Raw genomic sequence first — 72,089 nt, forward strand, 5'->3', positions numbered from 1 at the left:
ATCTAGGTTTTGATTGCGTCGACTATAATATAGAAGAGTGAATAAACTACTACATAGTCAAAATAAAAGACATATATAAATATACACGCCTTTGAAGTAGGGAGGTTTGGGTCTTTTGCATTTTTTTAGGATCTGTGCCCATGACGATGTTGAGTAGACTATGTTTTTTTAATGATAAAGTGGTATCACTCGACTTTCCTTTTCCTTGACCACCACCTCGTTTTGATTTTACTTTTTTAGGTGATGTCTCTTCGTCTGAATCCCAATTTTCTTCGATTTTGTTGGGATCATCAGCCACTCCGTTGGTTTTGTCGGTCGAATTACTACAAAAAAAAAAAAAAATCTGTTAATACTAGAGTAAAATATAAAGAGAATCAAACCCAAAAAACTTTGAAGTATCTGAACGATATCTAGTGATCCTGGTATTACTACTAACTACATATTAAGTGTCTCGATCATATTCGTAATCAGTCAATAATACTATTTTTTAATTTTTTTTCCATCATTACATTAAATTTATGCAAGAAAAAAAATAATTTTATTAAAAAATTTTACAAACAAGATTTTAAAGACATTGTATTTTTTTGTTACATAGAATAAATTAAATTTATGTTGTTCAAATTGATAAAACAAAATTTTTAACAAACTAATGTAATTTTATTAATTAATAATAATTTTTAAACAAAATTTTTTTTATCACGGCAACAAAAAGTTGAACTAATATAGAATAGAAGGTTTGTCTCCAAGTCTAATTTAAATGAGACATAAATTTTGAAATTTTGTACTCTAGTTAATGTTCTTTTCTGTAATAATTCAGATGGTGAGCTCCACAATAATAATTTACTCATCAATGCGAGTGTTAAATTTTTAACACCTCAAATTTATACATATAAAAAATTTTTGGCTATCTTCACATGTATCTGCTCTTATTTTTGGAACAAATTATGAAAATTAATTAGTCTTTGATAGCAATATCGAAAGAAGGTAATCAGTGTACAGACGATATTTCCTATGTACTACTCCCCATTTTTGTGTCGAAATTATAAGAAACCATTACAAAGAAGATAATATTGAATTGTATCATGTCTTCTCACGTATAGCAAGAACATAATTTCTTAATTTCTTATCTAAAATTTTTTTGCCTCTTCAATTTAAATTTCATCGTCAATTTGTCGATGACATGAGAAAACTCCTGTCTCCTCATATAATGAAACTCGTTTCAATATTCAAATGAATGGGAACATTTTGGAATATGTTCAGACACAATATCCTTATATCTAGAAATAATCACGAGCTTTTCTTTTAATATACAAAATTGCCATAGAAAGGAGAATTTCAATACTCCTTCCATTTTTTCATTTTCACTATTTTTAGATTTTAAAATTCTTAAAAAAAATAATATATATATATATATATATATATATATATATATATATATATAGAGAGAGAGAGAGAGAGAGAGAGTAAAATTTTATTATTTTAACTTTTTTTAATAAAATTTTACAAACGAAAAAAAAGTTCAAACTAAACACATTTTTATGGTTTTTAACTTTTTATATCTATTGATTAAAAATTTTAAATTAATTTGCATGGACTAGAATTTTCATGAAACATGGTTAAACAATTATTGAAGAAGCAAAGTTTGAGTTGAAAATAATAATCATCTATTTACTAGAAGATGTTGGAAGCTTGAAGATTTTTTAAGAACATTTAAGACAGTAGTACAACTACAACATTCTACAACATTGAAAAAATTCAAAATCAAATTGAATTGAAATTGGAATCAAGCAAATGAGAAGATTATAGAAACTACATGAATACAAGTTGAAAGAAGATTCATGAAGTCAACTCATAAAATAGTGGTCATTACGAAATTGAGTTGTAATTCATAAATTATTATTTTAGTAGGAAGCATTGCCTATATAAAGGCTTCATATGTATGTTGTTATCTATCTCTCCATGAATCAAAATACTTAGTGTTTGTTTCAAAAATTTCTCTCATTATTATGAGTGTTAGTGAGTTTGAGAGATGAAAAATATGATTGCGTCATTTATATGAGTGAGTGATCCTAAAGCCAATTAAATGTGGGTATTCTACTTACATTTGGTATCAGAGCTGGTTAATCCAGCGCCTGGTGTTTGAAAGTTTATGAGAGAGTTCTCGCATAGTTGTTTATTCATAGAGTCGGTATGGCAAACACTTTCAATATTGTGTGGTCCGGTCCCAAGTTAGATGGAAAACTTGATTATAGTTATTGGGAGACTTTGATGTCTAGCATTTGAAGGCCCAGAACCTGTGGAATTTCATTAAACCAGGTTTGCAAGAAGGAGCAGATGCTGCCCAACAGAGGAGAGATCAATTGGCGCTATCTCAAATTCATCAAGGAGTAGATTATACAGTGTTTGACAAAATAGCAAATGCCAAAAGTGCAAAAGAAGCAAGGAACACGTTGAAGCTGTCATATAAAGGCGTAGATAAAGATCAGAAAGTAAAGTTACAGTCTTTGAAAAGAGAATATGAAAGGTACAAGATGTCTATTTCAGTAACTGTTGAGCAATATTTTACTCGTATTATAGATCTTATCAATAAAATGAGAGTCTATGGAGAAGATATGCCTGATAGCAAAATGGTGGAGAAAATTCTTCGCACCATAACGATGAAGTATGACCATGTGGTGACTACGATACTAAAGTCCCACGATATGGATACTATAATGATTGCAGAGTTGTAAGGAATCATGGAAAGTCACATCAGTAGAATACTGGAGAAGCCAGAAAAATTAACCGAGGAAGCCCTGAAAAGCTGAGTGAATTTAAGCAATGTTGCAGAATGAAGCCATACACAAGAAGGACGATGACGTGGTTTCAATCTTCAAAATAGAGGTAGAGGAAGTTTTAGAGGTAGAGGTCGTGGCAATTACAACCAAGGAAGTTATAATAATTTTACACCACCTAATCAAGGAATAGATGGAATGAATTTCAGGCCTGTCAACCGAGGAAGAGGTCGAGGCAATTTTTATTAAGAAAGAACTAAGTTCAACTACTTTCATTGTGGAAAGTATAGACACAAAGCAGCAAATTGCAGATTCAAAATGATGAATAACAATCATACACACGTTGTAGAAAAATAGCATCAAAATACTGATAACAATCCGGGTACTCAAACTTTATTTTTTACAAGTAATTCATGTGCTGAAGATAAAAATATATAGTACTTGGATAATGCTTGCAGTAATCATATGTCTGGTAGAAAGGAGTTATTTTCTTCTCTAGATGATTCAATTAAACTATTATTGAAGTTTGGTAATAGTACAAAGATCCCTATTGAAGGAAAAATGCACATACCAATTAGATTGAAGGATGGTTCTCTGAGTTATATTTCTGATATTTTCTATGCTCCTGAACTTAATTACAATTTACTGAGTATGGGAAAATTATCTGAGAAGGGATATAAGATGATAACTTATCGTGGATATTGCACTGTATTTGACAACAATGGACGGTTCATAAATAAGGCAAAGATGACTTTAAAAAGAATGTTTCCATTAAAAATTAAACATCTTAATCCCTCTTGCATGAGCTCTGTGATGATGATAACTGGCTGTGGCACATGCGGTTTGGACATTTTTATTTTCCTGGCCTAAACTACCTGTCAAGAAAAAGACTTGTTTCTGGTCTACCACGGATTTATATTCCCAACTGTATTTGTGAGATTTGTCAACTGGGAAAGAAGCACAGAGATCCATTCCCTACAGGAAAGTCATGGAGAGCCAGAAGATTATTTGAAATTGTGTATTCAGATCTCTATTCTGTAAAAGTTCCAAGTAATGGTGGTAGCAGGTACTTTATCACTTTTATTGATGATTTTAGTAGATATACATGGATATGCTTTCTGAAACAGAAATTAGAAGCATGTGATGTCTTTAAGACATTCAAGGTGTTTGTCGAAAAACAAAGTGGCTGTAAAATCAAAATCCTCAGAATAGACAGAGGAATAGAGTATCTTTCATGTTCAGAATACTTTAAGTAACCCAGGATTCAACATCAACTAACAACTAGACATACTCCTCAAAAAAAATGGAGTTGCTGAAAGAAAAAATAGAACCATCATGGATATGGTCAGATGCATGCTCAAATCAAAACAAATGCCTAAAGAGTTTTGGGCAGAAGTAGTCCCAACAGCAGTTCATATTTTAAACAGGTGTCCAACAAAAAGTGTTCGTGATAAAACTCTAGAGGAAGCTTGGAGTGGAAAGCGGCCTTCCATCCATCATTTTAGAGTCTTTGGGTGTATTGCTTATGCCCACGTACCAGATCAATTAAGAAAAAAGTTAGATGACAAAGGAGAGAAGTGTATCTTTATTGGCTATAGCATAGACTCAAAAGCATACAAGTTGTACAATCTAGAAACAAAGAAAGTAATCATCAGCAGTGATGTGACGTTCGATGAGAAAGACATGTGGGACTGGAACACAAAGACAGAAAAGCAACTGACTATAATTCCAAATACATGTGATGAAGTAGAAGAAAGGCAACCAGACACAACCAAACAACCAGAATCATCTAAAAGATCACAAAGAAAGCGGAGACTACCTGTTAGATTAGCAGATTATGAAATTGGCAATGACAACGATCCGTCTGATGAAAAAATCATAAACATTGCTCTATTTTCAGATTGTGAGCTATTGAACTTTGAAGAAACATCTAAAAACAACAATTGGAAGAAAGCAATAGATGAAGAGATTCATGCCATTGAGAAGAATGACACATGGGAGCTGACAGATTTACCAGCAGATAAGAAGCCAATTGGAGTAAAGTGGGTTTACAAAACTAAGTACAAACCAACGGTGAAGTTGATCATTTCAAAGCAAGATTAGTTACTAAGGGATACAAACAAAAGCCAAGTATCGATTATTTTGATGTATTTGCTCCTGTTGCAAGATTAGACACTATTCGTATGATTATTTCACTCTCGGCTCAAAATAAGTGGAAGATACATCAAATGGATGTTAAGTCTGCATTTCTAAATGGCAATTTAGAAGAAGATGTGTATGTTGAGCAACCTACAGGATATGAAGTTCTTGAAAAAGAAGATAAAGTTTACAAATTGAAGAAAGCTTTGTACGGGTTAAAGCAAGCACCAAGAGCGTGGTATAAGAAGATTGATTCTTATTTCATTGAGAATATTTTCAGAAGATATCCGTTTGAGCATACTTTTTATATCAAGTTCGTTGAACCTGGAGATATCTTGATCGTGTGTCTTTATGTTGATGATTTGATCTTTACTGTGAATAATTTGAAGATAATTGCATAATTCAGGGAGGCTATGATAAAACACTTTGAAATGATAGATATGGGCTTGATGTCTTACTTTCTTGGCATTGAAGTGGTTCAAAGAGATGATGGTATTTTCATTTCTCAGAAGAAATATGCAAATAATATTTTGAAAAAATTTCAAATGCAACATTCAAAGCTAGTTCCTACTCCAATCGAAGAGAAGTTCAAGTTACTAAGAGAAGATAAAGGAAGAGCAGTAAATCCTACATATTACAAAAGCTTGATTGAAAGTCTAAGGTACTTGATTGCGACTAGACCAGATATTGTGTTTGAAGTTGGTTTACTTAGCAGATTCATGGAGGAACCTTGTACCAACCATTTGCAAGCGGCAAAAAGAATTTTTCGATATATCAAAGAAACAAGAAAAAGCAATTCAGGATTTGTATTTCATCTTGGTTCTGGTGCAATTTCATGGTCTTTAAAGAAACAACCTGTAGTTGCTCTCTCTATAACAGAAGCAGAATGTATAGCAGCAGCAAGTTGTACAACGCAAGTAGTTTGGCTAAGAAGAATTCTTGAGGAATTGAACGAGAAACAAAGTACTTCAACAACAATATTTTGTGATAACAAGTCAGCTATTGCACTTTGCAAAAATTCAGTATTTCATGGAAGATCGAAGCATATTGATAGTCGGGTTCATAAAATTAGAGAATTGGTAAATAAGAAAGAAGTTGTGATCGAGTACTGTCCAACTAAAGAATAAGTTGCTGATATATTTACAAAGCCATTGAAGACCAAGTTATTTTACAAATTGAAGATGTTTGGAATGATTAATTCTGCAAGTTTGATTTAAGGGAGGCAATGTTGATTAAAAATTTTAAATCAACTTGCATGGACCAGAATATTCATGAAACATGGTTAAAGAATTGAAGAAGCAAAGTTTGAGTTGAAAACAATAATCATCTATTTACTAGAAGACGTTGGAAGCTTGAAGATTTTTGAAGAACATTCAAGAGAGTAGTACAACTACAACATTCTATAACATTGAAGAAATTCAAAATCAAATTGAATTGAAATTGGAAGTCAAGAAGATTATAGAAACTACATGAATACAAAGTGAAAGAAGATTCATGAAGCCAACTCATAAAATAGTGGTCATTACAAAATTGAATTGTGATTCATAAATTATTATTTTAGTAAGAAGCATGGCTTATATAAAGACTTCATATGTATGTTGTTATCTATCTCTCCATGAATCAAAATACTTACTGATTGTTTTAAATGATTCTCTCCTTATTATTATGAGTGTTAGTGAGTTTGAGAGATAAAAAATATGATAGCATCATTTATATGAATAAATGATTTTATGACCAATTAAGTATGGGGATTATACTAACATTATCACTCAACCCTAAACCACATTGATGCGAGTGGTGTCGCCAGTTCTGTCTCTCCGCAAAATGAATATTGTTTCATGAAAATGTGATCATTTTGCGTAGTCCTCATACAAAGTGGAGCTTTATCTGCTAAGATACTATCCTCTTGGGAAATGATAGTTGTGTAGTTACACAACTTCCATATTTGCGATAGCTAGAGATATTAAAGTTTCTTAATTATATAAATAAAAAACTTTCAAGTGATCCTAATTATAACCTTATTTGCATCAATAAATATCTATTTCTTATTTTAAAAAAAATAATACATAAGTAAAATATTTTTTAAAATATTTACTAGTCAAATTTTTTCACTAAAATTTACCAAAGCTTCACAAATATCCAAGAGATTTATCTCGCAAATTTAGTATCATTGAATATAAACTTCTATAAACTCAATTTGGCAAAATACACCAAATATCCTAATGATGGCTGAGAAAGACAACAGTGAACAAAGAACTTGACCTCAACACTAATGTACCTAACTATCTCTCGATAGTTCAGTTGGTAGTTGGTACATATTTCTCCTGGGAATCATCCTGCTGGAATTTGAATACACCAAAATATGATATTGTTGCTTCAAATTTAAGAGTACTCCATGAGCATGAGCATGAGCATGAGCATATACAACCACACATTGTTAGAGCAAGTATTAAATATACTTTCAAAATACTCATGAACTTTTCGGTACATTATGTAGAAAGAGAGCATTGCAATTAAGAACAAAAAATGGTTACGTTTATCAATATCCAGATAGGCATATATATTAGTGCATTGCATACTCAATTCCGCTATTGAACGGCTACACTTCGGCTATTGTAGATGCCTCGCATGGTCTTTATACTTTTTTTTTTTCCCACAGACAAATGACTAATCTGTTGCAAATTCGAGTTTCATAACACGCAAATGACTAATCTGTTACAAATTCGAGTTTCATTTAAATATTTGTCCTTAACCAATAAATTGCCACATATACAAAACAGGAACCTCGACACTTGCTGCATCGTGTTTATAACTAATTTGCTTTGTCATCACTCAACTTTCTTGACATGTTCAGTGCGAATAAATTACCAATGTTGTACAAACTCCAGAGTGCAATATGGAGATTATAACATTTCTATGAAGCCTATCACAAGAGCAGTCACTAAAGATGTTAAAAAATATTTTGGATATTAAACTATTTGTGAAAGAGATGCATCCAGTGGTTGAGACAGCAAATTAATAATTCTTAGCAGACCAAAGTATTATTAATGGCAAATTGGAATCGAAACTCATATGGAGACAATTTATGCTAGCTAATTTTACTTTTATTTTAGTATGTTCAAAAAAGGTCATTTCTCTCGTAAGACAGTTTAGCCTATTTTTTTTTTTTAGTAATATTAGACATTAAAATAACTTGAGATAATTATACATCAAAAAGGAAAGAAAAAAAAGCAGCAGATAGGTAAACCTCTAAACATTGGTTACTTTTTTTCATATTTTGATGAATTATAAATTTATTAGTTTCTTTACAACAAACTGTGGTGTGTACAAACATGGTTAATGAATTCCTTGTATCAGGAAACTCTGGAGAGGAAGTACAGGAGCTTCCCTTTCCATTTAATTTCGATCGTTGTTCTTTTTCGCTTATCATCTGTTTCGCAAAACAATGCCCATGATGAAGCAACATCAAAACTTCATTTGGATCAAAACTTCATTTGGATGTTGATGCTCCTTGCACAACATCGTAGCCGGTGCGGAACTTAAGTCCAGAACCTATATGGCCTGCCGTAGGCCATAGCCAGCTAAGGATATTTGGACCCAAAACCTGCGTTAAAATGAGATATTATGTCATTATAAAAATAATTTTCAATTATTAGGGGCAATTAATAAACTGAGCTAACTGATAAACTAACAAAAAGGAGCACATCCAAAGAAGAAAGAGAAGCAATAGATTTTGTACATTAGAAACCTGTATTAGTACTAAAATCCATGATTAACCAGGAAAATAATAGAGTAAAGAGCGAATGAGAGAGAGAATATATTAATCTTATGTAATGTGTTAAAGAGAAAATACTAGCCTCTGTTTATAATAATAGTAAAACCCTAATAATACTAATAAGAAAATAATGATAAACTTCAAAACTAGAACTAAGATCATATTTGATACTCTCTGATACGATTCAATTCTATCATGATTTCCAACAATTAGTGAACTGCTGTGACAAAGAAAAACTTTGAACCATAATGAATTACAACTACAGATATTAGAATTTTTTTTATATAGAAATATGAAATAACCAAGCTACTTAATAGTTCCCTGTAAGGCAATATAGACAGGTTCTGTTAAGAAGTAGACCGGTAATCTAAAAAAGCCTACCAAATCTTCATGACCTTCCTAAAACATTCAGTATATGTGCATTTAGCCCTAGCTAATAATGACTAGGATAATCAATGGAAAATGTTAAACCTGAATTCAATCTATAAAGTCATCCATCATGATCAAGATGAAACAAGTGGAGAAAGAAGATGACCTAATGGTTGCAAAGAGTTAAAATACTAAAATAGAATTCTTCAGCTCTTACAGAAGTCAAATTCTCATATGGGCCAAGGTCATATGGATGTTTATAGATACTTCCACCTTTCTCAGCAAGCCACAGAGCTCTCACTCCTTCATAATACTGCGAACAAGATTGCCCGTTTAATAAAAGTTAATATCAGGCTAATACAACAAATAACAATGCAGAACTGAAAACATCTAATAACCTCTATCGTAGTCTTGTTATGTAAGATGAGATAGACATGCCATACTAAAAGCACACATAATGCTATAGATAAAGGGACCAGCAAGAGGCCCGAAACAACCTGGAAAATAAAAAGGATGAATTTCATAAGAAACAAAATTGGAGTTTAGATAAGGAGTACTTTTCCATCAAAAATAGATTTATATATAAAATAACCCTTAGCAGAACTTACATATACAGTTCTGAAAGAGCCGCCACTTTTATCATCATCCTGAACGCCATCATAAGCTAGACTTCCAACAAGTAAGACCTACAAAGTTGTGAGATATGGAAAACGAAAAGATTGTCAGCCCAAGCAAAACCACCAAATCAAGCACCGCTAGGAAACTAAATCAGGCCCCATGTTACATTCATGCAAATAGAGTTTAATATAAGTCATAATCAAAATGAAAACAAACTCGTGCAGATAATGAAATATGTGACATACCAGGGAGTAGATGCATGCAATTACAGCATACAAGACAAAGATGAAGAAGACCTTATAGTTTGCATGGCCGACACAGTTATTTATCCAAATGCAATGGTGATCCTTACAACCAAGACATGAAACTTCTTGTCATTATTTAGAAAATCCGAGACAAACCTTGAATGATAATTCAAATAATGAAATCATGCATACCATTCGAAGCACACATCTTTTGCAAATCCGACAATGATGTGCACGGGGAGGCTTATAGTGTGAACATTTTTGGCAATATCGCAGATCTCCACTCTGCTTGCAGACCCAAAGCACCGTCAGACAAAAGTTCATGATGCTCAATATTAATAAACAACTTGTTTATGGAAATTATTGTAAGATCAAGAATACATTATTCCTTTCTTTCAAGAGTAAAAATTCAAATTGTTAACATCTCTAAATAATTTCATAGTCATGTTTAGACGAAAAAGATTCAATAAGGAGCACAAAAGATAATATCCTGATTTCAAGGACTCCACATGATTCTGCAGTTCATAAGCATATTGACCATCAAAAGGCAGAAAGACAGGAAACAAGGCTGGGCTAAACCAATCAAACTTATAGCCATGGTTATGAGATTGGATAGATGAGATAGCTTTTTAATTAGCAAAGCATAGTTGCAAGACGTGAGTTATCACAATTCCTTGTCCTAGTGTTAGGAACTCGTTAGTTTTCAGGAGTTAAATCAAAAGTTTGACTATAGATTAATTTCTGACTGATAGCATGCCTCAATGTTCACCTTCAAGCACTGCACTAAAGTGGTTTATGTTTTGGCAATGTTCCTTTTTTTTTTTACTTTCATTTACTTTTTTCTTTTTTGGGGCTGGGGAAGTGTTTTTCAATTTTTTTTTTTTCGTCTTCTATTCCATCAGATTCAAATAGAAAGAAATTTAGGAACAATCAGCAACAGACTAAACCCACTCTTATCCATGTCATCACATCTAATGTAAACATAGAAACTATCAAAGGTAATGGTAGTTAGAGTAGTATAAAATCTGTTAGTGCTATTAGTGGAAAGTTGAGTCTGTTATGTTAGTGCCCAGCTGCTATACTACTGTGGGCAGGTGTATGAGATATAATGTGTAACATGAGTGTCCTATATAAACTGGACATCACTCCTCTTTGGTATCAACACACTCATTACTTGCAATACACGTTTTTCTACTCTTCTCTCTCTGTTCTCCAATTCTGGTTTTCTCTCAGCACTACCCTATGTTCATTCAATCTCTAATACTCACTAATTCAAGCCTCAGACCACGAATACTATCAGAAACAATGCATTGGAAGCGTTTTCAATTTCACTGTATTGTGTTGAAGCATTGAACAATAATCTCTCCAATCAAATTGCTCAAAAGATCATTTCAAGCTGTATAAATCCTTAAATTCTTTATTTCTGATTGACAAATTAAAATTGGTTTCCACTTTCCAAACATTACATTCCACCAAAGAATCTATATTCTCTAACTTCTAGAGTATTAAACTCTGAAATGAAACAACAAAATGCTTTGGCTAAAAAAGAAGATAAATGAAATCATTTAATGGAGAATAACAACAAATTTTAATTGCTAGCCAAAACCAACAACCTCAAAATCATTTCCATTACACCTTAACAGTCATATCAGATATGGAAGATCATTCATTCCAGCCAAGAACACAACACAATTATTAACCTTTTCAAATGGAAAAAATTATCTCACATCATGACAACACAACACCAACTTGTAAAAGCTTGCACTTTTGTGCCCTAGCAACCAAATAATAAAATAAAACCAATATACAAGAGCTTGCATCATTGCACCAAACAGCAAAACCTTGACTAGATAATCCTTTGCTGTAAATGCACCATGGCCATAGAACAGAAACCATCACACCAAAACAACCAAAGCAGCATTTCCACAACATCATCTAAGTAACTCACTCCAGTTAAGACGAAAGCATTCTACCAGAAAAGACAACACATTTTAACCACATAACGTCTGTTCTAGAACCCTAAGCCTCACAAACATCACTACTTCCCAATCAGCCACGGACGCATGCTTCATATTGAAACTGAAAGCTCACTAAACTTTCTACTACCGCCACTCTCACATATCACGAACTCGCAATACCCACAAACTCAAACCCAAACCAAACCCAATATCAATTTCAGCTTAATATTCAATTTCCAATATTTATGTTCTCTTTTTAACAAGAAACCTCAACCCTCCCAAAATGCCGCACAGAATATGCATAACATTAAAATCTACAATATTTCAACAATAAGTATCTAAAGTAGGTCTATCATAAAAGTTCAATCTCGCAACGGAATCAAGATATGCAAAGTGAGTAAATGAGAAAGTTTGGGAAAACCTTGCGCTTGATCTCGTGGATTGGTGATTCGGAATCTTCAACGTCGGGCATGTAGGTGGCGGGGACGTGGCCGGGATCGGTGGAGATGGCGCGGCGGTAGGTGAGGACGCACATGGCGGCAAGAGCGGTGAAAACGGCGCTGTTTATGAGGCCGGGAGAGGAGAGGAGACCGAACCACCGGTCTACGAAGACGAAGACGGTGGAGGCATAGATGTAGGCGATGGACAAAATGACGAGGCTCACCGGCAGCGACCAGCGGAAACGACGCAGGTGCTTGGATTTCTCGGCCATAGGAAGGGGGCGGAGGCACCGGCGTTTAGTGCAAAACGACGGCGTCTCCGCGAGAAAAAGAGAGAGAGAGATGAATAATGATAGATGACTGATGATGACCTGTGTCCGAAGTTATGAGTCTAGACGGTGCCGTTGCCTTTAATTTCACTCTTTCTTTTTCTGTGTGCGATGGGATGCAACTATGGAACTGCTCATTCCTAAAATCATCATTATCAATCAATGTCTAACCCAGAGAGATTATTTTTTTTTTCTTAAATAAGGTTTTTGTTTCTGTTTTTACAATTTTATATTTTCAATTTGAGTGATAAATTATTGGTTAAATTATTTGACCTAATAATAATTAAATAAAAAGTTAAATATACAAAATTATAATAAAATAAATATTTAAATAATAAAAATAAATAATAATTTTATAGTTTAATATAATATAATATATAATACAATATTATAAAATTATAATACAATAGTATTACTGAGTCTATGATAATTAAATTATATATAAAGTGTAATTTATAAACAATGCATTCATGCCATATATATAATTATTAGCATGTGTTATGACAAAAGATAAGTTTGGTTAAGTGGAGAGAAATGTAGCAAGGTTAAGGACACAATCCTTGTTATAATATTTATACAACACCAACAATCGTAATATTAAATTTATTTTCTTTAGTATAATATTAAAAATATTTATTTTTTGTTGTGATAATAATAATTTTTTCGGCGATTAAATTTTTTTATTTTATTTGAATTTAAAAATAATATATTTAATTTCTATTTTTTTATTATCTTTAATTAAAAAAGTCATTTTTTTAGAAAAATAAATAAATAGAATAATAAGATTATTATATTTTTTTAAGATACAAAAAAGATTGATCATTGTATTTTTTTTAGTTAAAATTAAATAGTTAAACAACAAATAAATCACTAAAACTTACCTATAGAAATACATTTTAAAATTTAAAATAAAAGTAATTTAAAATTATTTTAATAACAGGGACAAATAATTAAACTAATAGTGGCATCTATTATATATTCATATATAAGTAAAGGAATTATAATTTTTTGTGGGAGCACTTGCCTCCACCCTCTTATAAGTAGATTTGTCTCTGCATTGTTAATATAAAATAATTTTACACGTTATCTAATTATATAATGCTATATTAATAAAAAATAACTACCTTAGTTTTTATATTGACCGCGTAAATAGTGATATATTTCATGAATTATAATTCAAAATAATAAATTTAAAAATTTTAAATTGACATTAAATACATTCTAAAATTTATAATTTGTAAAACATGATCATTTATATATCAATAGTTATTAGTCACATATTATAAGCATATTTACAAACTATAAACTTTTATTTCGTATTTAATATAAGTAAATAGTTAAAAGTATAATTATCAGATTCGGTTCGATCTGACCGGTTCAACCAAAAATCCAGTCAGTTGATCAAACCAAACCACTTTTTGAACCGTCCAAACATCAGACCAACTTAATAATCAAGTCGAAACACTGATCCAACGGTTGAACTAATAACCTAGTGACCTAGTGCTCTGATCGAATTAATTATCGATTCGGTTTTGATATCTATGGTTGAAAGTCTAAACTAAAAATAATTTATTTTTTTATAAAATAATATTTTGATGAGTGACTCAACGAATTTTATAAGCTTTTTTCTAAAGCATAAAACCTATCCTTTTTAACTAATAAATTTTAGAAAAAATCCAAATCTAACCTATTTAATAAAACGAATCAAGTCGAACCATGAACTCTCATCGAATATCTGACCCACATCCATTCCTACCTACTAGTAATATATTCTTCATTAATGACTAGTATCTAAGTACAAACAAAATAAATAAAGTGGGCTTAGTCTCCAAACAAGGATAGAAATAGACTAAGCAGTTAGAGGCCTACAACTTAGTGTGTATTTAACCTAACTTGATATGGTCTGTTATAACTTACAAAAAAAGCCTAGACTCAGATTATTATAAAAGTTTTAATATATTACTACGTCAGATTTAGACTTATTAATTAATCTTATTAGTCTGTCAGGTTTATTTGGAATTATTAAAACATAAATGAATATATAAATAATTTTTTTAGAGAAGTGATAGGGGCAGCAAGTTTTGTAATTTATAGCCATCAATTAATCATTATTAATATTTTTAATAATGTGAGATAACATTTAATAATGTAAAATTACTAATTTTTCTTTTATTAGTTAAATGTTGGCCAGATTTTAATAAAAGTGCTATCCCTAAATATTTTTATTTTTTTATTATTAACAAAGTTATTAAATATTTTAAATTATTTTATTATAAATATTTGTGTATACTTTAAATATTTTAAAAGTTAAGAAACTTTTGTAAATGTTGTGATAAGATCAATTAGGTGGATGCCCATTTATGATGGGCCGTTGAATATTCTTAAAGAAAAATGCATTTAATAGGGTTTGAAAAAGGAAACCTTGTACATGTATAAATAGGAGGTTAAACCTCTGTTGATTATACACACAAAAGTAATAAGACACCCTTCTCTCTCTCTCTAATTATATTTCTTTATTTTATTTGTTACCTTTTTCTTGTTTATTTATTTAGTTATTTTATAACATGTTATCAGCACGAAACTCTAACGAAATTTCAGGAAGACTTCAGGTAACAAATTTTCATTATGTCGAAACTCTTTCATCTTGAATTTAATGCTCTAAATATATCTGGAAATAATTATTTATCATGGATACTAGATGCTAAAATCCATCTTGATGCAATGGATCTTGGAGATACCATTAAAGCTGAAAATAATACATCGCAGAAGGATAAAACCAAATCCATGATTTTCCTTTATCGTCATCTTGAAGTATGATTGAAAAATGAATATCTCATATTAAAAGATCCTGCAGATCTGTGAAAAGACCTTGAAAAAAGGTACAATCATCAAATACTTCCTTAAGCCCAATATGATAGAGAAAACTTTCTCGACCTTCCATGAGTCGAATGTGCTCCTGCAGTAGCAATCAAGAAAAAGGATTTAAAAAATATTCTGAGCTAATTTCTTGCTTTCTTGTTGCTAAACGCAACAATGAGTTGCTCTTAATAAATCATGAAGCACACCCAGCTGGCGCCGCCCCATTTCCTGAAACAAATGCGGCAAATTATAATCTCAGAAGAGGTAAATGGCAAGATTTTGATAACAAGAAAAATGATGGAAGGAAAAGAAATTATATTCACAAGAAAAGATCTCACTAGAAGTGGGATAAAGAAAGAAACAATGTGCAAAGTATATTAATTGAGGATAAATGCATCTGTTGTGGTGGAAAGGGTCATTGGTCACGTACCTGTCGTACCCCGAGGCACCTAGTTGATCTTTATCAAGCATCCTTGAAAAGGGGTGCCAAAGAAAAAGAAACAAATTTTGTTTCAAATGATGAAAATTCCACCACGCATTATGATGTATCTAATTTCTTTAAGGATTCTGAAGGAAATATTGGCTATTTGATCAATGATGGAATAGTTTAATATGTGTATGTGTTTGTTAAGTATTCATGTGAATAATTTTACTGTGCATGTACTTCTACTCATTTTATTATTATTATTATCATTTGTCTTTGAAGAAAAATGGCAAGGACATATTCTGAAGATATTTGCCTTACGAATAGTGCAAGTTCGCACACTATTCTTAAAAATACTATATATTTTACCCATCTTGTGCCAAAAGAAGAGTATGTTAATACTATTATTGGCTCAGGCAATGTGATAGAAGGCTCCGGAAGAGCTATAATTTTGTTTCCTAGAGGAACAAAATTTATAATAAATAATGCACTATTATCTACAAAGTCTCTAAGAAACTTGTTGAATTTCAAAGATATTCGCCGAAATGGATATCATATTGAGACAATGAATGAAGGAATCATAAGTATTTATGTATTACAACTCATGATTTAAATAAAAAGGTTATATTAGAAAAGTTGCCCTCACTTTCATTTGGGTTATATTATACCAAGATTAGTGCAATTGAATCACATGCCATGCCACTGTAAACCAGAAGTTTACTAGCCCAAATGAATTCATAACTTGGCACGATCGATTAGGTCATCTGGGAACAACCATGATGCGGAAAATTATTGAAAACTCCCATAGACATTCACTAAAGAACCAGAAGATTCTTAAAACTAGTGAATTTTGTTGTGCTGCATGTTCTCAAGGAAAGTTAATTTTAAGGCCATCACCAGTAAAGATTGGATTTGAGTCCCCTGAATTCCTAGAAAGGATTCAAAGTGATATATGTAGACCTATTCATCCACCATGTGGATCTTTTAGATATTTTATGGTTTTGATAGACGCATCTTCGAGATGGTCACATGTGTGCTTATTATCTTCTCGCAACCTGGCGTTTGCTAGATTACTGGCTCAAATTATTCGATTAAAAGCACAATTTCCAGAAAATCCAATCAAAGCAATTCGTCTTGATAATGCTGGTGAATTTACTTCCCAAGCCTTTGATGCTTATTGTATGGCTAATGGAATAAGTGTTGAACATCCAGTAGCTTATGTTCACACACAAAATGGGTTAGCAGAATCACTTATTAAACGCCTCCAATTGATTGCTAGACCCTTACTTATGAGAACAAATCTCCCAACCTCGGTTTGGGGCATGCTATTTTACATGCCGCAGCACCTATTCGTTTGAGGCCAACGGGTTACCATCAATTCTCTCCTATGCAATTAGCTTTTGACCAGCAGCCAAATATTTCCCATTTAAGAATATTTGGGTGTGCGATATATGTTCCTATTGCACCACCTAATCGCACCAAAATGGGACCCCAAAGAAAATTGGAGATATATGTTGGATATGATTCTTCCTCTATAATGAGGTATCTTGAGATACAAACTGGAGATGTATTTAAAACCCGATTTGCGGATTGTCATTTTGATGAATCAAAATTTCTAACATTAGGGGGGAGAAAATAAGCTTCCTGAAAAGGAACTTAATTGGAATGCATCATCGTTGATGCATTTAGATTCTCGATCAGGGCAATGTGAACTAGAAGTTCAAAAGATTATACATTTGCAAAGAATAGCAAATGAATTGCCTGATAAATTTTCTGATACAAAGAGGATAACTAAATCTTATATACCAGCAGAAAATGCCCTAATTCGAATTAATGTCCCAGTAGGACAAGTAGCCACTGAAGCAAATTCACGCCAGAAGCGTGGCAGGCCTATCGGTTCCAAAGACAAAAATCCACGAAAGAGAAAAGAGGTAAATATTATTCATGTTGAAAAAGACATAGTAAAGACACCTGCAGTTGTCCAAAATTCTGATATAGTGTTAACGCCAGAAGACGTTCAAGTACCTGAAATTTGTGAAAATGACGAGATCTCGATAAATTATGTCTTTACTGGAAAGAAACGGAACCGAAATAAGACAATTGTCAATGAAATATTTGCATATAATGTGGCATTAAATATCATGCATGAAAGTAAGAATCTTGAGCCAAGATCAGTCGAAAGACACCTGCAGTTGTCCAAAATTCTGATATAGTGTTAACGCCAGAAGACGTTCAAGTACCTGAAAATTGTGAAAATGACGAGATCTCGATAAATTATGTCTTTACTAGAAAGAAATGGAACCGAAATAAGATAATTGTCAATGAAATATTTGCATATAATATGGCATTAAATATCATGCATGAAAGTAAGGATCTTGAGCCAAGATCAGTCGAAGAATGTCGACAAAAGAATGATTGGCCAAAATAGAAAGAAGCCATGAAGGCTAAATTATACTCACTTGCAAAACGTGAAGTCTTTGGACCTATAGTGCGTACACCTGAAGATGTAAAACCTGTTGGATACCAATGGATATTTGTGAAAAAACGAAATGAGAAAAATGAAGTTGTGCGCTACAAAGCCCGACTTGTGGCACAAGGTTTTTCACAAAGGCCCGGTATAGATTATGAAGAAACGTATTCCCCTATAGTGGATGTGATAACATTACGTTATTTGGTCAGTTTATCTGCATATCATAAACTGTATATGCATTTAATAGATGTGGTAACAGCCTATTTATACGGCTCATTAGATCAGGATATCTATATGAAAGTCCCTGAAGGACTAAAGATATCTAAACCATCCAATGAATATTCACAAGGGTTATACTCAGTCAAATCGCAAAGATCTTTATATGGTCTAAAGCAATCTGGACGAATATGGTATAATCGTCTTACTGAGTATCTGGCCAAAAACGGATTCAAGAATGATGATATCTAGGTTCATTATAATTGCTGTGTACGTTGATGATTTAAATATCATTGGAACTCCTGAAAAGATTCCAACAATTATAAAAACTCTAAAAGAAGAGTTTGAGATGAAAGATCTTGGAAGAACTAAATTTTGTCTCGGCCTGCAGATCGAGCATATAAAAAATGAGATCTTTATTTATCAAACAACATACACAGATAAGATCTTGAAAAGATTTTATATGGATAAGTCACATCCATTGATTACCCCAATGATCGTAAGATCTTTGGATGTGAAAAATGATCAATTCCGTCCTAAGGAAGAGAATGAAGATATCCTTGGTCCTGAAGTACCATATCTTAGTGTCATTGGCGCACTAATGTATCTTGCTAATAATACACGACCTGATATATCATTTGCTGTGAATTTACTAGTAAGATATAGTTCCTCTCCAACCAGAAGACATTGGAGTGGAATCAAACAGATCTTTCGATATCTTCATGGAATCGTTGATATGAGATTGTTTTATCCCTATGGATCTAAGTCACAATTAGTTAGCTATGCAGATGCTGGATATTTGTTTGATCCACATAAAGGGAGATCTCAAACGGGATACCTAATCACATATGGTGGTACAGCAATATCATGGAGGTCCATGAAACAGACGATTGCAGCAACATCCTCTAATCATGCTGAAATACTAGCGATACATGAAGCTAGTCGTGAGTGTTTTTGGCTGAGGAGTGTGATCCAATATATTCTGTCATCATGTGGACTGATTGATCAGAAGATAGCTCCAACTGTCCTGTTTGAAGATAATACATCATGTATTGCTCAACTTAAAGGTGGATATATCAAAAGTGATAGAACAAAGCATATTTCTCCCAAATTCTTCTTCACTCATGATCTTCAAAATCAAGGGACAATTGATGTCCAACAGATCCGCTCAAGTGATAATCTGGCAGATTTATTCACAAAGTCACTCTCAAAATCTTCTTTTGAAAGATTGGTACATCAGATTGGAATGCGCCGATTTCGAGATATAAAATAATATCGGCAAGATGAGGAGACTGTACTCTTTTTTCCTTGGTCAGGTTTTTTCCCATTGGGTTTTTCTTGACAAGGTTTTTAATGAGGCAGTCCCCATCACTAAAGGATATTGTACTCTTTTTCCTTCACTAAGGTTTTTTTCCACTGGGTTTTTCTTTAGTAAAGTTTTAACGAGACAATAATCCTAAATGGTCATCTAAGAGGGAGTGTTGTGATAAGATCAATTAGGTGGATGCCCATTTATGATGGGCGGTTGAATATTCTCAAAGAAAAATGTATTTAATAGGGTTTGAAAAAGGAAACCTTATACATGTATAAATAGGAGGTTAAACCTCTTTTGATTATACACACAAAAGTAATAAGACACCCTTCTCTTTCTCTTTCTCTAATGGATTTAGATTCTCTAAAGTTTGAATTTTATTTTAGAGAGTAAAGTGTGATCTCTCACCATTGATTTTATAGGTGGAACCAAGAACAAAAATGAAAAAAAAAACTATTCAAGGATAAAAGATCACACTTTATTCTCTAAAGTAAAATTCAAACTTTAGAGGATCCAAATTCTTCTCTAATTATATTTCTTTGTTTTATTTATTACTTTTTTCTTATTTATTTATTTAGTTATTTTATAACAGTAAACATTAATTTGACATATTTTGTATAAGTAATTTTTATTAAAAATAAATTTTTAAAATTTTTACTTTTGGGGAAAAAAATTATCAGGCCAGGCCAGCCTCAATAGGGGCATCCCAACGGTGTGTTGGAAAGGGGTATAATAGACAATACACACTCTCTCTCCATGCTAATTCTCAGTTCAGTTCAGTGAGTAGTAGTTATTCTTTTTCTCCATTGATCCGTTACTCCTCTGAAGTCTGAACTCTCTCAGTACTACCTCGCCCATCAATGGAGATTGAGACGAAGATAAATTATATGGACCCTGTTAAAATCGCCCTCAACTTGCTCTGCGTTTCCCTCCTTCAACCAATGGATATGATCAAGGTTCTAATCTAAATTCCTTCTGCCTTTCTTTTTTTTTTGGGTTGATTTAATGTACGATCCTCTCTGATTATGGTGTAGGTGAGGATGCAACTAGGTCAAGGATCAGGTGCGCAGATCGCATCCAACATTCTCAAAACAGAAGGGGGTTATGCCGCCTTTTATAGGGTATTTCTCATTTCCTTTCATCACAATCATTTTTATTCGAATGTCATGCCGTTCCCAATCTGCATTTGAACATGTGTGTTATGAGTTATTACTATGGCTCATATTATTGTTACTATTATTGTTACTTTTAGCTGTTGCTCATTTTGGTCCAACTTTAACGTTCATTTCTTATTATTAGTTAAAATAATCACATCATCTAGGTGAACAATACCCTATCCTTTGTTCTCTCAGGGTCTAACTTGATTCTTAACATAGGGTCTATCTGCTACACTAGTCCGGCTGCCTCTGCATAGAGCTGTTAAATTTGGATCATATTCGTGAGTTTTTGTCATTCTTAACAATATTTGCTTTCTATCCTTTGGTCTCACTACTTGTATGCTTATGACGGAATTGCACCGTGTTCTTTATCACGGTGGTTTTTAATTGCTTTCTAGAATTATAGCAACTGCAGTAACCGAGGATAATGATCGCAAACCCTTATCACTTCGCCAGAAAGTTATGATTACCTCAACTGCTGTAACAATGGGATGGGCTTTTAGTATCCCAACACAGCTGGCACAAGTTCGTATGCAAGCTGATGCAACTTTTCCCACCTCTCAGTGCCGAAATTACACGAATGTCTTCAATGCGCTTCATCGTGTTATTGCAGATGAAGGGGTTCAGGTGCTTTGGAGAGGTTCTGTGGCAGAAATAGCAAGGCAGTCCGCACTAATTACAGGGCTTATTTCTGGTTATCCTCCGAGTTTTAGGTACTTGAAGAATTCCCTTGGTTTTGGAGAGACCACTAGTGCGATTGGTAAGTAAAAATTTTATTGGTGTTGAATAATTTTATTTGACTAATGCTATTTCTCTCAAGAAGACTCTTGAGTAGTTAAAATGGTGTTACTCATTTTATTTTAACATATTGGTGGCATTAGTTTTGTGGACTGTCATTTCATATCATAACAGTGAAATCAAAAGAAAAAAAATTGTACAATATTAGAGGGGCATTATGCAGAACAATTCTAGTTTAAAACTAGGACCAAGATAACACAAGCCAACTTTGACTGTATTGAACTGAAATGATAAACCTAAGCTCATATAAAGAGAAATTATCTTAGAGTAAACATTCACACAATATCCTCAGCGGACAAATCAGTCCCAACAATTTTTTTTTTTCTTTTTGATAAATTCACACCCAAAACCACCCAACAGGATCTAATGTGTTTGACTTAAACAGCTATGTGACATTACATGGAACTTTGGTAAGTTTTGCCCTTTTGTCATAAGCAGCAGCAGGCATGTGAAAAGTTCTCTATTGAAATGCCAAATATTTATCCTGACTGTTTTTGCTATGAGTTATGTTAGACACTTGGATTGACATAGTGTTGGTTACACTCCGTTTGTTATTAGATAAGTGTAAGTTGAGTCCACATGTCTATCTAAGTATGGTTGAGATGTGAGTTGTCATATATCTCATAAGAAGTTAGTGCATCAATCATTTTAATTTCTTTGCCACTGATATCACTTCTTTCTTTATATAGGTGCCGGTGTTATTTCTTCTTTCATCGGATGCACTTTAAGTTTGCCATTTGACTACGTTAGGACCCAGCTTCAGACTATGCAACCTGATGCTTATGGAAAATATCCTTATACTGGCAGTTTTGATTGTGTTCGCAAAACCTTGAAAACAGGAGGACTTCCTATGTTTTACTCCGGGTTCCATTTCTACTATTTCAGATTTGCTGCTCTGACGACGGTACTGCTTTTTATCTCATGTCCACTCTGCACTGATCATTTTAATTATTTTGCCATGGGTTGTTTGTTAGTTTTTACTTATTTTCTTTTAAACTTCAAAGATTTTCTCAAAGTTCAGTTTTAGGTGCTTTCTATCGTAAGGTATTGAAGGGATTTAAAATGAGTTAATAATCAAAATCGTCCATGAAAGATACCTCGATCTCTATTTTCGTCACCGAAAGATAAAATTAATCAAATTCGTCCCCGAAAGATAACCAACCTGGTCGCATTAGTGTTTCCGTCATCTCTTGCGCTGAGGTGGCTAATGCTTCTGACATGGCCTGTTAACTGCCAATGCGGCACTCGCTTAGTGTACCCTCTTGTTGCTGATAAGATAAGTTTATTAGATCAATTCAAATTAGTCCCTAAGTCCATGAACCCTAATCTCAAATTTAATCATTGGTTGCCTTGATACTTTCGTCCCTCTTCCTCTCACTTCCATCTCCCCTCTTCCTCTCATTTCGATCGCTGCTCTTGGAGTAATTAATTCAAACTATAGCTATATTAATTCCAACTTTAACCCAGAAAAACCACTTGAAGCAGATGGAAAAATCTGAGCCAGTTCCCCACAAGGTACTTGATGAGCAGGGTTACAACCATTATTCTCGGTTATTTCTGATGCTTTGGACCTAACAGATACAAATGATCCTTGACATTGATATGATGATGGTTGGCAAAATTGACTTGCGCTAGGTTTGGGTCCAGGGATCTCAATCTCTCCTCTAGCCATAACCGAAAAGTCCTTGTTAAGGACCCCTTGTTCTGAACCAAAAGCATGACGCGCATAGTTCTTGTGAGAGTCCCTAAGTACTTGATTGGAATTGCTTCTTTTGTCCAACAAAGAGAGGTTATTTAAGGGAGGGATTTCATACATAATGACCCCAAAGAGTTCATGTATGAAATCAGAACCATAGTCATGTGGCAAAGATTCATCCATTCCATAATTCAACCAATGTATCAAGTCTTCGTCTTCAGCAGATGGAGCCGGCATTCTAATCAGAACCAGTAGCATCATGGAATCCATGAATTCTACTTTGGGCGACGGCTACAATGCAGACGACGTCGATGCGCAGGCGATGGCGGCGTTGAAGGCGTAGGCAGTGACACCGGCGGCAGCATGGACAACCTGGGAACATGGAATCTGCTACAGAGGTGAGGTTCGATTCCTTTGGATTTGGGATTAGGGTTCATGGATTTAGGGACTGATTTGAGTTGATCAAATAAACTTATCTTATCAGCAACAGGAGGGTACACTAAGCGAGTGCCACGTTGGCAGTTAACAGGCCATGTCAGCGAGCGTTAGCCACCTCAGCGCAGGAGATGACGGAAGGACTAACGCGATCAGGTTGGTTATCTTTCGGGGACGAATTTGATTAATTTTATTTTTTGATGACGAAAATGGAGATTGAAGTATCTTTCAGGACGATTTTGACTATTAACTCGATTTAAAATCTTGACTATTAACTCGATTTAAAATCTTAGTTTTCTGTATTCTATATTAGTTTTATTTTCTTTAATTTTCTTCTCAAATTTAGAATTTGGATGTTCGGACGAAGATGAAATGGCTAATAAGGTTCTTAATACTTTGATCTTTAGATGGGATGTTTTGATTTTTAAAATGGGGGACTATTATTGTAGGCAGATCTTCGTGTTAAATTTATAGAGAGGGAAGATTATACTTTTATTCCCCCTAAAACATTAGGTGTGTTCATTATTTATTTCATATTGTATATCGTCTCATGATATAAGGTAGCCTGATGCACATTTGGCCAGTTTTAGTAGCTCATCAGTTTTATTATTACATAAAGTGCATTGGATTAAGTTAAATTCTTATTGTAGTGACAACTATTAGTTTATTGTCCGATTATCCAGATTTCATGGTTTATCACGAAACAGCTTCGTCGTTTGGATGCATCAATCAGTGGAAAAAAGATTACAATAAAAGCTCGTTGAAGCGACGTTTGAGTTTGAGGTGGTTGTTAGTTAATGCTGAGTTCATGCATTTTTAGCATTTGATAATTTGCTCAGGAGCTCTGAGCCTAATTGATTGACTTCCAATTCCAACCTTATTTTGATGGTGTGCATTCACACCTGACGCTAATAGTTCAACAACCAAGATTATAAACCAATTCATGCAGTGACTTTGTGAATCATAATTACTTACTAGAAATACTAAGCTCTATTTGGAACTAAGTTTTTTTTTGAGTAAACAGACAGATAGGCCGTAATGACATCATTTGCACTCTATCTAGTAGAATAAGATTTAGGCCCAGTTTGGCTAAATAACTTAAATAAGTTCTTTTGGAAAAAGAACTTAAATCATAAGTACTTTTATTAATAGCAGCTTATAAATAAGTTATTTTGTGTTTGGATTTTTAGTTATAAAAGTACTTATTTTAAAATTGTAGCGTTTGGATAAATAATTCAAAAAATAATTTAAAAAAAAAGAGAATGAATATTAAAATAACGATAATAACAAATATTTTCTAATATTGAATGTTGATTTTACATAACCTAATCATTAATATTGTGTATGATATGGTAGGTGAAAATAAAAAATAAATATAAAATGTGTGTCAATGTATATTTTATTGCTATTTTTTATTTTTTTACTCCTATTAGAACTCCCTTCTCCTTTATTGAGGTCAAGAACTTGCTATAATTAACTATGAAAATAATAGCAAGCTATAAAATCGCATGTGAAAAAAATAAAATTAAAACTGAAATTTCATACCACAGTTAAATACAAATTTAATAATAAAAAATAGAGTGATAAAATAATAAAAAAATACTTAGAAGGAATATATGTAGTAGGTTGTTCAGATACAAAATTGTCTGCAAATAGTGATGGAAGATCAATACTTCCATCAGATGTGAAACATTATGTGATGGTGGAATGATGGTGGAAGGTGAGTGCTTCTAGCAGACCTTGCGTGAAAATGGTGGTGAATGGTCAATATTTTTCACAGAGTCAAAAAGAAAAGTAAATTTTTTTTGTTTTGAAATTAATTTTTTTTAAGTAAGTGGTAGAATGATTTATCGAAAAGGAGAGAAGTCATCTATTTCTACTTCTTCGAAAAGCTGAAAATTAATTTTTTTGAAAGTTAAAAGCTTTTTTTAAAATGGTGTCAAATACACAGATCCTAACTTTTCATAATCCAAAAATCAGAAAAAGTAGTTTCTACTCCTTCTCAAACGGGCTCTTAATTGTTGTTGTATATATGTATTTTGTTGGATTTATCTTTAGTGGACTTGAAATTGTTTAAATTTTTTACTAAATTGTGTCTGGTGTTGAATTGATTATATTGTACATATTGTATAGTCTTTCATCTTTTTCCTTTTTATTGATATCTTTATTAATATAGTTTGTGAAAAATATAAACTAAATGAAAACCAAACACCCAAGAAGAAAATCTACGTAGGAAGATAACAAATGTTTTTAAAAAAGTACTTGAAAATATTTAAGTATTTTCTGTTTAACATGAAAATGAATTTAGAGTTTTGTTACACATACGAGTATTTTGACATAATGTGCACGTGAAATCACGCCGTTTTTTCTCCAATGTTTGTATCCTGCGTTTCTCCTTCTCCTCTTCTTTCTTCTTCTTCTCTTTCTTCTTTGCGTTTCTCCTCCTTTTTCTTCGCATGTTTTATCTTCATCGTTGTTCTTTTTATTACTGTTGTTGCTATTATTTTTTTTCCCTTCTCTTTCTATTGATTTTGCAACATTATGTATTTTTTTCTTCTTTGTTTAATTTTTTTATCCCAAAAAGAATTATAAAAATATGAAATAAGAAGATGATGAAGAAGTAGCTGCAGAAGATGAGGAGGAAGAAGATGAAAAGTTTTGAATTACGTAGAACTTATCAGAATAAAAATACATCGCAAGATTTCCAAAATACACCAAAACAAGAATGGAATAGATTCATCACAATAATAATTCAGATTCAGAACTACTACATGAAAATTTTGCTACAAATGCATAAAAATATTTTCTTCAATACATTTTTCTTTTTTTTTTCTTATTTCTTTTTTTTTTCTTTTAGTTGAATGAATGCGGGTTCATCCTCTTCCAACTAATTTTACTGCATTATGTGTTTCTTCTTTTTTTTTGTTTGATTTTTTTTATTTTTATTCTTATTAAGAGAGTAAAATAAGAAGAAACTTGAGAAGGTAAAACAAGAAGAAAAGATGAATAAGAAAAAAAAGAGATGATAATGATGATGATGAAAAAGAAGAAGCAGTAGCAGAATATGAGGAGGAGGAAAAGGAAGAGTTTTGAATTATGTAGAACTTATCAGAATAAAAATGCACCGAAATATTTTCAAAATACACCGAAAATTTTCCAAAATACACCGAAACAAAATGGAACAAATTCATCACAATAACAGTTCAGATTTAGAACTCCTACATCAAAATTTTGCTACAAATGCACAAAAATATTTTCTTTAATGCATTTTTTTTCTTTCTTTTAGTTAAATGAACGTAAGTTCATATTTTTCCAAGTAATTTTATAGCATTATGTGTTACTTATTCTTCTTCTTTGTTTGATTTCTTTTGTTTTTATTCTTGTTAAGAGAGTAAAACAAGAAGAAACCTGAGAAGGTAAAACAAGAAGATAAAGATGAATAAGAAAAAAAAATGATGATGATGATGAAAAAGAGGAAAAAGTAGCCGCAGAAGATGAAGAGGAGGAGGAGGAAGAATTTTGAATTATGCAGAACTTATCACAATAAAAATACACCGAAATAATTTCAAAATATACTGAAAGTTTTCCAAAATACACTGAAATGAGAATGGAATAGATTCATCACAATAACAATTTAGATTCAAAACTCTTACGCCGAATTTTTGCTACAAATGCGTAAAAATATTTTCTTTAATATATTTTTTCTTTTTTTCCCTTATTTCTTTTTTTTTTTTAGTTGAATGAATGTAGGTTCATTCTCTTCCAACTAATCTTGTAGTATTATGTGTTTTTTCTTCTTCTTTGTTTGATTTTTTTGTTTTTATTCTTGTTAAGAGAGTAACAAGAGAAACTTGACGAGGTAAAACAAGAAAAAAAAGATGAATAAAGAAAAAAAAAGATGATGATGATAATGAAAAAGAAGAAGAAGCAGCACCAGAAGATGAGGAGAAGGAAGAGAAAGAATTTTAAATTATGCAGAACTTATCAGAATAAAAATATATCGAAATATTTCCAAAATACACCACAATATTTTCAAAAATACACCACAAATTTTTCAAAATACACCGAAACGAGAATGGAACGGATTCATCACAATAACAATTCAGATTCAAAACTCGTACATCAAAATTTTGTTACAAATACACAAAAATATTTTCTTTAATTTTAAATCAAGCAATGTCATCGATATGGCAAAAATTCTACGATAATGATAACGATGATATATATAAGAAAAGAAGACGACGATGACTATAACGATGATGATCATGATGATGAAGATGATGGAGGAGAAGGAGAAGGAGAAAAAGGAAGGAGGAGAAGAAATTCCAATGAAAAAAAAGTATTAAACTACTCTTCCACCTTAGCGCATGACAACAATAAAGAAGTCTCGTGATCCACAAATTCACCCCAACAGAATACATAAATTCAATTACAATTTCAGGTTTTATTATCTTATCTTATATTTTCTTTATCTTATGTTTAGTTGTTCTTGTCTTATCTTTATTTGCTTTTATCTTTCTTAAGCCAATGCTCTATATATATTTAGTTTTACCTTCATATTTACAATTCAATTCAATCAATTAACAATCAATAAAAGTTTGCATTCTTTTCTTTTCTTATTCTTTCACAATTTTATCATGGTATCAGAAGCCTTGGTATCCTCTTTGAAAAGGATACATAAACTATCATCTTTCCGATGAAAAATTACCCCACAATGAATAATCAATCTTCTAATTCAACCAATCTCTATTACATCCATCCAAGTAAAAATCCAACATCAGTCTTGGTTATCCCTATTCTAACAAGAAACAACTATCATTCATGGAATAGTCACTACGCGCCCTCTCTTATTGCGCTCTACGCGCCCTCTTTTATTGTGCTCTATGTGCCCTCTGAATACCACTCTTATTGCGCCGTAAAGATCAATCTTATTGCGCTCTACGTGCTTATTTTTTCATTTTTTTTAAAGAACGCTATTCAAGCACAGCATCTCCTTTTATATTTTTGCCGCCGGCAGCTCAAGCTCCGCCGCACGCATCTTCCTCCGCGTCACCACGTCAGACGCTCAACAATTTCATCGGAACTTATCCAATCTGTGGATTATTGACATCTTCCATCCACCAGCTTGTGGGGGCGTATTAAACTACTCTTCCACCTTAGCCCATGACAACAATAAAGAAGTCTCGTGACCCACAAATTCAGCCCAACAGAATGCATAAATTCAATTACAATTCTAGGCTTTATTATCTTATCTTATCTTTTCTTTATCTTATCTTTAGTTGTTCTTATCTTATCTTTATTTGCTTTTATCTTTCTTAAACCAATGCTCTATATATATTTAGTTTTAACTTTATAATTTGATCAATCAACAATCAATAAAAGTTCGCATTCTTTTCTTTTCTTATTCTTTCACAATTTTATCAAAAAGGAGGAGGAGGAGAAGGTGGTATTGGTGACGACGATAATGATGAAGATGAAGAAGAACGTGCACGCGTAAATATAAATGATTTGTATGGACTTGTATAAAAAAAAAGACTTGTATGCGGAGTATTATTCATGAATTCATTCCTTTACCAATTATTCTTTATAATTGTTAACGTAAACAAAATCATATTAATACTAAAAAAAGAAATATTAGGGATTATTAAAATTTATTGTTTTTTACTATCATTTAGTTATTAATTTAATTTTTTAGTATATTTTTTTAGTCTAATAATCTAACAACATATTTTATTTTATATTTTTAAATATTAATGAGTAATGACTAAATAATGGCTAAAAATAAGAAATTTTAATGACTCGCTAGTCATAGTAAAAATGTTCTCCAAATGCGTGATTGGATCTAATGATAATAATAGGCGGAGACAAATGCAAAGGATGATGACTCAAACAATTTTTTTATTAAATACTTTTCAAAGTATTGCAAATTTTTGGGGTATTTAACAAAAATCAAACTTTATATACATGATAAATTTTCTTTATATTATTATTGTTATTGGTATCATTTTATATCCTAAATTAGTAATTTTTTTCTGTAATAACATTATGGGTATATAAAATTTTTAAAATTACGTTGATTTTGTCCTAACATTATAAATTATGGCATAAAATATTTATAGAATCAAACTATTTTTATAAAAAGGCCGTAACCTTAGATAAAAAAAATTAAATTAATAAGTGTTTTAGTTATTAATAAGTGAAAGAGTTTATTATTTACCTAATAATTAATTATAAATTTTGAAAGAATTTAATGTGTATAATTTTACATTTGATTAAGTATTAAATCTGTTATACAAATAAAAATAATTAATTTTCATACTTGTTATTTAAAAATAATATTTTTTTCTATGTATATAAAAATATAATTATATTTTTTTAGAGATGTTGTGTGGGATTATATCTTTAAAATTAAGTCTTAATAATATTTTTAAAGATATATTTTTTAGCGAAACAGATTGAGTCTATCCCAATCATAAAAAAAATTAGAGATATAGTATGGGATTGTGGGCCAAACGAGTAGCCGGTCCGGATGGATATAAATTTAAGTTTATTAAGAAACTTTGGAATGTAATTGGGCTAGATTTCTGTAAGTTAGTGAAAGAATTTTTTTTCAATTGTCGTCTCTCAAAAAAAGCCAACTTGACATGGGTTACACTCGCCCACAAGGAGAGTGGGTCGAATGATCTTGAGGACTACCAACCTATAAGCATGGTTGGATGCTTATATAAAGTAATTTTGAAGATAATGGCTAGGAGGTTACAACCACTAATGCCGAGATTAGTGAGTGAGATATAGTAAGCTTTTGTAAGTGGAAGACGAATTCATGATGGAGTCCTAATAGCATACGAGACGGTTCATTGGTTGAAAAGGTCTAAGAAAAAAGCTTGGTTGATCAAATTGGACTTTCAGAAGGCATATGACAGGGTCTGATGAGATTTTATGAAAAGGTGCTTCATGGTATGGGTTTTGGAGTAAATGGAGGCATTGGGTTCATCAGTTGTGTCTCACACCAGCGTCAATGTCCATACTCATGAATGCAACGTTTATTTTGGTGGACATGTCCATCACTTGATGGACACAGTGGTATGTGTCCGTCGTTTGGTTTATTAGACACAAATCTTTGATTGACACAGTGGGACACAAGAGCATATAAAATATATGTCTTTTATGTCTCTCTTTTAGCTTGAGACACTAAAACACAACTTATAATACACAAAATTTTCCAATTTTATCTCTTTTTTTTAATTTCCATTTTGTTCATTATTCTCTCTTTTTAAGTGGGTTTTTTTTTTTGGACAGAGATAATATTGACATTTGCAATTTATTGTTTTGTCGAGTGTATAGTTACCAAACAAAGTAAAAATTTTGTCTCATTATGTCTATGTCTTCAATATCTATGTTCTTGTGTCTCTGTCTCAACCCATACATAAATCAAACGCAGCCCAATGGAACGGTGACAAAGTCTTTTAATTTGCAGCGAGGTCTATGCTAAGGTGATCTGATATCCCCTTTTCTCTTTGTACTTGTCGGGAAAGTACTGAATAAAATGCTTGTAAGGTTGGGTAGAAAAGGTCTTTTCCCTCCTTAGTTGATACCAAACATCTCTTTACACATTTTAATTACTAATACAAGCTTGGTAGTGTATTAAATTGGGTTCCCGTTTAATTTCTCACATTTGTACACATTAATAATTTGACAGTTGAGGTTTTTATTATGCCTACCAATAAATACTATAAGGTGATTGTGGAAGGATTAAATTTGGTGAAAACACACCTGCTCCATCTCTTATCCTAACTAAATTTCTCCCAAAAATGCCAGTCAAAATTGGGTTTAAGGTGATGAGTTAGTGGGAATCACCGAGATGATGTCTGCTACCAAGCATCTGTGTGATCGATTTGGGTGAGGACTTCATATTAAATTTCTTTATTTTTTCAATTTAATCCCTCATTCTTGTTTTCTTAAAATTGTGCCCAATCATCTTTGCTTAGAGTAATCGTTTTTGCGGATTAAGGAGTTTCATATATTGGGTTTTGGCTACTATTTCAAGATGACCAGCTGGATGCAAATGATTTGCAATTCAATTGGAAGTGATCAGGAGCATAATAGAACCTTTGGGGGATAAAGACCATCTCTGTTCATAATTACATTTTTATCCCTTTCGAATTGGTAATTTAAATTAGTTTTTCACTCAATAATAAAAGATCTTATCAATAGCAAAAGAGCTAATTTCATAGTTTCCTAGTTTGATTTGTGGTATAATTGCTATAGTAGCTTTTAACTTGATCTGGTGCAGAGGACAACAGTATTGGCATAAAAAGGTCCAAAGGATACCATCATTTGAGGTATACTCGGTTTCTTTCATTACTTTAAATATGCATTGATTGATTAGTTATCCTTATATGTAGGGATGATATAGTTGATAAACTTGAATCTGAAGCCAAATCGAATGTTTTATTAAATTGTTGGTTTCTCCACTGTTTAGGGTTTAGCTGGGTGTAATTGATTTGTAGTTTAGTTGGAAGTGATCGGGAGCATATTAGAACCTTTGGGGGATAGAATCCATCTCTGTTCATAGTAATATTTTTATCCCTTTCGAATTGGCAATTTAAATTAATTTTTTAGTCAATAATTAAAGATCTTATTGATAGCAAAAGAGCTGGTTTCATAGTTGTCTAATGTGATTTGTGGTATAGTTGCTATAGTCGCTTTTGACTTCATCTGGTGCAGAGGACAGCAATATTGACATAAATTAGTCTAAAGGACACCATTATTTGAGGTATACGCATTTTCTTTCATTACTTGAAATATGCCTTGATTGATTAATTATCCTTATATGTAGGGATGATATAGTTGACAAACTTAAATCCGAACACAAATTTATTGTTTAATTAAATTGTTGGTTTCTCCAATGTTTGTTAAAAAAGAAAATGACTAGGAAAATTATGACTAATATGTATCTCCTTTTTTCATTTTGACAAATATTTAGAACGTATTTGTTTTGTGTGTGATGTTTTGCAATCCTCTTGATCTTCTTAAATGATATAGTTGACCTATATCTACTGTGCTAATCTGCCAATTGGTATTTGCAGGTGAGTTTCATATTAACTGCATGGAACTATAACCTTTGATATACCATAAACTCAGGTGTTGTTGTTTGCATGGTTATGGTTTTTTTCAATATACTATGCGGTTCAATATTAATATTTTTCGCTTGTTATTGTTTTTTTTAATCTTTTTACCGAGCCCATGTCATAATGTAGGATAGTTACTCATAACTTTCTCTCTAAGTTGTACATAAACATCATGTAAAGCATAGGAATATAGTATTTGCGACAATAAAAATCGTCCGGTAATCCCAAAATGATTCTATAAAATATTGATTAGTCATGCAAAATATAAATCTTTGAAATCACATATGAACTTTCCTTTTTACCTGGACTGGTCAATAACTCATACCTCATTGAATGTTCACATTGCTTGGTGCTGCTGATGTAAATTCTGTATAATTAACAAATAATTATTCAATAAATTAATTATTGTTTAAAGAAATTAGAAAATTAAATTTGATAAGTTAGAAGAGTAAAAATAATTAAAATACAAATTTTGGCTCTAATTTGAAATATTTTGGCCCAAAATGGGCTAACAGACCAAATCAGTTGGACCGAACCCAAACCGAATCCAATGCCTACTATATATAAGACCAAATCAACTTTCTCTTCCCTCATAACATGAAAAACACGGTGAAATCAAGAGGAAAAACATGCAATCCTAGCTTCCAAATCCCTTCCAACTTCAAATCCTTGTATCTTTCAATTTGGAGCTCCGATTGACAAGCCGTCAGTGGCCACACGTTCGTCTCGAAATTCTCTACAATACTCACTGAACAATTTGGTAAAAAACTCACGTTTTTTGACCCAGTTCTCCCCTTTTCAGTTTCGAAAATTCTAGGTCCTTTTTGAGATTTTGTGATTTAATGATGTTAGACGTGCTCTTGTGGTGAGGAATCATCAGATTTTGTCCTTTTGACTCGTGAGTAATGGTAAGGAAATCCTAACCCTTGTGAATTGGTGATTTAGTGAGCCCTATGTTGATTATTGCAATATTGTATGAATTAAATTGTGTATCTTGTTGAATTGGAGTCCAATTGGTGGTTGAGTTTGTCGATTTGAACCTTGGAGGCTGGGAACCCAATTTGGTGTGGTCTTGGTGAAGTGAAAGCTTGAGGAGCAGTGGAATTTGAAGTGTTCCAGGCTTAGGAAGGAACCGGCGAAGGTATGATTTTGGTTTTCGTAGTTAATATTTAATGTCACGTGAAAACTTAGGCTAGTTGACCGTAGGATAAGTTGTATTATATGAATGATTGATGATTACTGATTTTGTTGGAAATTGTAAATGAATTAGTTGGTTTGATTGAGTATGTGTGGTGTATTTATATAATGTGAAAGTGTTAAGTTATTGTGAAAATGTAATGATTATTAATGTTGGTGATGACTTAAGATGATTATGAGTTATGATGATGATGATAGGTTGAAGAATAATGATTGTGTTGTTTTGATCTTGGCTTATCTGAAATGAAATTTATAAAATCGGATGTTGGTATATTGTGGGAGGGATAGAAAGTGTCGAAATGTGGTTTGAATGTAGTTGGTGTTGTTTTGGGGTATGAACCTTGGTTTTGAAATTGAGAGTTTGGAAAATAGAGATTTTAAACTCTTTTGGTAAAATAGATTTTTAACAAACTTTGGTGGTTCATAACTTGAGCCTCTGATTTTGGATTTGAATGAAATTTATTTCAAATTGAAGATAATTTCAAGAGCTTTGAAACGATTTAATGTTTGCAAAAATTGGAGTTTTTCAGAGAAAGTTATGAACATCGGAAGTAAGATATGGAAAACTGATTTTTATAATTTAGAAATTTTTTAGGAAAAAGGAAGGGTTGCGTACGCGAGCATGTACACGTGATGCAAGATTTACTTACTGCCTTGATATCTCGCGTACGCAGACATGGTCTTGCGTATGCAGACCTGTTAAATCGAACGCTCGCATATGCGGGCAGTACATGCTACGCGAGAAGTTCCTTCTGTTTTGTTATCTCGCGTACGTGGAACCTCTGTTTTGACCAAATGTAATATTTTTGAATATTTAACCAAACCTCTAGCTTTCCAAGCCTCCTTTACACTTGTTTAAAGTCCGTTAGTAAGCCTTTAAGTCTTATAATGAGGATGAGTCTGTTAAATAAGTTGGGGAGATATTTGGAAAGGTTTTATAAAGTCTTAACTAAATTAATGAAGCATTGGTAATGTTGAATAAGAAGTAAATAATAAAGATAATGATAATAGTATTGAAATGTGGCTGAGTGGAGATGTGTTTGAGGATGAGGTTGATTATGAAAAAGAAGAGTGAGAACGGAGTTAATTATGATCTTTGAATGAGTATGAATAAATTATAATGATAATGAGAATGAATTTCTGAATGAGACTCTGGATAAGATGTAGTGGTGTTGTCCACTTGCTCCGGGTATAAGTTTGATTAAGTTATGAGGAGAATGATTATGATAATGAGAAGTGAGGATGATTTATGATGAATATGTCTATGAATTCTCTCTGGTTGCAAATGGTGACAGGGCACTCTCCCTCCAATGGTCAGCCAATGTGGTGAGATTTGTGTGCAACAGAGAGATAATGCCTGGGTTAGCTACCGGGCATGTCGGGTTGGCTGTATAACCGACAGATAAGGTCATTAGCCATAGGACAGACATGCATCATGTGCATTTGTATTATTTGTTTGAGTATGTATTTGTTTTGGCTTGTCTAATTGTTTATCTATGATTAACTGCTATCTGATCTACTTGTTTTAATTGCATCCTATCTGTGTTTTCTTTATTTGTCTTGTATGTCTTTGTAATTGAGAGATTCCTTGTTTGGTGAAGGTGTGACGAGGGTAGTTCCACCGGTATTTTCAGAGGGTTAGAGGAAGCAAAAGTGAAGTGTTGAGTTAGGATTAGATTCAGAACTTGAGAATCTTAGATAGTTACCAAATTTCTGGTTTAGTTATTTCTTTAAGTTTAAATCTAGAGTCAGAATTTTAGGAATGCCTCTGGCTTTCTCGGAACCTTATATATTATCTATGTGGGCACTTTTACCATACTAAGAACCTCCGGTTCTCATTCCATACATGTTGTTGTTTTTCAGATGCAGGGAGTGATGCACCTTGCTAAGCGTGCTAGATGACTCCTTCAGAAGCGAAGATCTATTTTTTTAGGGTTTTTATATTATGTACTTAGCTTATATATATATATATATATATATATATATATATATATATATATATATATATATATATATATATATATATATATATTCTCCATTGTTGTATAACACTTGTATTAGTACATTTTAGAGGTTGATGTCAGAGAATTAGGATTTATATCATGTCTTTTGGTATGTCGTTTGGGTTGTATATGTATATATGTATTCTGGTCGGCCTTTGCTTCGCAGCTCGAGTCCAGAACTTGATTATAGTTATCCATTGAAACTCTATATATGCCTATCTTTTGGTTTTCTATATAAGCTTTTCGTAAGATCGTTCTTCGTGAGTGATGCATCTTCGGTTTCATTTTGATCATACCCTTTTCTTTCAAGGCTCCTAGTTATATTATTCTTGTTGTATATATGTATCTATTTTGTTTTTAGAGGTTGTAGTGCCTCACCACCTTTGATTTATGACCTAAGCATAAAGCTCTGTGTGGTAGGGTGTTACAGCTGACCTAGGATCTTCTTCTCGTGTACACCCAACATTCCTAAGACTTCTTTGAAAAACACATTTTCAGTTTGGTTGCCATTGTTATCATCATGTCACAACAATATCTTCAACCCATCCCTATGAGTGACCCTAGAAATTTCCAGGTATAGTTGACCATGAGTAAAGGCTTGTTTTTTAAGAATCAATCCAACCCTAGACACTAATTGATATTGACTCTTATTAATAGTCATTGTATATGAAACCATGATAGTAAATTGTCGACGTTGGAACTTGAATGGGATCCGGTGATCTGATGGACTTAGTGTCATCATTGGAATAAAAACTTTGTTGCCTGAGTTTTTTTTCTGAAATGCTTAGTGCTTCTATAATGTGCTTTCCAAGCTTAGTAACTACTAAACGTGTCCCATTGCACAACCCAGCAGCATGATCAATGTTTCTTAAGAGCATTATTGGTGTCCCCACTTTTAGTGTAAGCTCATGATTCGGCACACCTGAACACCTAATAGTGTTTAGAAATTCATGTATGTGTACCGATGCTAGTAACTCATTGTTCCCTTCTGTGGGGCATGCTTTGTCTGATCTAAACAAAGTTTGCGATTCAGCCGAATTTAAAGTCATCATGTAATGTCGGTGCGAGTATGGCTCTGTCCTACAAACAATGATGTGATTCTGGGGGTTCAAACAATTCCGGATAAGTGGCCTTACAAATAGCCTCTATGGTGTCTATCCAGTCATGTATAAGGTTGTCATCGGGAATTTTTACTTTGTCAACGCCACCCATAGATATTCCAATCTTACCATCCCCAATTTTCAGCATCCATTCAGAAAATTGATTCAATTCAGTTGAGCTCACATTACCTGGGCCTACACTAAGACTCATGTTTCTTGTTAGTGTCAACAAATTGCAGGCATTCCAAATGTACGATGAGTTAATGCTTGCGTTGACAATTTCTTGTCTTGTACCCTTTGGCATAACGGGTAAAGTTTGCCGAAAGTCATCTCCAAAAACAACTGTCTATCCACCAAATGGTTAATCTAGGCTGTTAATATTCTTGAATCTTAAAATGTCTTGCATTGTCTGGTCAAGGGCTTCTATACAATATTTGTTAACAATTGTAGCTTCATCCCATATAATTAATGTTGTTTTAACCAACAACTGAGCTAGATCACTCCCCTGTTTTATGTTGCATGTGGATAACTCATCTACATTGAGTGGGATAGCAAAGCGTGAGTATGCTGTCTTGTCACCTGGAATTAATAGAGAAGCTATTCCACTTGAAGCAATGGCCAAAACAATTTGACCTTTAGACTTTAATGTCGAAGCTAATGTCTTCCACACAAATGTTTTTTGAGTTCCACTGTATTCATATAGGAAGAAAACTCCTCCGCTATAACCATAGACCGCTTCCATGATTTTATCATATGCTGATTTCTGTTCAGTTGTCATCTGATCTAGTCCAGTAGAGTGCTCCTAAGCTAATTTACGTCTATCATAATGCAGCTCATCACAAGTTAGCCCATTGACCATATTAAACATCATCTGAGAGGTGCATGAGTCAAAGATGGAGTGTGGCATGATTCAAAATATGTAAGACTCTTATGGTACCCCTTGAGTATTAGCTCAATATCTATTAGAGCTAACTCCTTCAACTCATCATCTGTTAGTCTTAGATCTGTGTTAAACAAAGTTTCAATAAATACATTATCATAAAAATAGTGATTTTAAAATATAAAAACACAAAATTCCCCCCTCCCCCTCCCTTTTTCCCAATTTTTTTGAATAAAAATTAACAATTTTAAGTGTATAAAGTTATTATATATTATATAAATTTATTTTTTATTTGAAAATAAAGTAAGTAATTATTTTATATAAATAATTAAATTATTAAACTCATAAGCAAGTAACAATTCTAAAATTGAGAAAAATATTATTTTCAATCAATTTTTTATTAAATAAATTTTTAAATCTTTAACTTCTTTTCTCTTTTAAATTTTTTTTCTTAATTTTACACCTCTTATCGTTTAAAAATATATAATAACATCAACATCTAATTAGGTGCTAAATTTTTTTTATATATATTATAGTATATAGATGAAAGTAAATTATTTTAATTTTTTTTATTTTTCATGTGATGTTAAAATTATAACATATTAAGTAAATTCATTAAAATAATTATATTTTATATACTTTTTAACGAATATATTTTAATATTTTAAATACATATAACAAAGTTATTAGAACACCTTATTTATATTTATTTTATAGCATATTTTTTATGATGTGAAGAATAAAATATAACTTACTGTGATAATAATACTAAAGAAAATAAACTAATTAAAAAAATAGATAATTTTTATATTTTATCAAATCCAAAATGAAAAAGAAAATTTTATAAAAACTAAGATAATTTTTTTATATGACAAACACTTAGTAGTATTTTTTAATTAAAAATACTAATCATATTATATATTACTAAATATACTATATTATATTTGATTATACAATATTTTAATTTTCGACCATCCTCTACTGAAAGCAAATGCCATGTCTTTTCCCATATATGTTCTAGCCTTTCCATGGAATTTGAAAACAACAATGTTGTAAATAGCTTCCTCAAATAAACTCATGATCCCAATGATTTGCTTTTTTCTATTGCATCAATGTATTCTCTATCATCATCTAAAAGACATTGTGCTTAACATGCATCCCTAAATGATGAATGAAGGACACCATCTATTGTCCTTATTTCTTCATATGATTTAGGCCCTTTAGCATAATTAAAAAGTAGTCTAAGGTAGTAACTTTCACTCGATCTAAGAGGGACAAAAAAAATATGACCTATCACAGCAAGTGACTTTCGTGGAAACAATTTCCTCTCCTTTGCTTTCCATACAAATTTTGTTGGGAATTCAACATAAGTAAGTGATCGGGCTTTGGGATATGACTTGTTCACTTCAAACCATTCCAAAAACATGGATTCCTTTACAGAAGCTTTTCTAGAAATGTCTTCCGAATTCTCATCATCTCTGAAAACCACTGGTTGCTCGTTTGGCAAGTGAAATCCCAACCTTACCACAGACGGGTCTCTATAGTGAATGTTGTACCCAAAAATTCTCCAAGCAGCTTTGCATGGAGATATATATCGACAATCATAATACATACTGACTTCATCGTGCTCATCCTTGAATAAATACTTTATTGATCTAGATTGGTTGTGCCACTCAACATTGATGTGTGCTCCATATCTCATCAATAAATACCTATTATAAGGAATGACATAACAATTATCAAGATCAATACCTAACTTCATGATTGTATTTCCATCATCTCTGCGTCTGTATACTGGATAACCATTTTCGTCAATTGTTATGTTCTCAACAAATTCTTGCGGAAGTGTCTGATGCATTTCCCATTTTTCATACATGGTGAATCTTTCTTGACTAAACCATATGGACCATGCATCATGTGCTTCCCCACTACTTCATAGTATTATGGATCAGCCTTGTTGTCTGGTATTTCAGCGGATATAATCTTATCAATATCTTCTGCAGTAGGATACTTGCCATCACGATGGAGGAACAACAAACATGTGTGCGTGAGGTAGCCCACGTTTTTTAAACTCGATGGTGCAAATCACTGGAAAAAATAAATAATGAACTAAACCATTAGTGCATCACTCCATGTTGAACACAATCATTTAGTTCTAAATTATAAGCAATCATACAAAAAAAAGTACGTGCCCTATATCTGTTTGATAATGACTACCATTATAAAATATTCATTCAAACTTGAACCAATTGAGAATTGCAAAACAACATGCATCTGTTTCTAATAAATCTTGCGAAAAAACTATATGGAGATACATATTAACTCAAAATATAAAAGGATCATGATTTAAGTGTTTTTACCTGCGAAAACTCATCCAAAAATCTTCTGGGTTCTTATGTCTGTAACTAAATGATCCAACTTCATCTTAAAAGCCCTACATACCATGTCCAGTCGGTCTTCAGCATTTAGTTCTCTGTTCCTTAAGAACTCTTTTAACTCAAGCCACTTTGGATTACACGTGAATGTAATGAAAAGGTCTGGGTAACCGACTACCTTGCATATTGCCATTGCATCAAAGTAGTTTTAAATCATGTACCTAGGCCCTCCAGTGAATGAAGATGGCAATATAATATGTTTTCCATGAGAAGATGTTGCTGTCTCCCCACTCAGTATTGCTTCTTTGATACTCTTGTACATCTCACATCTGAACTTCTCTTGGTTAAGACATATGTAGTTTAACCTGGCTGACTCTATCATCGAAAAACCATCAACCAAAAATTGTTGGAATAGTCTCCTAGAATATAACAATGGGATTCCACGGACAATTGTTCTTGTATTCTAAACGCAAAAAATTCCCTTATCGATACATCCTATCACCCCTTTCTGCCATCTAGATTACTCTTGTTAAGTGAAACATCTTTCTTATAACCATTTTCTTTGTACAGAAATAGCAAAGGGTATTGCAGGCCTAAATAAGCTGGATTTAGCTGGTTGATCCTTTGTAACCTTCCACTTCGAGTCTCCACAATAATGTCTCTATCAGTTTGATCTATATCAAAATCACCCACAATCAATGCAACAACCTCACTGGTTGATGGTAAATTATATCTTCTCCCATCTTTGCCCCTCTTGCCTATAAGCCTTAGCTTCACTATGGACCTAGAGGTCGAAGACATTGACTCCCTAACCATATGAAATGCTTTCACCAACACATTGTTTTCATCTAGTATTGACTTCAATTCTTTCACTATGCCTTCGTGGATATCGTTGTTTTCTTCTTCCCTGTATGAGTTAAAATAGACTAAAGTTAATTGTCTCAACAAAAAATACTTTAGATTATATGGGGAATATAACCTTCTCAAAGAAAAATTGAATTAGCTACATTATATTAAGTATGAACCTATTAGCAGAAATACGGGTTTGAACTTCGTTTTGAGTATCAAATACATATAGCTGAGCAAACTTTGCTCTACTAAGGCTACCCATCAAGTGATAGTTTTCACCAAATAATCTAAAGGTTGGTGGCCCTCTCGAATTATTTACCGCTTTGTCTATCTTGACACCAATAGATGTGAATTGAAACATGCTATTATAAGATCTAATGTTCTCCCAAAAATATTTGCTTTTGATGTCATCACCGTATAACAAATTGTACAATGTCTTGGGAGGAATTTGACCTTGGCCGCCTCTACAACATGGTGTGTATTTAGACTCACTTGTGTTGTAATTTTTGTTGATCCTTTTGGCATACCAAAATAGTGAATGACAAAATTCACACGAATGTTGTGCAAATCCCATGTGCAAATATTTTTCACATAAGAATCGTGTAGTTATAGCTATGAACTCTTATTTTATAGAATTTATTAAAAAATTATACTTTATTAATTTTGGTCAAAGTATAAATTCAATAGAGTGATGGGTCATGAGTGTGTTAAGAAATGTTTTATGGTTAATTTTGTGAAAAATATTAATATAATCGGTTGAAGAAAATGCAATACAATTCTAAATCACTTACCATTATAAATTTATTTTTATCTGAATTTTGGACTAAACATAATTTCAATAGAAAGATAGGTGATCTTTTAGAAATTTGTAATGTTTTTATTTGAAAGACAATGTATTTTTATATCAATCTTGGTGCAAAATATTATTTCAAATGGATCTGATGCTAGAAATATTTTATTTTTGTTTTATTGAAATATTTTTTTATGGAATTCAATAAAAAATGATTATTTATGAATTTTGGTCAAAGTAATATTTCAAGAAAGTGATGGGTGTGATAAAAAAATTTTAACATTTTTTTAATCTACGATTATTTTTTATATATTATTTCGGAGTAAAATATTAATTTAGCTTGGTGAGAGGAAAATTTTAAAAATATTATAGTTGTTGCTTAAATAAAATATATTATTTATCTGAATTTTCATTAAAATACTATTTTAGTAAAAATAATGAGTTTTTTTTAGAAAGTTACAATATTTTTTGATAAAATGATTTTTTAATTACTTTTGATGCAAAATAAAATCTTAATCGGGTGAACGATACGCATGATAATTTTTTTATTTAATTAAAAAATTTAAATTTTATAAATTTTAAAGAATATATAGTTAATGAGAGTGATTGGCATATGTTCAAAGAATTTATAATATTTTTTATTAATCAAAAAATATTTTTTATATTGATTTCGGGGTAAATATTAAATTATGTTGATGAGAAGAAAGTGTTAGGATTTTTTTTGTTTTAGTAATGAAAAATTATTTGTTCAATGATCTTTTGTCAAAATAATATTTTAGAAGAGTGATATGTGTCATTTAGAAAGTTGAATTTTTTTTCTCTTTAACAAAAATTATTTTTTAATTTATGTTGGTGCAAACTTTTTTTCTTTTATATAAAAATATTTTTTTATATCAATTTTGAAATAATATTTTTTTAAATGGGTTAGTTGAATGAGTTAGAGTTGTTTTATTTTTTTCTCAATGCAATTTTTTTTTATCAATTTTAACGTATATTTTCAAGAGAGTGATAGATGTAATAAGAGATTTTTTTACATTTTAAAATAATAAAATAACATACCACTATTAGTTAATTTTACTCCCAGCAGATCCTGCCATATTCTTCTATATTCCCTTTTTGCCTGTATTTTTAAAGATAGAGTAAGATGGTAACAATGATCCTTGGATATAGTAACAGGTGGAAGACATGGCACATTATTCATTCACCATACAAAATGATATTTTTTTCTAACAAATATACCTTTGCTAGTATTCAACTTACTTCTATCATTGCTAGGTACTTCTTTTATTTGAGATACTAATAAATGAACAACAAAAAATCAAACTTGTAAGAGATTTTAAGTGTAGAAATTAGTGTAAAAAATTTACACAATTGATTGTTTCCATCCTCACTGGAGACACCTAAACTGGTGTTGTTCTGCTTTGCACCATTCATAATGAGTTTCTGCTTTGCTCTAGCTTCCTTTGCTTGACTTGTATTATAACATAAAACCTCTTCTAGAATCTTTTAATTACATATGAACATAAAATACTTGCACAATGTATAAAATACTCCTTATATAATAATTACCATGGGCAGTGTTGGTGGTCCCGGAATGACTGGCGACAAAGGAATCCCGCTTGAGGTCCTATTGGGGTCTATCTTTATAGCTCATAAGATCTCCAATTATGACATCGATCTGACCTGCATCATGGAATTCGCTCTCGGGTAAACTTTCAAGTCTGGCAAAAGATCATTGACACACGAACCTAATAAAACATATCAAACCTATTCTAATATCATTTGATGCCGATTAATTTATACCTTTACAGCGTCCAATTATAGTTGTTTTCTTATTAAAACCAAGGGTCATCATCTAGTCTTTCGTAGCCTTCTTTTGGCGATTTGTGTTGTGAAGCATTTTACAACTTAGTACTTGAATGGCAGTTACTATCAATTAATCATATCATATGCTTTATGAAAATTGTATACTTTTGTACTCAGTGCTGAAATTTACCTATGCAAATCTCTGATTGTCTTGAATTTCTAACCTCATAATCATCAACTACAAGAGAATTTGACCTCAATGAAGTTGAGGTTGAATATGATTTCATGATTGATTCCATATGAACTGTGTCTAAATGGGCTGCATTGAATGTATGCTTCTATTAAATAATTGTACAACACATTAAAAGCATTCCTTTAACTGTACATAATATATATACACTTGTCAAAAAAATTACTTCAAAAATTATTTAGGTCAATAATATTTGCATTGTTGTCTATAGTAGTTGATGATCTTGCATCTACGTTGATTGAACCATATATCAATATTGTAGTTTATTGTAGCATGGTTTTTAACATTATCAACTTCATATAATGATATTGGATAATACCAACAGCTTTATCCTATTATTTATGGTGGCTTATCTCATATGCTACTTCCAAATATATTTATAACTAAACCTATTGGATTATGAAGTCATTCGTATACCTTAGAAACAACTTACCTTTATTGTTTGGTTTTGAAATCAATTGTCTCCTTCCTACAATCTTGGATGATCTTTCTTTCCTAGCTAATGTGGCTTTTTCTATGAATACAAACATGTCATCAAATTAACCATAGTTCCCCCAAATAAGCTATTCAAATCAGTATATGGAGAAACGTACCACCATAGACATGATTTTGTGCACTCAAATTAATAGCAATGTCATGAAGTGCCATTTGGGCCTGGTTAACTCCCTGGTTTAGGTTGGGTATGTTTGGGTTTACATTGCATACTTGTCCTTGTAGGGTGTTTTCTTTTCCTTCTACTCACCTCTTGGGTAGATTACTGGTGGTGTTTACAATCCAACCTACCAAATTTATTCTTTTAGAAACAGCAATACATCAACTTGAATAAAGTAATAATAAGTTTTAAAATTGTTAGTTACTTGATAGTTAAGATGCTGAGTTATGTGATCCTTCTGCAACAGCATCCATTTGGGTATCATCGGATAAGTTCTTTGCCATAGGCAAATCATTGTTGCCATAATATATGTTTGGCATCCATGATATTTCTTCTTTCCTTTCTGGCACATGAAGCTTAGAGATAATCTATGCACTTTCTATTTGAGCTCCTCATTAGGGTTTGAAGCATAGTCATTAAAACCGGACCAGACCAACCGATTTGACCAAAAAACTGGTAAACCGAACCTATTATCGGTCCGGTTCGAGATTAGGACCGCTTAAGGTAAAGAACCAGATCAAACTGGTCAAACCTGGCGTAAACCGGCATAAATCGGTCAAATTAGGTGACATTTGTACCGGACTGAACCAAATCGCTTGGTCCAGTTGAAGGTGAGTCTACCGAACCCCTTAGCCCAGGGAAGCATGGGTGATGATCATACCACCAAGCTGCAGTGCTTCTTATTATTACATATACAAATTAAGATATATATATATATATTCAATTTATTTTAATTTTAAAGTCACTCATTTTTAAATTAATTATATTTTATTTAATTATAAATTTTATTAAATATATACAAATTAAAAAGATAAACAAAAAAATTTATTAATCACAAGTTATTTTTTCTTTTCATGATTATATGATATCTATTAATATTATTTTTTTAATAAATACTTATAGTATATAATAATAGGTAAAGACACACATACAATTGTCTTTATATGAAGTTAATAATTGAAAATCATTAGATGATATTTAGTTAAACTTATCAAATCATCTAACAGTTCTTAAAGAGCAATTTCACATGAAAATAACTGTGTGAGTTTTCACCTATAATAATATAATAACAAAATAAATATAAACTAATTAATAAAGTATTAAAATTTAAAAATAATAATTATTTTTATAAAAACAAAATAAAAGTGCTTATAATAAAGAAAAAATAATTAAATTTTATATATTTATTTAATTATACTGGGTTAACCAGTTCGATCAGTGACCCACCGGTTGAACCAGTGACCCAACAACTAGATCGGTTTAATCACCGGTTCGGTTCTGATAACTATGGTTTGAAGAAAATGTAGCATAATTTTGGTTGAGGTAGTGAATTAGTTAGACTGAATAAGTTATCCAGGTCTCATTTTAGCTATCTTGTGGTGGTTTGACTATCGAATGAACATTGCTTTACTTAACACTAAATAACAGGGTAGTTTTGAATTTCTATAGTCATGTTAAACTTTTGTTAGGTATAACCTTGCAACAATGCTCATTCTCTCACTTCGATATGTTATTTAGTGGCAAATGTTTAAGAATTCTTTATTAAATTAATTGGGATACCTTATCTAGCTCCTTTAGAGTTGAAAATAACATATTAGAAGACAGAGTGGTCAGCTGTTTTTAAGTACATATTAGTGTATAAGAAAATTCAGGTTTTGTGTGCTAATCGAAAATTATTGTGCATTTTGGGATCATGGTGATTTTTTAATGATCTTTTATGTTAGTTTTGAGTATACATTGATGTGAAATTCATATTTGATACTTAAATTTGATACTTAATTGTATACTATGAAGTCCAATATTTTAGCTATAATTTTTCCAACAGTTCGTTGTTTAGTGAAGTCCCATAGTTATACTGTTGGATTACGAGTGTTCATAACACGCAGTGGAAGTAATAAAGTAATCCTATTGATCTATATTGTGCTTAAAATTTTATTGAAATAAGATGGGTTAGATGCCAATACCTGAGTACCCTAGTGAATAAAGCTTTCTCCTTCGATAGTACGAAGGTACTATGTGTATCCACACCGAGACTAATCCTTGTTGTCAACTCTTTGACCAATGGATTTAACTGAGAAGTTTCTTGCAACTCCTTCCACCAGCAATTCTTCACTAAGAATTTGGAATATTTGTGTATGTGGAGGTAAAAAGAGAAAACTTATGTTTTCTTTCTTTTATCATATACACATATATAGTATGAGATTGGTGACTGATTTGTGAATCAAATTACAACTTAATTTGAGACAAAATCAGTTAGGATCTTATCCATATTTACAACTCATCAAAGAATAAATAATTGATTATTTAATATTCTCAATTATAATATTATTATATTCATGGTGCTAGCAAAGAATATAATAATACTCCATTTGAATTAATATAATTATTTATTTGATCTAATCAAAATAATAATTAAATAATTATTTACCAAGGATTAGAACACTCGTTAGTGTGTGACCCCATAGGTTCAATACTAAGCGGGTAGTATATTAGTCATACTAAATTTACTAATCAAGGTTGGTGTCTAGCAACGCTCCTTGACGACCCGATAGTGTGAAGTAATAATAATTTTACTAAGAACCCAAGATGAACAAAAATACAACTCCTTCCATCTTTTCAGCTCTTGGCTAACTTTTAGAGTACGGTTTGATTGTCAAACTCTAACTTGTTACCATTATTATAATAAATTATGAATGACTTAAGAAACTCATTTCTTAATTCATTCAAACCCCTTGGTCAAGGCATTGTTTATTTCATTCATTATAATCGTAGAGCTCAAACTCATTACCATAGTTGATGGATTCCATTTTGACTAATCATTAATTCTACAAGTATTTAAATCATACCCAATGTCCATTCAACTAACACCGTAGGGTGTTAGGTGTCCAGAATCAAAGTATAACAAATACATTGTTAATTACTATGATAGTCGCAGGTCAAAGGAAAATTCTAATATTATGTTCATCATAAGAATATCCTATTGACAAATATACGGTAATTATAACCATTAGGAATTCTTAGAGTGAGTCAGTTCAATGGTTATATCTCTATATATACCATTTATATATATAATTTAACAAATGAGATCTATTAATCTTCATCCAATGAAGACTATTATATATATATATATATATATATATATATATATATATATATATATATATTAATCTATCCGAATCACTAATGTCCCATTTTTAGTGATTCTACGATTAAGAACAATTTAAATTAAAAGTACTAAAAAAACGTATATCTCATTATTACGATCCCTATCGTAATTATTCGTTTCTAATTTTTAATTAAGGACACTATCATAAATTATAAAAGTTTATTCTTATAAAAAGGAATAATAATAATAATAATTCATGATAGTATTTTGTTGGACATACACACTTATCTCCAACAATCTCCCACTTGCACTAGAGCCAATGACAGATTGGATCTAGGGCATACATGTATTTCCAACAAAATCTCCCACTTGCACTAGAGCCAATCAGTCATATATTTCAATCCCAATTCCCACATGTGCTTATCAAACTCTTTTGATCCAAGCACCTTAGTGAATGGGTCTGTTGCACTATCATTCCCAGCAACCTTTTGAATTTCAACGTCTCCATGTTCAACGATCTCTCTTATCAAATGATACCTTTTCAAGACATGCTTAGATTTTTGATGTGATCTTGGCTCTTTTGCTTGTGCAATGGCTCCATTATTGTCACACAGTAACAAAAGTGGTTCTTTAATTGAAGGTACCACACCAAGCTCGTTTATGAACTTCTTCATCCACACAGCTTCTTTAGCAGCCTCACTTGCTGCTATATACTCAACTTCAGTCGTTGAATCAGCTACAGTAGCTTGTTTGGAACTTTTCCAACTCACTGCACCACCGTTTAAGGTGAAAACATAACCTGAAGTAGATTTGCTATCATCTTTATCTGAGGCAAAACTTGCATCAGTGAACCCTTTTGGTATAAGTTCAGAATCTCCATAGATGAGGAATTGGTCTTTGGTTCTTCTTAAATATTTAAGAATGGATTTAACCACCTTCCAATGTTCCTCACTAGGATTTGCCTGATATCGACTGGCTACTCCTAGCGCATATGCGACATCAGGACGTGTACATGTCATGGTATACATGATAGTTCCCACTGCACTAGCATATGGTATTCTACTCATGCGTACTCTCTCTTCAGAAGTTTTAGGACAATCCTTTCTGCTGAGAGTAATTCCAGTGCCTATTGGTAAATAGCCCTTTTTGGAATTTTCCATGTTATACCTTTTTAATATGGTATCAATGTACATAGACTGTGAGAGTCCAAGCAACCTTTTAGATCTATCTCTATAAATTTTTATTCCTAGAATATAGGCTGCTTCTCCCAAATCTTTCATGGAGAATTGTTGAGATAGCCAAGTTTTGGTATTTTGCAATGCTGGTACATCATTTCCTATTAGTAATATGTCATCAACATAGAGTACTAAGAAAATGATTGTACTCCCACTAAACTTTTTGTATATGCAAGGATCCTCTTCACACCGGATAAAATCGAACTTTTCGATTGTCTTATTAAAACAAATGTTCCAACTTCTAGAAGCTTGCTTTAGCCCATAAATGGCGCGTTGCAGCTTACAAACTTTACTATGATCAGACGGAAGTGTGAAACCTTCAGGTTGTGTCATGTACACTTCCTCTTTGAGTTCTCCATTAAGAAAAGCTGTTTTCACATCCATTTGCCATATTTCATAATCATAGTATGCTGCTATAGCAAGTAGAATCCGAATAGATTTGAGCATTGCTACAGGAGAAAATGTTTCTTCATAATCTATTCCTTCCTTTTGACGGTATCCCTTGGCAACTAGACGGGCTTTATAGGTCTCTACCTTACCATCTGCTCCAATCTTTTTCTTGTAAACCCATTTGTAACCAATAGGTTTTATGTCTTTTGAGGGTTCAACCAAAGTCCAAACATTGTTGATCCTCATAGACTCTATTTCGGATTCCATGGCACTCTGCCATTTTAGACTTTTGGAACTTTGCATTGCCTCTTCATAAGTCTTAGGATCATTATCATCATAATCGATCCCATTTTCCACATCATCTTGCACCATTAGGTTTAGCCTTAGTGGTGGACGATGTTCTCTTGTGGACCGTCGAAGAGGTAGTTCTTGTACCAAAATTGGAGGTTGTTGAACCGGTTCCAAAGGTAGTTCAAGGATTGGTTCATTAATCTCTCTTTGAACTATTATCGGTTCGTTATCCTCAACTCTTGAAGATGGTAAATTTGGTGTTAGTTTAAGTACATCCAAAATTGGTTGCTCAACTTGAATTTCATATTCTTGAGCTTGTACTATTTCATTGGTTTCTTGAACTTCATCAAGTTCTATTTCTTCACCTTGTCTTCCTTCAGAAAGAAATTCCTTTTCTAAAAAGGTTCCACCTCTTGCCACAAACACTTTGTGGTCAGAAGGGTGATAGAAATAATAACCCATTGTTTCTTTAGGGTAACCAATAAATCTACATTTATCGGACCTAGCATCAAGTTTATTACTTTGCAATTTCTTAACATATGCTGGACATCCCCAAACTCTAATGTGTTTGAGATTTGGTTTTCGTCCTTTCCATATCTCATATGGTGTTAAAGAAACTGCTTTAGTGAGTACTTTATTTAGCAAATATGCTGCTGTTTCTAAAGCATAGCCCCATAAATTCAATGGAAGATCAGTAAAAACCATCATGGATCGAACCATATCTAATAAAGTTCGATTCCTCCTCTCTGAAACACTATTGTGTTGTGGGGTACCAGGAGGTGTCCATTGAGAAAGAATCCCATTTTTCTTTAAGTACTCAAGAAAATGATCATTTAGATATTCTCCTCCTCTATCAGATCTAAGCACTTTAATGCTTTTACCTGTTTGATTTTCAACTTCACTGCGAAAAATTTTGAACATTTCAAATGACTCAGATTTGTGTTTCATAAGATATACAAAGCCATATCTAGACATATCATCAGTGAAAGTGATAAAATAAGAATATCCTCCTTTGGCTTGAATTTTCATTGGTCCACAAACATCTGTATGTATTAGTCCCAATAATTCTGTAGCCCTTTCTCCATGTCCCATAAATGGAGTTTTGGTCATTTTTCCTTTGAGACAGGATTCACAAGTTACATATGATTCATAATCATATTTGTTAAGGTAACCTTTTTTATGTAACTTAGAAATCCTTTTTTCTCCTATATGACCAAGTCTACAATGCCAAAGATATGATTCATTTACTTGATTATTCCTCTCTCTTTTGAGAGTAGAAACATGCATGAGAGAATTACCATTTAAATCGGGAAGAATATAAATGCCATATTGGAGATAGCCATTTACGTATAAGTCATCACCATAATAAGTAGAACAAATGCCATTTTTAATATTAAAATAAAAACCACATTTGTCCAACATAGAAACAGAAATAACATTTGCAATAAAATTAGGAACATAATAACAATTCTCCAATACTAATGTCTTGCCCGTAGGCATTGCTAAAGAAATAGATCCTATAGCTACAACAGCAACATTTGCTCTGTTCCCGACTTGAAGGTAAGTTTCTCCCTTCTTCAGCCATCTACTTACTCGTAGTCCCTGCAACGAATTGCAAATATTATGAGCACTTCCGATATCTAATACCCATATAGAAGAATTAATAGTAGCCAAAGAAATCATGAAAACTGTTTTCAAGTATGTCTTACCTTCCTCTTTGGTTTTCAAAGAAGCAAGGTACTCCTTGCAGTTTCTTTTCCAATGACCTTTGCCTTTACAATAAAAGCATTTAGCATCATTTTTGTCAGCCTTTTCTTGCTTGCCCTTGGGTTTGGTCACATCACCCTTAGGTACCATGGGTTCTCTTTTAAAATTATTCTTTCCATTTCCTTTTGCTTTCCACTTTCCTTTCTTCTTAGAAGAGCTGCCAACTACCATAGCAACTCCTTTCTTTTTCTCAGATGCAATTTGATTCTCATAATCAATTAGCATGTTGAGCATTTCATGAAGATCACATCTTACTTTAATCATATTAAAGCTAACAATGAATTGTGAAAAAGTTTCTGGAAGAGATTGCAAGATCAAATCTTGTGAAAGTCTTTTACCCAATTTGCATCCCAACTTCTCAAGTTGTTCAATAAGATCAATCATCTTAAGAACATGGGGTCCAACAGGAGAGTCCACATCAAGTGTGGATCTAAACAAAGTTTTGGACAATTGGTATCGGGCTGTCTTTGTGCACCATACATCTTCTTAAGATGTTCAACAATAGTCGGTGGATCCATATCCTGATGTTGCCTCTGAAGATCAGAACCCATGGATGCCAGAATGATGCATTTGGCAGTAAGACAATTTTCCAAGTACTTCTCATAAGTCTTGGTTGCCTCATTATCAATACTTCCATCCTCTTTAGGAACTGGGGCCGTAATAGCAGGCTTATCGATTATATCAATTAGCCTTTCATGCATGAGAACAATTCTCAAATTGCGATACCAATCATCATAATTGGCTCCAGCCAATTTGTTATTTTCAAGTATGCCACGCAGTGATAGAGTAGACATATTATTCATGAATCTAAAAGGAAAAAACAAATATAAGTACGTATTCACACATACAAATAACACTTTCTACAATAATTATTATTATAGAAAATTAAGAAATCTTTATTTCTTAAAAAAAATATTTAAAATCATGAATGAGTATCTTGGTTGTCAAGTCATTACTCATATAATTTTAAATAGATGATTAAATGTATCACATACAATTTTAATCCCAAATAATTACCTGGTTGTCAGGTTATTATTTAATTGAATTATATTTTATACCCCTAGGTTGTCTAGGTTCAAGTAAAAATTAATTCATTCCATGTATCAAATACATATATAAATTTTATCCTTGAGTACGAATCTCCTGGTTGTCAGGTAACTCCTCGTAAACAAAGTATAAAATTTATTTATCCCTTTTTTCCTTTCAGTTTTATTTCATAAATAAATAAAACAATAACAACAGTATGTTCCTTAACATACATATAATTTTATCCCACATAAATTTATAATTTTGACAATGGCATCTCATACCATTATTAGGAATCACATTCACTATAATAACAAAACTTGAATTAATCCTATTAATTATGAAAATTTTTGCAATAAAACTTTAAACACAAAAGTGCCATGGCTCTGATACCACTGTTGGATTACGAGTGTTCATAACACGCAGCGGAAGTAATAAAGTAATCCTATTGATCTATATTGTGCTTAAAATTTTATTGAAATAAGATGGGTTAGATGCCAATACTTGAGTACCCTAGTGAATAAAGCTTTCTCCTTCGATAGTACGAAGGTACTATGTGTATCCACACCGAGACTAATCCTTGTTGTCAACTCTTTGACCAATGGATTTAACTGAGAAGTTTCTTGCAACTCCTTGCACCAGCAATTCTTCACTAAGAATTTGGAATATTTGTGTATGTGGAGGTAAAAAGAGAAAACTTATGTTTTCTTTCTTTTATCGTATACACATATATAGTATGAGATTGGTGACTGATTTGTGAATCAAATTACAACTTAATTTGAGACAAAATCAGTTAGGATCTTATCCATATTTACAACTCATCATAGAATAAATAATTGATTATTTAATATTCTCAATTATAATATTATTATATTCATGGTGCTAGCAAAGAATATAATAATACTCCATTTGAATTAATATAATTATTTATTTGATCTAATCAAAATAATAATTAAATAATTATTTACCAAGGATTGGAACACTCGTTAGTGTGTGACCCCATAGGTTCAATACTAAGCGGGTAGTATATTAGTCATACTAAATTTACTAATCAAGGTTGGTGTCTAGCAACGCTCCTTAACGACCCGATAGTATGAAGTAATAATATTTTTACTAAGAACCCAAGATGAACAAAAATACAACTCCTTCCATCTTTTCAGCTCTTGGCTAACTTTTAGAGTACGGTTTGATTGTCAAACTCTAACTTGTTACTATTATTATAATGAATTATGAATGACTTAAGAAACTCATTTCTTAATTCATTCAAACCCCTTGGCCAAGGCATTGTTTATTTAATTCATTATAATCGTAGAGCTCAAACTCATTACCATAGTTGATGGATTCCATTTTGACTAATCATTAATTCTACAAGTATTTAAATCATACCCAATGTCCATTCAACTAACACCATAGGGTATTAGGTGTCCAGAATCAAAGTATAACAAATACATTGTTAATTACTATGATAGTCACAGGTCAAAGGAAAATTCTAATATTATGTTCATCATAAGAATATCCTATTGACAAATATACGGTAATTATAACCATTAGGAATTCTTAGAGTGAGTCAGTTCAATGGTTATATCTCTATATATACCATTTCTATATATAATTTAACAAATGAGATCTATTAATCTTCATCCAATGAAGACTATATATATATATATATATATATATATATATATATATATATATATATATTAATCTATCCGAATCACTAATGTCCCATTTTTAGTGATTCTATGATTAAGAACAATTTAAATTAAAAGTACTCAAAAAACGTATATCTCATTATTACGATCCCTATCGTAATTATTCATTTCTAATTTTTAATTAAGGACACTATCATAAATTATAAAAGTTTATTCTTATAAAAAGGAATAATAATAATAATAATTCATGATAGTATTTTGTTGGACATACACACTTATCTCCAACATATACATGATCCCATGTCCTTTTTTAAATGTTTGTTTTGGATTTGTATTTTAATTTTATTCTCTAGTATTAATTATGATGGTTTTTCCAGACTTGACTACTGTTGAGAATAGGCAAATATTCACCTTAATATAACAAATACGTAACTACATGGGATGTTTTTAAAATTTTTATCATTTTAAAACATAAAGATAGGGGACATCATGTGTACAGCCAAACTTCTTTCTCAACCACATTTTTATAAACATATTAGTGATCTTAACTGCCCCATGATTAATCCAGACATGAATTAAAAAGCCTCCAAAATATAAAAGCTGAGCAAACTTCTCACGACATTAGTGCTTGAGAATACAACTACCATGAAAGTAAATACTTAACAGTTACCTAGAATCATGCATTAACTAAAACATAAAGATCCATACTTAAGACATAATGTACATGAAAATAAAGGAAAGCCTAGTTGACATATATGATAGCAGTTAATAGGAGTTCATGATTTGACCTGAGTCAATGCTTATAGTTTAGATAAAAATATAAACCATGTAGAGCCCATTCGAGTGCAAACTGACTGACTTGACACTAACAACTTCATTCCATGTGCGCTGGACCAAGTGTTTCCTTATCTGTTGCATATACTTCAACCTTGATAGAAGGATATCTGTCATCTCTGTAACACCCTAACTACCATAGCTCACGCTTCCGGCTGCGCGACTCTGATAGCTCGGACATTACGACGACACTTATACTATTTAATACTAAAATATGAGCCTATTTAAAACTTTAAACCGCAAAACCGCTCCCAAAAATTACTTTTGTTCGATAACGTACATCCATAGATACCATACAACTTACAAAAACTCATAAAGAGTACACCCATATATATATACATATATATATATATATAATATTACAAGCATAATCCAATACAATTCCTATCCTTCTTACAGAATATATCAAGATAGAGGCGAGGGTACAATAAGACATAACTAAAACAATACAGAGCATCACAACAACAATTAAATAAACTCTTCGTGACTTCAGCGCCCATAGCCTGAAAGGGGAAAAATGTAGGGGGTTGAGAACATCATCCTCGAAAGGGTTCTCAGTAGAGGGTTTTTGGGAATTAATGTAATAGGATACGTGAAGATAACCGCATCAGTGATTAATAGCCGTCTTATGCCTCCTTTAAAAAACAACGGTTTTCAATAAAAGTAAAGTCGAAAATCTTTTCTGAAAGAGGAACCATTCAATTCTCAACAACTCAAAAGCCTTTCAAAACGATTTATCTATGCTGAAACAAAATAGCCTTTCATATTTTATTCCAGGTCAAAAACACAAAACCGAAATCAACCATCGGTTCATCTCATTCCAACCACGGCCCTAGGCCCAAACAATCCAACCATCAACCAATCACCACAGTCCAACAGAGTCCCAGTAGCAAACACAAATAGGAAGATGCAAGCACAAACAAACAGTTATTGCAAGTAGAACAATTAGCAATTAATCACATAGGCAAACCAAGTATAATATGCACACCTAAACAATGTCACATAGATGCATATGATGCATGCTTGTCCCTAGTGGCTGATGATATCATCTGTCGGTTATAGAGCCAACCCGACAAGTCCTGGTAGCTAACCATTGGACTTTCTCTCTGTCGCGCATCCCCAACTTGAGTTATACTCATCATAAACTTGATCATAATTATGATCCATATCCATCACCTTCACTAGTGAATATTTACGGGGGCAAACTCATCCGGGACTTTCACAGTGCCCGGCCGCACTTACGACATAGGGTCAGCAGAGTCCCGAGCCTCCACCTGGAGCACGTGGTGGCTAGCCACTGCTTTTTCCCAGGGATCTCGTGCCTCTGATAGTGGAAGTGCAAATCACAATTATCAATAATTCAGCATATACATGCATTCATTCTCATCCATGGATCAACATCCATCTCAGCCATCCGGCTCACAGTTCAGTCCAGAACCAGCCAATATTCATAAACATACACAGCCATTTCGGCTCACGGTTCAATCCAGAACCAGCCAATATTCATAATCATACACAGCCATTCCAGCTCACAACAAAACAGCACTTCCACATTCAACATCATCAATTCGTAAAATCGGCATTTAAGCCATAAATCACTTTTTCTCAAATTGTTTCACTTTGAGATCAAGTTTCAACTCTTTTCAGTCTTGGCTTTTAGAAATCTCGTTTCTCAAATCATCTCAAGCTCATAAGCCAAATTTACTCAAAGTGAGTTCCCTTTTTAAAACAGAGCCACTCTTGGCATTCCCTTTCCAAAACTTCCAAAACCATGGCAAGTTTAGGATTTATTTCAAAGTATTCAAAATCACCCATCCATCAATGGGATTTTATAACAAAAGTTTCTCGGCAGAGTCCCAAGTCTTTAGGGGAGAATAACATAACTCATTTCACCAAATTCATATAAAATCATTAAAACCTTGGCTTTCCGATTTGAGTAATAAAATAGGATCTAAGCCAAACCGAGTCACGTAATCATTTACTTCTTTCAAAGCCGTTTCCTTTACTTAGGCAAAACCAACTTCAACCCCCATGATAAATTCTAAAACGTTTCAACTGTTTAAAATTGTTTTAGTCTTGCAAGAATTCAGAATTTAAGGAGTACTTAAAACATTTCTCAAAATATTTCAAAATGAAACTTGTCAATAGACATCCGGGTTCTTTCAAAATCATTGAAACTCCTCTAATTGAAACCCTCAAGTCAAATTCAAAGGCATTGCCCTTGCCACATTTAAAAACAACTTTAAAACATAAGTCTCATCTAAGTAACTTCCTCCTGAAAGAGATACAATGCCTTTCTTAAGAAGCAAGACTAAATCACAATTTCCTCTTTAATAATTCATTTCAAAAGCATGAATCATCCTTTTCTTGATAATTCAAATAAAATAGTAGAAGTCTTTAACTCATCATTTTTCTAGACAACATTCAATAAGGACTCGGATTTTATAGAAATTTCGGCAGCACCTCCCCTAAAACTTGGACTTTTGCCACCCGGTTCGGGTCCCAACTAAACCGTTTCTCATTCCTTTTCAACAGCTCAAAACTAGAAATCAATTCAAAAGCAAGCTAATTCCAACAGTCGCCTCAGTGGCATATCTCAAGGAAACCATTTCAAAATCAACTCAATATCAACCGATTTAACTCATTTCCAAAGTTTAAAAGAATCAGTTTAGAAATAAATCATTTATCAAAACCAAATCAATTAAAGCAACCCAGGCTGAATTTCTAGAGTATTCTATCTTTCGCATAATCAAAATAATTGACTCAATTCAAACCAATCCTCAACAGATTAAACTCATGTTTCAAATCTTTAAAGAATTAACTTCAAAACATTACATTTCACAAAGCCGCACAACAATTCAGCCAAACAAACATTCATAAGCTTTCGAGACAATCAAATAATACATAAGGCCGATACAATCACCAAATACACATTTTCTCACATCAGTATCCATATGTAATAATTCCAATACATAAAGTATAGTTTTGGAAAGCGCCCCTACCTCAAAGCACAAATTCCATAATCTAACGTCTCACAGAGTCCTTTCCGCCTCAACTCGAAATCACCGGCAACCAAAACCTCAGCTTCCAGCCACTTTCGCAATAACCATAGCAACACTATTTGCAACATATATTAACCGAAACTCAATCATATAGCAATTAACACCACAAACATCAGCGTATGATAACAGAACAGTAACTAAAGGGCTTTCAAATCGAAAACGCTTACCGAACCAAAGGAGGAACGGCTGAACCGACACCGCGGCGGACTTCGAACCGGCTCAGCTGCAGCCTGGCAGCCACCTCAAGCAGCGGCGACGACGAATTCCAATCACGACGATTGAAACCAGCAGGCAGTGACCTTAGTAACCTCGGAATTCAAAAAGGACAGAAACCTTAAATAAAACCCTTACCGGCAAACTTTTCGGCGACGGCAGAAGTAACCAGTAGCTCCGGCGGTGGTTCCGGCGGCCACAACAACTTCTTCGGCAGCCATACATGACAGGAGACAACCCCGGTTGCAGCTGGTTGGGCAGCGGTAGCTTCTGACGGCCATAGAAGCTCCGGCGGCCAGAACAACGGCACGGCTTCTTCCTCCTTCTTTCACGGCTCCCATGACATCAACCACTAAGCTCCGGTGATGGCACACTCACAGCAACAGTGCCCAGGCACGCCGGTGATGTCGCAAGGCAGCGTCCCTTCCTCACAAGCAGCAAAACTCACGGCAGTGACCATGCCGAGGCGACTTGGCCGGTCAGTGGCGGCAACGAGGATGCACGGCGGCGGCCGGTTCGTAGCAACAGCGCCCCTGGCGGCCAGCTTTCCAGCGTGACTTCTCTCCTCTCGGGTGCATCACAGCAGCGACAACCAGCGTGGATGCAGTGCCGACGATGGCGGGCGGCTCCAAGCTCGCGACCACCCTCACTCGCGAGCCAACCCTCAAATCGATTCTGCACTTTCTGGCGACGGCGCAACGGCGCGGTGGTGGCGGCGAACTCGTGACAGGCGCGACGCCCTTCCTCTCTCTGCCCGATCTCTTCTCCACCGTGTGTGTGTTTGTTCAGTGTGTGGGCTGACTAATGAAAACTGAGAGTGGGGGTATGAGAGGGGATGTGGGTGGCAGCGGTGACAAGCTTTCCTTCCATTACCCAGGGTGTGTGCTGCGCAGAAGGAGGATGAAGGAGGGCTGGTAACTGTGTAGCGTGAAGGAGAAAGGTTTTTGGGGATAGGTGTGGCACAATTAGGGTTAGGGGCATTATAGTAATTTCACCTAAAATTGGGAATAATATAGTAATTGAAACCCAATTTAAACCCAACAGTAATATCTATAAAAATACTATTTGCTCATCAATTGCACCAATTATTTTCAATAAAATGTCCAAATCAAATAATTAGGAATAATATAATTAAATCATTTATTTTCCAAAGTAGTAGTACTAATATTTAAAATATTAATTATTTAATCCAAACCATACAGAAATCCTTATTATTTCACCACTATCAACTTTATAATCAAAATATAGAAAATACTCCAATAATTATAAAATTGGATAATAATCATAACTCACCTCAAATTCAATAAATCAAAACTTGCCTTAATTATCTTAAATAAAATAATTTCTGAAATTAAAGCTATAAATAACCATATGATTTGAGACTTGATCATTAAAAGACTTTTCAAAGGCTCTGGGTCTTACAATCTCACCATCGTTTGAAGTTCCAAATCCAGTCCTTGCCTCCATCAAAGTAACAACATGCTTGTCTACAAATAAAGTGGGGCTGTATGGCATTCCAAGACCAAATACCTTTACCATCTTCTCCTATATAAGTTTGTCATCAGCAGACCGTTTAAGTCCCCACACAGAAACTTGCCTTGTGAAACATAGGTTCTTGTAAGACATGAACCCAACATTGTCGTTAATTTGAATCAGGGCATGATACGAAGCTTCTACCTCCTCCGGAACTATTTCCTCAGAAAACATCCTCTATTGCAGTGAGAATGTAATGATTGCCATAGGATCTGAATTATTGAAACCTTCCCATCCTATCCAATAAACAACGTCTTCTTGCACAATTGGCTTTGGGCCCAGCTTATTGATAGCAAGGATTTATACCGGTTTGAAATTCCACAAAATAATTCCGTTGTTAGTATAGTCCAAACCGATAGTCAATCCTCGAATCAAATTAAATTTATGGTTTTGTCACAAGTACAAACCCCAATAAGAATTAACTGGAGTATTTGGACTCCGGGTCGTCTCACGAGAAATTGCAATAAAGTGGTCAATTATTGGCTATGAAGGGGTAACGGGTGGTTTTGATTGGTAAGAGGGCAAGAAAAATAGATGGCAAGAAAAGTAAATCAAGCAAGTAGCTAAAGAAAGCAAGTAATAAAGGGAGACATTCATGGCAAGGGTTGAGAACATAGGCTTTCCATCCTAGTCATGCAATGATTAATTCATCTTATTTAGTCAACTCCAACACATAGGGAGAAAGTCAAATGAGATTAATCAATCATATCACAATAATAAACAAGAATTTATCTTATTACGTCATCCCCAAAGATGGAAGAAGGTATCATGTTATTCTCATACTCGGAGAAAGTCTAATAAGACTAGTTAACCTCAATCCAAATGTACTAATCAACTCACTAATGGAATTAGCAAAAGATTAGAGTCAATGAAAATCATATTAAGTAACAATTTTATATCACCAACATTAGTTGGGTTTTCATGACTCAAAATTGCCTAATTACTCTTTCCAAGCCAAGAATGCTCAAAATCTACTCTAATATCCTTCCAAGCATTTTGTCAAACACTTGGAAGGCATACAAAGAAAGCATGGTAAATTGCAAGGAAAGATAAAATCTAACAACTACCAATTGCAAGGAAAATGAGATCACAACTCAAATCAACAATAAAAGAACATCAAACATTAAATTGCACTAAAAGTAAATCAAATCCAACAAGAGCATCCATGAACATAAAAGAGAAATTAACATGAAAACTAAAAGAATCAAGTAGTAGGAACAAGAAATCATAAAAGAAACAAGATGAAAACATGTAATTGAACCTAGATCTAAGATGGAAATGTCCTAAACCTAACCTAATTCTAGAGAGAAGAGGGAGCTTCTCTCTTTAGAAACTAAACTACATGATGCTAAGCTACAACCAAGTGCTCCCCCTTTGTTTGGGCTTCAATTCTGCATGAAATACACTCAGAAACAGGTTGGAATTGGGCCTACGCTGCTCAGAAATCGCCCCCAGCGTTTTGCCTTTAAGTGAGTCACGTGCGAGTATCGGCGCGTACGCGCCATGTGTGCGTGCTCGTCGATTGGCTATTTCTTCATCCGTGAGGACGCGTCATGTATGCGTGCGCGTCTCTATGCGAAATCACTTTTGCGCGTGCGCGCCTTGTGCGTGCGCGCGCCCGTCGATGCATTCCCAATTCTTGTTTCCTCATGCATTCTCCACTTTGCATGCTTTTCTCCTCATTTCTTCCATCCAATACTTGCCTTATGAACCTAAAATCACTCAACAAACACATTAAGGCATCGAATGAAATTAAAATGAGTTAAAATCACCAATTTAAGGGCCTAAAAAGCATGTTTTTACACTTAAGCACAATTCAAGGGAGAATTACAAAACCATGCTATTTTATTAAATAAATGTGGGAAAATGTGAATAAATCCCCTAAAATAAGCATAAGATAAACCACGAAATCGGGGTTTATCAAATCTCCCCACACTTAAACTAAGCATGTCCTCATGCAAAAATCAAGAAAGAAGCAAAAAGGTATCAATATTTATTCAATGCAAACTAACTAAATGCAACCTATCTATATGCAATCTATCTATATGAATGCATCCACTTGGTCAAAACAAGTCAATTTCTAAAAATACATTTACAAGCACAAGGGCTAAGGCAATAGCAATCAAATCAAACCCACAATTGAATTGAAATATTGAAAGACTTTACAAACTTGCAAGAATAAATGATCATGGGTGGAGACACGTAATTGAGCGACTGAACCCTTACCGGTTGTGTATCCGCTCTAGGCACTTAAGCGTATGGGGTTGATTCACTCACTTCTTCCCCCAATCATGCTTTCTGATGAACGAATAATTTATACGCTTTTTGGCATTGTTTTTAGTATGTTTTTAGTATGTTTTAGTTAGTTTTTAGCATATTTTTATTAGTTTTTATTTAAAATTTACTTTTCTGGGCTTTACTATGAGTTTGTGTGTTTTTCTGTGATTTCAGGTAATTTCTGGCTGAAATTGAGGGACCTGAGCAAAAATTTGATTCAGAGGCTGAAAAAGGACTGCAAATGCTGTTGGATTCTGACCTCCCTGCACTCAAAGTGGATTTTCTGGAGCTACAGAAGCCCAATTGGCGCGCTTTCAATTGAGTTGGAAAGTAGACATCCTGGGCTTTCCAGAAATGTATAATAGTCCATACTTTGCTCGAGATTTGATGGCCCAAACCGGCGTTTCAAATCAGCTTCAGAATTCCCAGCGTTTAACGCCGGAACTGGCACAAAAATTGGAGTTAAACGCCCAAACTGGCACAAAAGCTGGCGTTTAACTCCAGGAAAAGTCTCTACACATGAAAGCTTCAATTCTCAGCCCAAGCACACACCAAGTGGACCTCGGAAGTGGATTTTTACGTCATTTACTCATTTCTGTATACCCTAGGTTACTAGTTCACTATTAATAGGACCTTTTGACATTGTATCTTTACCTCATGGCACTTTACACGCTTCATATTGTACCTTCTACGGCATGAGTCTCTAAACCCCATGGTTGGGGGTGAGGAGCTCTGCTGTGTCTTGATGGATTAATGCAATTACTACTGTTTTTCATTCAATCACGCTTGCTTCTATTCTAAGATATCACTTGTTCCTAAACATGATGAATGTGATGACCCGTGACACTCATCATCATTCTCACCTATGAACGTGTGCTTGACAACCACCTCCGTTCTACCTTAGATTGAGTAGATATCTCTTGGATTCCTTAATCAGAATCTTCGTGGTATAAGCTAGAATTGATGGCGGCATTCAAGAGAATCCGGAAGGTCTAAACCTTGTCTGTGGTATTCTGAGTAGGATTCAGGGATTGAATGACTGTGACGAGCTTCAAACTTGCAATTGTGGGGCGTTAGTGACAGACGCAAAAGAATCACTGGATTCTATTCCGACATGATCGAGAACCGATAGATGAATAGCCGTGCTGTGACAGAGCGCGTTGAACATTTTCACTGAGAGGATGGGAGGTAGCCATTGACAACGGTGAAACCCTACATACAGCTTGCCATGGAAGGAGCCTTGCGTGCATGAAGAAGAAGACAGTAGGAAAGCAGGGATTAGAAGATAGAGCATCTCCAAAACCTCAACCTGTTCTCCATTACTGTAAAACAAATATTTATTTCATGTTCTTCTACTTTTCACAATTAAACCTGAGAATTATTGATATCTTGACTAAGAGTTACAAGATAACCATAGCTTGCTTCAAGCCGACAATCTCCGTGGGATCGACCCTTACTCACGTAAGGTATTACTTGGACGACCCAGTGCACTTGCTGGTTAGTTGTGCGGAATTGCAAAAGTGTGATTGCAATTTCGTGCACCATGTTTTTGGCGCCGTTGCCGGGGATTGTTCGAGTTTGGACAACTGACGGTTTATCTTGTTGCTTAGATTAGGACTGTTGTATTTTTGTTGGTTTAGAGTCTTTTATTTGAGTTTAGTTTCATATTTTAAGTTTGGTGTCAATTGCATGCTTTTATTTTCTTTTAATTTTTCGAATTTGCATGTCCTTAGTCTTTTCTTGATCTTTAAAAAAATTCTAAGTTTGGTGTCTTCTTTGTGTTTTCCTTTAAAATTTTTGAAAATTTGTGTTTGATTTTCTAAAAATTTTAAGTTTGGTGTTGTTCCGAGGGTCACCTGAAACTGTAGGTCGATCTCGGACGAGACCTTCTGTGTTGGTTGGAGCCGACGTGTCCGGCAGGTGTACAGCGGCCGGAGCTGGTGTGTCCGACTTGTTGGACTTGGTGGTGGTGCTGATCCTTCGTCCCCGGAGGGTGGGGAGTACCTGCAAGGGACTCCGATGCTTAAGTTAGCAAGGGTATTAAGCAGGTATTGAGTAGAATCAGAGTATGAGTTATACCTGGGTGCTCCAGTGTATTTGTAATGGTGAGATGTGGCCTCCTGATAAGATAAGTTAGTTATCTTATCTTATCTTTATCTTATCTTTAAGTGAGGTCATCTTTATGGGAATCGCCTTTATCTCTATGGGCTTGGGCTGCCCTTGGATTTGGGGTGCGTTCCCCTATTTGGACCCTTTGTTTGGGCTTTTCTGTGACTTGGCCGAGATCTTTGAGAAGAGGTCGGGTTGTCCTGACCTGAAGAGGTCGGTCGCTTTGTCTTGTAGAACATCCCGGGTCGGATAGCTCGACCCAGGGTATGAACAGTGCCCCTGCTTGAGCTCGGTCTTTCTGTTGAGGTCGAGTTTTTGACTTCGGTCCTTTCATAATGAAGCCGAACTCAAGCATTTTGTCGATTTCTTCTTTTCGTAGAACCTTTTGAATGTAGAACGTTTTCCTCTAAAGGCGCGCGTTTTTATATCAGCGCTTTTGCTTTGGGAATGTGAAAGGGTTTAGTACCTTCATTTATTGGTATTAATTGCCCCATTTTCTCCTGGCTTTTATTTTGAATCTCTCAAAAACGGTTTCTCTTCTTCACTTTTTCTTCGTAACTCCCCCCTTTGCTTTCTCATTTTCTGTTCCTTGCCCAGGGTTTGTAGTTTCTTCGTCTGTTCTGCTACTGCGTTTTTCAGAAGAGGGCTGATTCCACCTTTTCTCCTTCTGTCTTTGCATTCTTCTACTTTCGAGGGGGTGGCTTTGTTGCTTTTGCTCTTTCAGCTTTCTTCGAGGTTTTCTTCTATTCTCCAGGTTAGTCCCATTTCGTGTTTCCTTGTTTATTTCCTGATTTTGCGATGGAGTTTTCCTTTTGATCTTCCTTTTGGAAAAAGTTTGGATCTTTTTGTTTTTATTGTGCTTGACTTGTTGCATGCTATGGTTTTTTCTCTTTTTCGGTGCGAATCTTTTTGTTTTGCTCGAATCTTTTTCTTTTGCATGTTGCCGCTGTTTCTGTTTATGCCTTGGATGATGATTTTTTGCTTGATTTTGAAAAGCTTGTGCTTTTGCTGTTTTTCCTGTGGTATTTTTGGTGTTCTGATGAACTGTAGCAGTAGTGTTGGTAAACTGTAGGAGCAATGCTTTTCCTGATAAACTGTAGAAGGGTGGATTTTTTGCATTTTTTTGCTTCCTTCGCTTTCTTTTCTGGACTTTATTCTGATGAGTGCCGAGATGTAGATTGTAGAAATGATTTTGAGGACCCTTCTTGTTTACTGCCTCCAAGGGATGCTCCAAGACTTCTTTTCTTGAGTCTTTGGGGGTTTTCCCTTTTTGGTTAATCCGTCCGTTTGAGATGTTTTGACCCATGTCCGAGATGTTTTTAAGTAATCCACTCTTCTTTTCTTTTTGTAGGATTTTAGTTGGCCTCATGTCTTCCCGAAATAACGTTGTAGAGATGCCTTCCCAGGTTCCTGCGGGTATGGCCGATTGGGTGGACTCCATGGTTCTCCTGTGTGTCTCGCTGGCTGATTTTGAGTTTTGTGCTCAGCTTAGGCAGTTTCATAGTGTCTGTAGCAACTCTGGTGACGAGAAAAACTATGAACTTGTTCCTCCTTCTTCTGACGAGAGAGTCTGTTTTTCAACTCGGGTTGTTGATGGTCGCCCTTTCTTTTATGTTTATGACTTTTTTCTTTGGTCCGCTGGGTATTACTCTTCCTTTTACTCAATTTGAAACTGACCTGTTATGGTCTTGTAATATTGCCCCCTCTCAACTTCACCCTAATTCCTGGTTTTGGTATCCCTGCTTCCCAATCTCTCTTTCTCTATCTGTTTGTCTTGACTAAGCCCGGAGTGGTAAAAAAGAAGGCAGCTTGGGTCTCCTTTCGCTCTACCCAAGGAAAAAAGGTCTTTTCCATGTTTGACGAGTCATTCCGTGATTTTAAAAACTACTTTTTCAAGGTCCGAGCTGTTGAAGGAACTCGGCCCTTTTTTCTGGACGAAAATGATGAGCCTGCCTTTCCCCTGGAATGGCAAAAAGATGTGAGGGTCTCCAGGTATTCTTGGGACATGTTGGATGAGGTTGAGCGGGCCTTTGTGACTGTTTTGGAAGAGTGCTGGGGTCAGCCTCCCCATCTTGATACAAAGAAATTTCTAACCAATCCTTCTCTTCTTCGAATTGAACTGGGTATCTTGTGTTTTCTTTGCTATCTGTTTATGTTTACTTGTAGCTGTATTTCCGAATTGTTCGATTTGTAGCTTGACTTCTGTTTTATTTGCAGAGGCAATGAAGAATAACGAATCCATGAAGGCTTTTAAGAGGGCGCAGAAGGCGACTGCTACCAGGAATATTGCTGCTAAGGCGGCTGGGGAGGGGTCCTCCCAAGTACGCGAGAAGCCATCGGTGCCGAGCTCCCCTATAGTGAAGAAAGCGATTCCGACACCTCGGGTCCGCTTGGTGGATCCTCATCCTGCTTCTGCCGTTCCATCTGCTGCCCCTCCAAGTAAGAAGCAAAAGACGGTTGAGCCCTTCGACCTTAATGCCCCTGACTTCAATGCCATCGAGTTCATAGATCAACAAATTGGGCCCTATGGTACCCTTTCGATGGATCATGTGTCCATCCTCCATCATTTGGAATTTATGGCCCGGAATCATGTGCAGATGGCGTTTATGGCGGCCGCTATACACCGGACTGCTCAAAGTCTCCCTCTTCATGCCACCAAGGCATTTATGGAGGAGGCAAAGCAAGAGTTTGACCGGATGAAGGGGCTGAAGGAGGAGCTTGAATTAAAGGTGACCAAGTTAGAGAAGGATCTAGAGAATGAGAAGGTGAGTTCCCTTTTATTGGCGGCTTCTTTGAGGTTGGCCGAGGACACAGCTCTGATGCATAAAGATAGTTATGTTACAAATTATCGGGAGGTGATGCGTCTGAGGGGGGGTTGGACAGTGCTCGGGAGGATTACTCTGAGCTCCAAGGTCATCTTGTCGGCAGCGTGACTGCTGCTTACGAGAACTTGAAGGAGCAAGTTCGGGTCATTGCTCCCGAGGTCGATCTTACCCTTTTCAGTTTAGATAATGTTGTCAGAGATGGCAAGATTGTCCCTGATGACGAGGGTGATGATGACGCTGATCCTCCTCTTGTGTCCTCTGACAAAGTGTCGACTACCTCTGCTCCCCCGGTTGCACCTGATTCGGATTGCCAAGTTCTGAATCGGGAGGATGGAACTGTAGATGTCGTGCCTATTCAGACTCGTCCTCCTTCTCCTTGTCCAGATACTGCCAAAGATGCTCCTGATGTTTGCTGATCTTTTTCTGGATTCTCATGTTAGTTGGCCCGGCTTGTGGGCTCTTAAAACTTTTATTTACTGACGTTTTCTGGTTGTTTTGTCTGACAACCTTTTGAAAGACAAAAGTAGCTCGTTATCCTTTTTTAATGGCCTCTGAGGCTTTAGAACTCTGTAGATCATATCAATGTTTTTGATATGCAATTTGAATTTTTTGGATTGCTTCGTGCTTATCGCTTGGATCCTCTGTATTTGTGTGGATCCGACTTGTTTTCTCGTTTTTGTAGGTATTTTTGGTGTTTCTCCACTGATTTCTTTGTGTTGATTCCCTTTATTTCTGTAATCTTCTTTCCTGGACCTTCGTTAGGTCTCTTTCAGGGATTACTTTGTTCGTAGGAGTCCGACTTCATTTAGGTCGGTCTCTTCTGAATTATACATTTTCAGTAGCAGGAGTCCTACTTCGTTATGTCGGTCTCCTTTAAGTTATAGCGTAATCCTCTTTTTTGGATCTTTATCAGATCTCTTTCAGGGATTACTTTGATAACTTTTTAATGGTAGGAGTCCGATTTGGTTATGTCGGTCTCCTTTAAGTTATTTCTCGTAGTCCTCTTTCTTGGATCTTTGTCAGATCTCTTTCAGGGACTACTTGTATAACTTTTTAGTTTTGGGCTGACTTTGTTATGTCATGCCCTTCTAAGTTAAAGTAATCCTCTTTAATAGGGTTGGCCAGACCTCTTTCCAGGGTTTACTTATAACTTGGGTTGACTTGGTCCGATTTCTGAATGTTGGCCAGTCTTTTAAGTTATTATATTAGCTATCCGTAAGACCTCGTCATGTTCTTTTTTGGATTGCTTTCGATAACTTCTTACATTATTCTGTGTTCATCTTTGCCGATTTGTAGAAAATGGTTGGCGTCTTTAGATCGTCCTTTGGGTGAATCACGTTTTCACCTTTATCGGACGATTGTCTTTATCGTGGTCGCGCAGTGAATTTGTTTTTCACTTTCTGCCGACCTGTTGCTTTATAATCGGACGATGAATACTTCAGATTAATGCGTCTTGGAATCGTGTAGAATATCTAAATAAACTTTATTCAAAAGAAAAAATGCAAATATATACATGTGGGAATTCCCTTGTTCCTAGGTCTCGTCATGGTGCCTCATTAAAAAACCTTTTCAGGAAAAAGAGCGCATCCATTTAGTGAGATCCTTTACCTTTCCTAACTGTAGTACCTTCTTAGGTTGCAGGCGTGCCATGATCGAGGAAGCTCCTGTCCATCAAGCTCGAACAGTCTGTAGTAGCCCTTCCCCAGTACTTCAATGACTCGGTAGGGTCCTTTCCAGTTTGCTGCCAGCTTTCCTTCTCCAGGTCGAGTTGTTCCAATGTCATTTCTGATTAGGAAGAGATCATTCTCTGTAAAACTTCTCGGCACTACCTTTTGATTATATCTGGAAGCCATTCGTCGCTTTAGAGCTTTTTCCCTGATCCGAGCTCTTTCTTGGATTTCGGGTAGCAAGTCGAGCTCTTCTCTCTGAAGTTGGGAGTTTGCTCGTTCATTGTAGTGAACTACTCGGGGAGATCCTTCTTCGATTTCTATTGGAATCATTGCCTCCGCTCCATATGCTAGTCGGAATGGTGATTCGTTTGTAGTAGAATGGGGGGTTGTTCGATACGCCCATAGGACTTGTGGAAGTTCCTCGGCCCAGGCTCCCTTTGCTTCTTGTAGCCTCCGCTTTAGTCCGGCCAATATGACTTTGTTGGCCGCTTCGGCTTGTCCATTGGCTTGGGGATGTTTGACGGAGGTGAAATGGTGTTTTATGTTCAAGTCGGCCACCAATTTTCTGAAGCCTGCCTCTGTAAATTGGGTACCGTTGTCCGTGGTGATGGAGTATGGTACCCCGAACCTCGTAATAATGTTCCTATATAGGAATTTTCGACTTCTTTGAGCGGTGGCGTTGGCCAGGGGTTCTGCCTTGGTCCATTTTGTGAAATAGTCTACTCCTACTATGAGGAATTTTACTTGTCCCGATCCCTGTGGGAAGGGTCCGAGAAGGTCGAGTCCCCATTTCGCAAATGGCCAGGGTGAGGTCACGCTGATGAGCTTTTCTGGTGGGGCAATGTGAAAGTTGGCATGCTTCTGGCATGGTGGACATGTCCTTACAAATTCTGTAGCCTCCTTTTGTAGAGTTGGCCAATAGAATCCTGCCCAGAGTATCTTTTTGGTGAGAGCTTGCGCTCCGAGATGATTTCCACAAATGCCACTGTGTACTTCCTCCAAGACTTCCTTTGTGTTGGAAGTTGGTACGCATTTTAGTAAAGGTGTTGATATCCCTCTTTTGTACAGCGTGTTGTTTATGATAGTGTAGTACTGTGCTTCCCTTTTCAGCCTCTTTGCCTCCTTTTCATCTGTAGGGAGTTCTTCTGTTTTGAGGTAGTTTATTATGGGGGTCATCCATCCTTGATCCCGGCCTATTATGGCTAGGATTCTTTCTTCTTCCGCTATCGACGGGTTCTGTAATACCTCCTGGATGAGGCTTCTGTTGTTGCCCCCTGGTTTGGTGCTGGCTAATTTTGAAAGGGCGTCAGCTCGGGCATTTTGCTCACGAGGTATGTGGTGGATCCTATATTCCCCTAGTTGTCCGAGCTGTTCTTTGGTTTTATCCAAATATTTTTTCATGGTCGGATCTTTGGCTTAGTAGTTTCCTGTTATTTGTGAGGTGATGACTTGTGAGTCACTGTAGATGTTGAGCTTCCGGGCTCCAACCTCTCTAGCCAGCTTTAGACCAGCTAATAGTGCTTCGTATTCTGCCTGGTTGTTTGAGGCCGGGAATCCGAATTTAAGGGAGAGCTCAAGTTGAGTTCCTTGGTTGCTCTCAACTATCACACCCGCACCACTTCCTGTTTTATTCGATGATCCGTCTACGTATATGTTCCATTCTATGGGGATTTCCGGGATGTCTGTAAATTCTGCGATGAAGTCGGCCAGGTGTTGCGACTTGATCGTTGTACGCGCCTCGTATTGGAGATCGAATTCGGACAACTCGATTGCCCACTGTAGGATTCTTCCTGCTAGATCTATTTTCTGCAATATTCCTTTTATGGGTTGGTTGGTTCGAACTTTAATGGTATGCGCTTGGAAGTATGGGCGAAGCCGCCGGGATGTGAGGATCAGAGCGTAGGAAAACTTTTCTATTTTCTGGTAGTTTAGCTCGGATCCCTGTAGTGCTTTGCTAATGAAGTAGACGGGTTTTTGCCCATGTTCATTTTCTCTGACTAGTGCTGAGGCTATTGCCCGGCTTCCTACTGCGAGATATAATATGAGCGGTTCTCCTTCTCGTGGCCGAGATAGGATAGGTGGCCGTCCTAAGAACTTCTTGAAGTCTAGGAAGGCTTGCTCACATTCTGTTGTCCACTCAAACTGTTTTTCCTTTCTTAGAGTAGCATAGAAGGGAAGAGATCTTATCGCAGCTCTTGCTAAGAATCGGGATAGAGCGGCCAACCTTCCGTTGAGTTGTTGTACTTCTTTGATACAGGTTGGGCTCTTCATGTTGAGTATGGCTTGACACTTGTCTGGATTTGCTTCAATCCCCATTTGTGTGAGCATGAAGCCCAAGAATTTGTCGGCTTCTACTGCGAAGGTGCATTTTGCGGGATTGAGCCGTATGTTGTGTTTCCTGATAGTAGAAAACACTTGAGTCAGGTCGGATAACAGTGTATCTTCGCTTTGTGTTTTTATCAACATATCGTCTACATAAACTTCCATGATTTTTCCGATGTGATCTGCGAAAACTTTATTCATTAGCCTTTGATAAGTAGCTTCTGTGTTCTTGAGACCAAAAGGCATCACGATGTAACAGTAGTTTGCTTTCGGTGTTAGGAACGAGGTTTTTTCTTGATCTGGTGGATACATGGGGATTTGGTTGTACCCTGAATATGCGTCCATGAATGAGAGATACTTATATCCTGATGAAGCATCCACTAGAGCGTCGATGCTTGGGAGTGGATAGGGGTCTTTTGGGCAGGCTTTGTTGAGATCGGTGTAGTCGGTGCACATTCGCCACTTCCCATTTGACTTTTTCACCAAGACGACGTTTGCTAGCCATAGTGGATATTTGACTTCCCTTATGAACCCGGCCTTAAGTAATGCTTGTACTTGTTCTTCTACAGCTTGAGCTCGTTCTGGTCCAAGTTTTCTTCGTCTTTGTTGTACCGGCCGGGATCCCGGATAGACTGCCAATTTGTGGCTCATTAGTTCGGGATCAATACTTGGCATGTCGGCAGCTTTCCATGCGAAGAGATCAATATTATCTCGTAGGAACCGTATTAGT

At 34.3% G+C, this 72,089-nt stretch overlaps 4 protein-coding genes and 2 long non-coding RNA genes across 11 annotated transcripts; 3 read left to right on the top strand and 3 right to left on the bottom strand.

Annotated features, from left to right (window-relative positions):
• Nucleotides 1-1,968: 1,968 nt before the first annotated feature.
• On the top strand, nucleotides 1,969-3,351 carry LOC140177908 (uncharacterized). The gene is made up of 2 exons (XR_011869538.1): nucleotides 1,969-2,524; nucleotides 2,725-3,351. It is a non-coding gene; the product is annotated as an uncharacterized lncRNA (long non-coding RNA).
• Nucleotides 3,352-8,151: 4,800 nt separating this feature from the next.
• On the bottom strand, nucleotides 8,152-12,847 carry LOC112748036 (probable protein S-acyltransferase 16). Its single transcript, XM_025796246.3, has 7 exons — nucleotides 12,300-12,847; nucleotides 10,113-10,205; nucleotides 9,921-10,022; nucleotides 9,666-9,743; nucleotides 9,456-9,554; nucleotides 9,275-9,370; nucleotides 8,152-8,517 (listed from the first exon to the last, which is right to left on the bottom strand). The coding sequence occupies exons 1-7, from the start codon at nucleotides 12,588-12,590 to the stop codon at nucleotides 8,404-8,406; spliced, it is 873 nt and encodes a 290-aa protein (XP_025652031.1). The 5' UTR covers nucleotides 12,591-12,847; the 3' UTR covers nucleotides 8,152-8,403.
• A 7,839-nt stretch (nucleotides 12,848-20,686) lies between these two features.
• On the top strand, nucleotides 20,687-25,018 carry LOC112748044 (mitochondrial dicarboxylate/tricarboxylate transporter DTC). Its single transcript, XM_025796252.3, has 6 exons — nucleotides 20,687-20,884; nucleotides 20,963-21,049; nucleotides 21,305-21,366; nucleotides 21,484-21,845; nucleotides 22,573-22,787; nucleotides 24,698-25,018. Exons 1-6 carry the CDS (start codon nucleotides 20,789-20,791, stop codon nucleotides 24,776-24,778), a joined length of 903 nt encoding a protein of 300 aa, XP_025652037.1. The 5' UTR covers nucleotides 20,687-20,788; the 3' UTR covers nucleotides 24,779-25,018.
• Nucleotides 25,019-30,810: 5,792 nt separating this feature from the next.
• LOC112748055 (uncharacterized) lies at nucleotides 30,811-36,553 on the top strand. Of its 6 annotated transcripts, XR_003174983.2 has the most exons (6): nucleotides 31,514-31,913; nucleotides 32,003-32,180; nucleotides 32,308-32,356; nucleotides 32,708-32,790; nucleotides 33,104-34,286; nucleotides 36,206-36,553. It is a non-coding gene; the product is annotated as an uncharacterized lncRNA (long non-coding RNA). The 6 variants fall into 6 exon arrangements; XR_011873321.1 differs by adding an exon at nucleotides 30,811-31,507 and having other exon boundaries at nucleotides 31,833-31,913; nucleotides 32,308-34,286; XR_003174982.2 differs by having other exon boundaries at nucleotides 32,308-32,790.
• A 1,253-nt stretch (nucleotides 36,554-37,806) lies between these two features.
• On the bottom strand, nucleotides 37,807-38,223 carry LOC140177124 (uncharacterized). Its single transcript, XM_072209697.1, has one exon. It carries the CDS (start codon nucleotides 38,221-38,223, stop codon nucleotides 37,807-37,809), a length of 417 nt encoding a protein of 138 aa, XP_072065798.1.
• Nucleotides 38,224-38,312: 89 nt separating this feature from the next.
• On the bottom strand, nucleotides 38,313-40,201 carry LOC140177125 (uncharacterized). The gene is made up of 2 exons (XM_072209699.1): nucleotides 39,616-40,201; nucleotides 38,313-38,449 (listed from the first exon to the last, which is right to left on the bottom strand). The coding sequence occupies exons 1-2, from the start codon at nucleotides 40,199-40,201 to the stop codon at nucleotides 38,313-38,315; spliced, it is 723 nt and encodes a 240-aa protein (XP_072065800.1).
• Nucleotides 40,202-72,089: the final 31,888 nt, after the last annotated feature.

Source organism: Arachis hypogaea, chromosome 2, assembly GCF_003086295.3.
Source record: "Arachis hypogaea cultivar Tifrunner chromosome 2, arahy.Tifrunner.gnm2.J5K5, whole genome shotgun sequence".
NCBI lineage: Eukaryota > Viridiplantae > Streptophyta > Magnoliopsida > Fabales > Fabaceae > Arachis > Arachis hypogaea.

Excerpts from the sequence above, each read along its gene's own strand:
- LOC112748036 (XM_025796246.3), bottom strand. The coding sequence starts at position 12,590 with ATGGCCGAGAAATCCAAGCACCTGCGTCGTTTCCGCTGGTCGCTGCCG. Across the intron at positions 10,023-10,112 it reads AAAGATGTGTGCTTCGAATG|GATCACCATTGCATTTGGAT; the intron begins GTATGCATGATT and ends CTTGGTTGTAAG. Across the intron at positions 9,744-9,920 it reads TTGCATGCATCTACTCCCTG|GTCTTACTTGTTGGAAGTCT; the intron begins GTATGTCACATA and ends ACAACTTTGTAG.
- LOC112748044 (XM_025796252.3), top strand. The coding sequence starts at position 20,789 with ATGGAGATTGAGACGAAGATAAATTATATGGACCCTGTTAAAATCGCC. Across the intron at positions 20,885-20,962 it reads AACCAATGGATATGATCAAG|GTGAGGATGCAACTAGGTCA; the intron begins GTTCTAATCTAA and ends ATTATGGTGTAG. Across the intron at positions 21,367-21,483 it reads GTTAAATTTGGATCATATTC|AATTATAGCAACTGCAGTAA; the intron begins GTGAGTTTTTGT and ends ATTGCTTTCTAG.
- LOC140177124 (XM_072209697.1), bottom strand. The coding sequence starts at position 38,223 with ATGACAACTGAACAGAAATCAGCATATGATAAAATCATGGAAGCGGTC.
- LOC140177125 (XM_072209699.1), bottom strand. The coding sequence starts at position 40,201 with ATGTATGAAAAATGGGAAATGCATCAGACACTTCCGCAAGAATTTGTT. Across the intron at positions 38,450-39,615 it reads AAAGTCACTTGCTGTGATAG|ATCTAAGACTAACAGATGAT; the intron begins GTCATATTTTTT and ends TGTTTAACACAG.